Source organism: Mauremys reevesii, linkage group 3 (genome assembly GCF_016161935.1).
Source record: "Mauremys reevesii isolate NIE-2019 linkage group 3, ASM1616193v1, whole genome shotgun sequence".
NCBI classification, from domain to species: Eukaryota; Metazoa; Chordata; order Testudines; family Geoemydidae; genus Mauremys; species Mauremys reevesii.
The window spans coordinates 79,499,004-79,571,092 of record NC_052625.1 but is presented as its reverse complement, the minus strand read 5'-3'; the positions used below and the strand labels follow the sequence as shown (position 1 = coordinate 79,571,092).

Sequence of the window (72,089 nt, the reverse complement as noted above, 5' to 3'; positions counted from 1 at the left end):
TAACTAGGTGTGTGATTTGATGCTGCTGGGTGCCATCTGCTGGCTGCCTCTGAGATTGCGTCCTGTTGGTCTGGAGCCGGCATGTGTGAATATACAGATGCAAACTCCACCAATAGGTGTGGTTTGTGTGACAGATTGTGTCACAGAGACCCCCTTGGGCCTGCCACCTGATGTGCTGAGACTGCCTCTGAGCCTGTTTTCCCTGCCAGCCTGGGACTCCAGAACCCTGCTAATACAAACCATCTTGGTAGAACTTTAACTCATCCTGTCTTCATTCTGCCACTATGTGAGAGAGAAAGAAAGAAAGAAAGAAAGAAACCCCACATTTCAACTCAGACCCTCGCCCCCATGATAACCCTCATGCTATAACGTCCTGACCTCATTATAACCTCAACCCTATGATAACTTTAACCGCCTGTCCCTAACCCCCATGACCCCATCTTATCCCTCCTGCTCTAACCCACTAGACCCCACTCCCCAACCACAGCTGGGATAGGACCCAGGAGTCCGGGCTCCCAGCCTCATACTCATTCCACATGCCCAGGGGAGGGGAGGCTGGTGTTTTGCTGTGTGTCTTACCTGCTTGGTTCTGACTGCCCTGGGAGTGAAGAAAGAGAAGGGGAAGATATTAGGATGTTGGTGGTGCCATCGCTGGGGTCTGACACGATGTGTCTGGAGGGATGAGTGCCGGTAGCTTCACCCATAAATCTCAGGCTACACCCACTCTCCTGAAACAGCCCTGCTATCCTTAGCAACAGTTAAAAATCTTAGCAGAGTCACTATTCAGCTTGCCATCTGTAGGTTCCAGAGTTAACAATCCCTATTGCTCTGAATGGGGTGGCTGAGGAGTGAAAGCAGAACTAGGGGCTAGATAGGCAGGGGCATCTATGAAGGGTGAAGGGGTTGGATCCCCCTGTTATTCACTAGCCCAGTTCTCTTCCCTGCAAGCCCAGCTCTCTCTCCCCGGCCCCGGGGAGGCAGGGTCCAGGCGCCTATCTCCACTCCACCCCACACTCACCCTGCGCCAGGCTTGTCGCCAGCAGTGCAGTGACCAGCAGGGAGCAGAGATGCCCCATAATCCAGCCTCGCCTGGTCCCATCTTGGCCAAACCCAGCTGCTTCCATCGCTCCAACCAAATACCAGCTGGGGACTGAACTCCCTGGGCAGGTTTTTATAGACACCAGCTCCTGCCTCTGCCCTCCCCAGGTCTACAGAACAGATGTGACCAGTCCCACAACGAACCACTCGAGGAAACAAATGCTGCTGAATTCAGCACACGAACAGGGTGTGACCCTACTCATGCTGCTCTGCCTGGAATTGTCCCAAACATAAAAGTACAATGGCCAAGGTTAACATGGGGTGATTTTCACTTCCGAGTATCCTTAGCAATTGATTTTGCCAAGAACACCTGGCCAGTGACAGATTCCCGGCAAAGGTAAGATTGTAATGGGGGTACGGTTATCGGTGGGGTTCATAGAGTCTAACTTGAGAAGGCACCACTCTAATAATCTAGTTTGACCTCTGGCATAACACAAGCCAGAGACCTGCCCCCAAATAACCCCTTGAGCAGAGCTTTCAGAACAACTGCCGGTCGTGATGCAAAAATGGTCAATGATGGAAAATCCACCCCAATCTTTGGTTAATTGTCCCACTGGTTATTTACTCTGGCTGTGAAAAAAACTTACACCTTATTTCCAGTCCGAATTTGTCTAGCTTCAACTTCCAGCCATTGGATTCTGTTAGACCTTCCTCTGCTAGACAGAAGAGCCCAGTAATAAATATTTGTTCCCCGCGGTATTTCCAGACTGGGGTCAAGTCACCCCCAAACGGTCTCTTTCTTAAGCTCCATAGACCGAGCTTCTTGAGCCTATCACTCTAAGGCAGGTTTTCTAATCCTTCAGTCATTCTCGCGGGTCTTCTCTGAACCCTCACACTGCCCGGGTCCTGGCCAGCGGTCCGGGGGGCTCTGCATTTTAATTTAATTTTAAATGAAGCTTCTTAAACATTTTGAAAATGTTATTTACTTTACATACAACAATAGCTTAGTTATATATTATAGGCTTATAGAAAGAGACCTTCTAAAAACGTTAAAATGTATGACTGGCACGTGAAACTTTAAATCAGAGTGAATAAATGAAGACTCGGCCCAGCACTTCTGAAAGGCTGCCGACCCCTGGTCTAGTGTTTTAACCATAATATCGTGTGGCGCCAATTGATACGCGTGGCAGGAGTTTACAGATATTATGTTACCTGTATTGCCTTTATCAATGAAACTTGGAACCTCATCAAAAAAGCTAGAGAGACAAGGTGGGGGAGGGAATATCTTTTATTGCACCAGCTTCTGCTGGGGAGAGACAAGCTTTCCAGCTGACGCAGAGCTCTTCTTCAGGTCTGGGAAACCTTATCAAAGTGTCACTGCTAAATACAAGCCTGAACTGTTTAGTATATGTGGTTAACATGTATTGCAAGGGGCCGTTCGAGGGAAAGAGGTTCGTGAACACCTCTCCAGGCACGGGGAGGAAAGGAGGAGTAATCAGCTGAGGGGGCTGGTGGGTGACAGATTGTTGTAATAAGCCATAAATTCAGTGTCTCTGTTCAGTCCGTGATTTTTAGTGTCTAGCGAAGTTGTGAATTTAAGACACGGGATTTATGGCTTATTACAACAATCTGCCACCCACTAACAACCCCCCCTCACTCCGTACCCCCTCCCTACCTTCCAGTGACTGAACCAGTGTTAACAGGCCTCTCCACCTCGAATGGTGCCTTGAAATATCTGGTAACTAATTGTGTTAAACAAACTGTTCCACCTTGTATTTAGCAGTGACACTCTGAGGTAGTTTCCCAGATAGCGTGAAAATCGGGACAGTCCTGATTTTTGGGTCTTTTTCTTATATCGGCTCCTATTACCCCCCACCCCCAGTCCCGATTTTTCACATTTACTGTCTGGTCACCCTGTTCCCAGACCTGTGTATGCTTGAAAGCTTGTCTCTCTCACATTAACTCTCCCACCTTGTCTCTCTAATAGCCTATGACCAACATGGCTACAACAACGCTGCGTACAAAAGAAAACATCCGTTGGTTTGACAGAATCTGTTTTCCATAAGCCCACGTTGATTTGCATTAATTCTATTACTCTCCTTTAGTGCTTTATTAATCAAGTCCCATCTCAGCCACTCCGTGATTTTGCCCAGGGTTGAGGTCAGGCTGACAGGCCTATACTTACGTGCATCATCCCACTTACCCTGTTTAAAATTAGCACCACGTTAGCTGTCTTCCAGTCTTCTGGAACTTCCCCAGTGCTCCAAGACTACCGGGTAATTGAAAAGCAGCATTAACGGTCCAGCAAGGTCCTCCGCCAGCTCTTTTAAAACTCTTGGATGCAAGTTATCTGGACCTGCTGATTTTAAAGTGCCTGACTTCTGTAGTTTCTGTTTAACATTCCTCAGAGACACTAGAGGACTGGAAGGAGTATTATGATTCCCATAGCATGAGACAGAGGCCTGGGCTACACTAGCGGGGGAGGTTGAACTAAGATGCGCAACTTGTCGAAGTATCGTAGTTCAACTTACCTGACCGTCCTCACGGCGGCAAGTCGACTGCCGCGGCTCCCCCGTCGACGCCGCTTACTCCTCCTGCCGAGGTGAAGTACGGGCGTCGATTAGCAGATCAATTTATCGCATCCAGACGAGATGCGATAAATCGATCCCCGATACAGCGAACACTACCCGCCGATCCAGCGGGTAGTCTAGGCGTACCCTATATCATCTGTTTTTCCCCCAAATACAGAACGGGAATATTTATGGAATAGTTCAGGCTATTCTGCATTATGATTGATAATTCTACCATTTTGATCTAGTAATGGACCAACACCATTGTCAGGATTCTTTTTGTTCCTAATACATTTTAAAAACTCCTTATTGTCCTTAACTCTGGTGGGCATAGATTTCTTCTTATGCCACTATGCTTCCTTTATCAATTTTCCACAATCCCTAACTTCTGATTTATATTCATTGCTATCAACTTCCCCTTTCTTCCACTTGCTAGATTTTTTTTCAATGTTTTACAGCTGCCTTCACTTCCCCTCTAAACCAGGTCGGTTTGTTAACCAGCACAATCTTCTTCCTCAGTTGTGGGATTGTGGCTTTTGGGGGTTCAAGTAAGGTGTTCTTAAACACTTCTCAATTATCATTCACAGTTTTCTGATTATATCCTTCCTCTCAGCTGCTATGTCTCAGAATTGTTTTTAGCTGTGGGAAATTGGCCCTATTAAAGCACTACATATATCTCTGTCACTTCTCTGGACTGTCTTCTGTTGTACATCGTCACTTGTACCTAAGCAACCACTAACTTTTAGTTCTGTGATTAGCTCATCTTCATCTGTTAGGACAACATTTCTTCTCCTATGTTACCAGATGTGCCCGTTACTTTGGGGTACGCTCATTTATTAGCGTTACTCTTCTGAGGGTGGGGGGTTCTGGAATTCTATCAATGTGCTGCTTGTGTCACTTGTGTGTTCATACGGGGCTCTGCTTCTCCTGTCTGCAAGTTCCCTCCCAATGGAGCTACCCTGCAGGACCTGGGTTCCCCTGGGCTGAGTTCCTCCAGCCCCAGAACTGGATGAACACACACACACACATATTAACAGAGCGTGTCTGAGAGGATGAGGTTAATCAGCACTCCCAAGCTGACCCCTTATATGTTCCTGGACTCAGCAGGATGGGTTGAACAGCACCACCGAGCTGTCACCCTCATATCCATGGGCACCGCACCAGAACAGAGCCCGCCTGAGCAGGCTGGATAGAGCAACACTTTCCACCTGCCACCCCCATATGTCCCAGGCTCAGCACATCCCTATCCCCACTTTCACATCACAATTGTTCTGGCAGTAACCCACTGGATGAGCAACCCCCACAGAACTTTTGGGCGCTGCAGGGATCTTTAGCTTAGGTACGAGAAGCGTTGCTGCAGAGCAAATGAGGAAGCCAAAAAAACACCCACGGGGAGGTGGTGGGGGGAGAGAGAGAGAGAAAGAAGCAACCACCTTAACCATTAAAGTTATTTATTGCCAGGTAATAACCATACAGGAGCCAAACAAACATAGCAGTTATAATATTAAATGTAACTTCAATTTGATTATCAAAGTCAGGTTTAGAACACTGGAACTGATCCCACAAGCAACACAGTCTATGTGCGTGAAGGGTGAGGAAGGGCTGGTGTGGGATGGGGTCCCACTCGAGTCGAGGGGTCAGAGAGTCAGCTGCAAAAACACAACGAGGAGAAGGACCCTGGGGATTGTGGCAGAGGGGCCACCAGCATCTTTCCAAGTGATGCTGGCAGATGGATGGACACTGCTTGGAGTGATGGTGGTAGAGGGACTGGCACTGTTCAGAGTGAAGTTCACCACCATGAAACTCACACCAGGCACATTCTCCTGGAGCCAGTCGTTGTGGGCATTCGGGCGGTTGTAGACCCCAGGGTAACCGGGAAAAATAGTGAGTACCCCATTCACTTCTCTCACCAGTGACTAGCTCACAAGCCCAGCAAGGTACCAGGTCCCATCGTCCTCCTCACACACCAGGGGTCCCCTGGAGTCACCCTAGAGACAGGGAAAGAAATGAGGTTTGAGGAGGGACCAGTCTCCATCATTCACAAGGGCCGTGGTGGATTCTCCATCTCTCAATGGCTTCACATCCCCACTGGCTGCCTTTCTGGGAGATGCTTTGCCCAGACACAAGTCCCTGGGCTCAGTGGTGGGGTAACCGGGTGCACTTATGGGCTGGGTTATACAGCGGGTCAGGCTGAATGGACGAACCCTGCTGACTTTATACTCTATGGTCACATCCTCAAGCCAAGATGTGTCTGTCTTGTCTAAACACTGGGGAGCGAAGTCAAGGCTCAGCCCCTCCATTCAGGCCCACTGTTTGGTGGGTCCCGCGCCCCACACCCGACAGAAGACCAAGTCAACAGGGAGAATGGGGCAGGAATCATGGGCCCCTGATCTCAGTCAGAGAATCTCACCGAAGCAAAGCCTTTATAGCCCTCCATGGACCCGGCACACATCATGTCTTCTTTGATGGGATTGTCACCCGCAGGCTTTTGTAATCCTACTTGGAAGCGATCGTTGCAGATCGTGGTGTCTACGGTGGGCACCTCCACTTCCTGCAGGGTTGCCGCTAGGGAAAAATTCACTGAAATGAAAGGCCCAAGGGCTGGGTGACTCGCCTGGCGTGAGTGTTTTAAAATTTTAAGCCTTGTCTACACACAGTTTGCCCTGATTTGGTTCAGAGGGTTTTAATCTCTGAGCAGATGCTGCTCAGTTCCAGGCCAGCGCTACACACATGGCAGTAAGGATATAACCAGGTGTGTGATTTGATAATGCTGGGTGCCAGCTGGCGGCCGCCTCTGACGCTGCTTCCTATTGGGCTAGAACTGGCATCGGTAAATATACTGGTGCCAACTACACCAATAGGGGTGGTTTGAAACCCATATTCGGGCTCACATACAAGCCCCCCCCACAAATATGAACATCCATTCATCGTGCCAGGAATTGAATCCCCCATGTGAGATGCAGCCTCTAGATGGTGACATTGCTCAAACACACACACACACACACACAAAACAGATTGACGCCAAACTGGCGCGGTGTCTTTGTGCAGTGCAGCCCTGAGAGTGGCTGTTTTTCGGTTATCTTAAACCTGCTCAGAAATGAGCTACGGTAAAATGGGACGACACAGGTTTAAAGCAAAATAGGAACATTGGCATGGCCAGAGATACTGGAGTCACTAGATCGTGTCAAAGGACATGTCTGTACTGACCGGTAGATCGGCACTGCTGCAGTCGATGCTAAATCGATGGGGGAGCACTCGCCCATCGATTTGTGTACTCCGCCTCCCCGCGAAGCATAAGGGAAGTCGATGGAGAGGCTCTCCCGTCGACACAGCGCAGTGTAGCCACCGCGGTAAGTGGCTCTAACTATGTTGACTTCAGTTACATTATTCAAGTAACTGAATTTGCATAACAGATTGATTTAGCGCGGTCGTGTAGACCAGTCCTTAATATCACACTTAGGAGGAGTGCATAACTGTCGGTATAGAATCATAGAGCTGCAGCTATATCACTGTCTAACAGTTCCTATACAGCTGCGTATCTGTATAGCTAGGCTTGATGACTCGTATAGATGTTGAGCTTTAAGAATATGTTTCCAATTTGTATCAATTTAGATTTCCACAGTTGTGCAAAATGGTGGTTGTTAAGCACTTTTTAAAATGTTTATTGGCTTAAATGTTCACATTTGCAGGAAATTTTCACATTTGCAGGTCAGACAATAATGATTTAGTGGAGGTTGAGAGTCAAAGCTGTGTAACCATGCATACGAAATTGTCAGTATCTCATGTCAAAAAATACAAAGTAAATATCGTTATATCAAACTCTCAAAACTTTTCAAGCAGCATTTTTCTGACTTTGTCTATCTGTAAATTTCAGTTATTACCAATGGAAATATTTTTTGTTGTTTTGTGTTTTTATGGCGAAATCAACATTTACTGAATTTTAGCAACAACAATTGAATCCTTCTAAGCCTGTGTATAATACTGTCTTTATATCTGTACAGCTGTATAACCATATAACCGTACGACTGTACCTGTATAACCATATAACTGTATGACTATAGCTCTATAAAGGTATAATTGTACCTGTATAACCATATAACTGGATAATCACACAATGTATAAGTGTACAATGGGATCTGTATACCATATAACGGTGGCTGTACAACGATATAACTCTAATTGTTCCTGTATAACTATATAACTGTATAACCATATATCTATGGCTGCATAATTGTATATCTGTCCAATGTACATACCTGAATAACTACCTATATATAGTACTGTGTCTGTACAACCATATAACTATTTAACTGTGGAACTGTAAAACTGTACCTGTATAACTACATAACTGTTCAACCATATAACTGTGGCTCCAGAATCATATACTGTGTAATTGTACTTCTGTATCTATCTAATTAGATAACTGTTGAACCATATCATTGTGGTTACATCATCATATAATCATAAACCTGTATAACTGTACAACTGTACCTGTATAAACATACAACTGCACAATCATATAACTATTGCTATATAACCGTATCGCTGTAAAATAATCCAACCATGTGTGTATAAAAATATAACAGTGTAACCGTACAACTGAGGCTGTATAACATTAAGAAACGGCCATAGTGGGTCAGACTGACGGTTGATCTAGCCGACAGTGCAAGGTGCTTCAGAGGAAATGAACACCACAGGGCAATTTCGAGTGATCTATCCCCTGTCCTGCCCCAGCTCCTAGCAGTAAGAGGGTTAGGAACACCCAGAGCGTAGGGTTGTGTCCCTGACCATCGTGGCTAATAGAGATTGATGGACCTATCCTCCATGAACTTAACTAATTCTTTTTTTAACTCAGTTGTACTTTTGGCCTTCACAATATCCCCTGGCAATGAGTTCCACAGGCTGACTTTGTGCTGTTTCAAGAAATACTTCCTTCTGTTTGTCTTAAATCTGCTGCCTATTGATTGCATTGGGTAACCCCTCGTTCTTGTGTTATGTGAAGGGGTAAATAACACTTCCCCATTCACTTTCTCTACACCGGTCATGATATTATGGACATATATCACCTGTAACTGTGTATGATTTGTACAATCATAATATGTGCCTGTATAACAGTGTAACCATGGCTGTATAACCGTGTACCCATGTAACCCTGTATCTCTCAGTCCATCTGCGTACATATGGGGCTACAATCACCCAGCCTGTGACCATCATCTGTGCTGGGACTTTCCCCTGCCCTTCCCCTCTCTAACAGCTACGAGTCTGCCTCACCTTCGGGGTGAATGTTCACCCAGCAGGCGTTCCCAGCAGGCACACGGACGGAGGCGTCGAGCAGACACACGGGGCTGATGGAGGCCGTGAAGGCAATTGGCTTCTCCAGCTCCACCAGAGCGATGTCGGCAAGGAAAGTGCTACTGTTGTAATTGGGATGGAGGACGATCCGCTTCACCGATGAGAACGTCTGGGTTGGAGTCTCACCGACAATCCTGTTTTCACCCAGCTACACCCGATATGCTGAATTGACTACAGGTCTGAATGCAAGAAAATCTGATTGGGGAACAGCCAAATAGTCATACCACAGGGGGATAGTTCTCACGGTGCTGAAATGTAGTCAGCTCTGGGGTGGGACATCTATGGAACAGACCCACAGCAGTGCTGCACAGGGAGGGCTTGCCTGGCACGTGGATGCAGACATGTCTGGAGCGGTGCACCTGGGGAACAGCCATACATAACACCGCAAAGGGATGGCTCACTTGGCAATGAGATGCAGCCACCTCTGGGGCAGGGCAGCTGAGGAACAGCAACACAGCGATGCCACGCAACAGCAAGCCAGTGAAAAGGGAGAGAGAATCTGTTCAGAACGGCTGCAGTCACTCTCTCTGCCCTGCCTGGGGTACTCACAGCTTGAAGCAATGAGCTGCTGACACCACCCAGCTCTCGGAGATGAGCGAACCGCCGCAGATGTGGGAGCGGTTTCTCTGCACGCTGACCTGCCAGGGGCAGGCCCCGACCTTGGCATCTTGACCATTCAAGATGCACCCTGAGATCAACGGCTTGCCACAGCCTGGGAAGAAAAGAGGAAACTACATTATCCCCGGGCAAGGGAGCTGAAGTGAGGAGAGTGTAAATAATTATACGTGTTACCTGATGATAGGAGAGCAACACGTTCTCCTTCTGGAGCCAGGGAAATAACCCAGGAGTCCTGGTTCTGCTTTAATCCACTAGACCCCAGAGTGGGTGAAGAAACTCAGGAGTCCTGGCTCCCAGCCACATTCTGTTTCCACGTACGCAGGGCAATGTATTTTGTTGTTGGAATCTTACATGGGATTCCAACTCCCACGAGCATTTTGATACTTTTCCCGGTGACCCGTGGTGTCTGGGTTGCCCCACTACCCCTGGCCCCGGGTGCTGGGAGGGAAGCCCGGTTTGTGCCCACCAGGGGAAACTCTCCCAGCCACCAGCTGCTGGCATTCCTGGCGCTCCTGCTCTATCCCTCTGCAGGCAGAAATTTACACCCCCTGCCTCTGTTACACTCCAGTGCCCAGTCCCCCGTCTTCTGCGCACTCACAATGTGTAGCCATCCGCTGCCTCTGTAGAAACTGCACTTCCCGGCTTCCCCTCAGTTCAACCCTCTCCTTTGCACCCAGCACTCAGAGGTGTTTATTGTAACACCAAGCTGAGACTGATTTAGCAGATGCTGAGGGAGAGATTCAAAATACAGGCAAAGGAGGTGGAAACATGAGGTTACAGGTAGATGAAAAACATAAAACACAGTCTACCGCCTGGACACGTTGGTGCTGGCTTGTCTGATAAGGTGTTACTCACTCAGTCGTTAGTTCTTCCAGCCCTTGTCCAGCCCATAAAGCTGGGATCTACCATTTCTGAGACGTCACCCCTCCCTCCTGTAATGGATAACCACATGCACCAATCTTCTGCTCTTATCCAGTCACAAGGTATCGCCTCTTAGCCCAGGGAGCCCCTCTTCTGAGAACCCTCCGGCGGTTCATTTGTTTTTGTAAATGTCCAGCTTGCATCTCATCCACACAGTAAACAGAGGCGGTGTCCATGGGTATCCAGCTATCAGATGCCCCATCAGATTTGGAACAAAACATCCTATGTGAATAGCTCTAAAACCATTCCCACAACAAGCCACAATCAGCTCAACTTCAGAGACCTAAAGAGTCCCTTTTGGTGTATGTGGTCAGGTATAGATATAACACTCCTGCCAGCAGAGTTTGGCTGTGTCTGTATCACAAGCACTTAGGGCGTGAAGAAAGAGCAGACAGGTCTGGCATTATTATGGGGTTGAGACTGCCATGGAGATTAGGTTAAGGTTATCATGGGTATAGGGTTATCATCAGGGCTCGGGCTAGGGTGGTATACAGGGGGATGAGAAATTGAAAAAGAGAATCCTGAATCCCACTGAAATCACAAGGCTAATTCTGGGAGGCAAAAAATCTGGATTCCCTTGCAATTCCTGGGTGCAGCCTGTGACATTCCCCTCTGGTGTTTTCTAGACTGGTGATCTGCTAGGTCACCCCAATCCTTGACTCTGGGAGCCAGCCTGACCCTGCTCTGCTGTGAGAGCCCCCACTCCTGGGCTGGTCACGCACAACCTCTGGCGTGTCAGCTGCTCCTTGGATTGTGCAACCAAATGACACTAGCCAATATCTCCGGTCCCAGACACAACCCTAGGAACCTCCGTCTTGCAGTGTCCATAGGCGGCGAGTTCTATGGGCCCGTGGAGCCCAGGCCCCACCAATAATCCCGAGGGTGGGCCCAGCTCCACCAATGTTTGGGCCCCAGGCCCTGTGCTGCGGGGGTCCCCGCGCCAGCAATGTGGGCGCTCTTACATCAGCGGCAGCTCTCCCCAGCCCCGGAGAGGCTCCGGGGCTGACTGGGCTCACAGCCCATTGGCTGGGAACCCCAGCCAATGGGAGCTGCCGGGGGCGGTGCCGGAGCTGCCTGGCCACGCCTCCACAGCAGGGAGGGGGAGGGAGCCACAGGCAGCGGCTCTCAGCGCTGGGCAGAGCGAGCAGCAGGATCTGTCACTGACAGACAGACACAGCCGGTGAGCTCTGGGGGCAGCCAGACACACACACACAGCTTGGGGGGGGCTGTGGGACAGACACACACAGCCAGGGATGATGGAGACAGACACACACAAGGACACAGCTGGGGTTTTTTTGCTGTCCCCCTTCCCAGCCCTGGGCTCCCCCCGTACCCTCCTGGTGCCCCAGTCCTGGGCTCTGTCCCCACCCACACACACCCCCTGTCACCCCAGCGCTGGGCTTCCCCCTTTCCTCCCCACCAGTGCCCTCCCTCCACCCTGCTGCTGCCCTAGCCCTGGGCTCCCCACACCAGTGCCCCCCCCCACACCTCCTTCCGCCCCAGCCCTGGGTCACTGGTAACTCGCTCCCAGGGTGGGTCGTTCAGCCGGAATTTTGGATGTGCACAAAACACAGACAGGATTGGTTCCCATATGCTTACAGAGCTGCAGTAAAGTGGAACAATTTTCAGCTTGTGTGATTGGAGGATATCTGGATGCATATTATAAGACTGTCCTCCATAAATGAGGAAAAGTTGAGGAGCCTTTATTATTCTTTTGTTCCACTCTTTCTTTCTATGGGGAATTTGCCAATGCAATCTCACTGTCTTCCTTTCAAACAAACAAAAAGGCAATGGCTGTTGAAAGTAGCAATTCCAGTGCTAATAAGCATTTCTTGCTCAATTTTATCCTACTTTTTCTACAGCAAGTTACAGTGGATCAGTATATTTGATTTGGGAGAAATGAAGTAAAAGCTGCCCAAACGGAGCTTGAGCACTCCTGAATTTTGAGGTGTTCAAATCTGGAAGGCAGGTGCTGGGGGTGGAAGAGGGCTGTGGGCTCCATGGGGGAGCATGGCAGCAACTGTCTGGAGCTGCACGGAGCCAGACATGCTGGTCTGAGTGGCATAGTAAGCGGTTTGGGGGTTGGAGAAGGGGTAGGAGGTTCCGGGGGGCAGTCAAGGGACAAGGAGCAGGGAGGGTTGGATGGGGCAGAGGTTCAGAGGGGCAGTCAGGGGACAGGCAGCAATTGGATAGGCGTGGGAGTCCAGGGGGCTTATCAGGGGACTGGTAGGGCGTGGGGTCCTGGGGGGAAGTTGGGTGGGGTCTCAGGAGGGGGCAGTTGGGGACAAGGGGAAGGGAGGCTTAGATAGGGGCTGGGGTTCCAAGGGGCAGTTGTCTCAGGAGGGGGTAATCGGGGGACAAGGACCAGTGGTGCTTAGATAGGGGGTGGGGGTCCTGAGGGGCAATTGGGGCAGGGGTCTGGGGCGGGGGCAAGCAGCGGCCCGGGGCTGGGAGTCTATGGGCTCTGGGCGGCTGGCGGCCGTGGGGAGCCCTGAGCCCTTTAAATCCCAGCCGCCGCCGCAAAGCCTGCGGGCAACGCAGAGCCCTCTGACTCCTGGCTGCGGCTGGGATTTAAAGGACTCAGGGCTCCCCGCGGCTGCCAGCAGCCCAGAGCCCTTTGAATCTCAGCCCCTTACAGGGCGGAAGCGGGGGGGCACCACCATTTTGGGCCCCACCAAAAATTATACAAACCTGCTGCCTATGTCTGGGTGGCAAGATAGACTGGACCATCTAAGGGGACTGTCTGTGACTCCAAGGTAAGACTGTTACAGTGATCCAGGAATTCACATTTGGTACAGGCTTGGTGAAATCTCATTATAGAACACACCATAAGTTTGGAGTGTCTGCCCTGTTTTGACAGTCAGCCCTGAGATAGGCACTCACAGCCGTGAGCCACAACAGACAGCATGACACAGACGCTCATTGTTTTCAACAGAAGTTGAATCAGGCTGTATATGCATATCTGGTGTGTATCTAGAGAACCCAGTCCTGGCTCAGGAAAAACTACTTTTCTAAGGTTGGTGGGGAATTTTGCCTGAGGAGGGACTGTAGAATCAGACTAAGGGTATGTCTACACTATGAAATTAGGTTGATTTTAATAGAAATCGATTTTTTTAGAAATTGATTTGATACAGTCAGTTGTGTGTGTCCCCTCTAAGCACATTAAGTCAGCGGTGTACATCCACAGTACCGAGGCTAGCGTCGACTTTTGGAGCGTTGCACTGTGGTAGCTATCCCAGAGTTCTCGCAGTCTCTGCTGCCAATTGGAATTCTGGGTTGAGCTCCCAATGTCTGATGTGGCAAAAACATTGTCACAGGTGGTTCTGGGTACATGTCGTCAGGCCCCCCTCCCTCCGTGAAAGCAACAGCAAAAAATCGTTTCTTGCCTTTTTCCTGGGTTACCCATGCAGATGACATACCATGGCAAGCATGGAGCCCTCTCAGCTCACTGTCACCGTATGTCTCCTGGGTGCTGCTGGCAGATGCGGTACTGCAGTGCTACACAGCAGCATCCCCTTGCCTTGCCTTGCGGATGGCAGACGGTGCAATACGACTGCTAACCGTTGTCGTCATCCTATGGGTGCTCCTGGCCGACCTTGGTTAGGTTGGTTGGGGGCACCTGGTCAGACGGGGTGCTCCAGGTTGGTTGGGGGTGCCTGGGCAAAAATGGGAATGACTCCAGGTCATTCTCTTCTTTAAGTTTTGGCTAACGGAGATTCAGTCCTGCCTGGAATGTCATGCCAGCTGGAGGCTTCTGCCTCAGGCTGCTCTCCCAGTCAGCTGCACCATGCGGTCGCACCTACCCCAGCCTACCCCTTGCTCCCATGGCTCATGAAGCCTGGACAGTAGTAAGAAGCAGTTCAACTATAGGCTGAGCAAGTGCATAATGGTGGTAGAATGTGCCTTTGGACGTTTAACAGCGTGCTGGCGCAGTTTACTGACTTGGTTAGACCTCAGCGAAACCAATATTCCCATTGTTATTACTGCTTGTTGTCTGCTCCACAATATCTGTGAGAGTAAGGGGGAGACGTTTATGGCAGGGTGGGAGGTTGAGGCAAATTGCCTGGCCACCGATTATGCGCAGCCAGACACCAGAGCGGTTAGAATAGCACATCAGGGTGCACTGTGCATCAGAGAAGCTTTAAAAACCAGTTTCATGACTGGCCAGGCTATGGTGTGAAAGTTCTTTTTGTTTCTCCTTGATGAAAACCCGTCTCCTTGGTTCACTCTACTTCCCTGTAAGCCAACCACCCTCCCAACCCCCCTTTGATCTTCGCTTGCAGAGGCAATAAAGTCATTGTTGTTTCAAATTCATGCATTCTTTATTAATTTGTCACACAAATGGGGGGATAACTGCCACGGTGCCCGGGAGGGGTGGGGGAGAAGGGAAGCACAGGGGTGGGGTAGTTGTAGGAGCACCCCCTAGAATGGCATGCAGCTCATCATAGAAGAAGCATGTCTAGGGCTCTGACCCGGAGTGGCCGTTTGCCTCTCTGGTTCTTTGGTAGGCTTGCCTGAACTCCTTAAGTCTCATGCGGCACCGCTATGTTCCCTGTTATAACCTCTGTCCTTCATGCCCTTGGAGATTTTTTTTTCAAATATTCTGGCATTTCGTCTTTTGGAACTGAGTTCAGATAGCATGAATTCGTCTCCCCATACAGCAATCAGATGCAGAACCTCCCATTCAGTCCATACTGGAGCTCATTCAAAAGTTCGCGGGGCTTTTCCTGTCTACCTGGCCATGTGCATCTGAGTTGAGAGTGCTGTCCAGAGCAGTCACAATGGAGCACTCTGGGATAGCTCCCGGAGGCCAATACCATCAAATTGCATCCATGCTACCCAAATTTGACCCAGCAGGGTCGATTTCAGCACTAATCCCCTCATCAGGGAGGAGTACAGAAATCAATTTTAAGAGCCCTTTAAGTCAACAAAAATGACTTTGTCATGTGGATGGACGCAGGGTTAAATCGATCTAACACTGCTAAATTCGACCTAAACTCGTAATGTAGACCAGGGCTTAATGTGTCTGTGTTCATATCAAGGGGCAGATTCTAGAACCCTTACTCATGCAAGTAGTTCTGACTTCACTTCAATACTCACTTCACTTCAATACTACTCACATGAGTTGGAGTTAGAGGAGTATGCCCTAAATAGTTCAGACTTAGTTATTTTTGGTATTACTTGGACTCTTCTTGACAGAGGTAGTTTTAACATGCACTTTAAATTAAGTGTGCATCTGATGCCAGATGTGGCAATGGGTCTACATGTGCTAAGATCTTTGGGGTGGGGCTTGTGTCTTAATATGACATGTCTTAGGGCATGTCTCAACTACAAAATTAAGTAGACTTAAGTTAGGCTGACCTACAGTCACCGGAGTAATTAAATCTGCTCTTCATGACCACACTATGCTCCTTCTGTCAGTAGTGCGTGTTCTTACCAGGAACGCTTTGCACCGACTTATGTGGGGCATTGTGGAGCACTGCCAGCCGGATCTCTGCTTCCAGCCCAGGGGCAGCAGGACTCACAGCTCAGGCTGTGAATGGCAGCAACAGGCGATGTAAGCAATGCAGTGTCTATACTGACACAGCGTCGACGTAACTACATCAACCTCAGCGGAGGAGGAATTATTAGATTGGTGTAGCAGGCGAGTTAAATTGGCAGGAGGAACATTGTAGTGTAGACGCTTACACAGTTAGGTCAACGTAAGCCACCTTACGTCGACCTAACTCTATAGGGTAGACCAGGCCTTAGAGTCTAACAGAATGGGGTCTTGATCCCAACTGGGATCCTCTGGGAGCTATTGCAATACAAATATTGAATCATAAGTAGTACGCTAATGAGCATTAAAATGCAAAAGTGTTGTTTCATTTGAAATTAGAGGTCAACCAGGCTTCTGCATTCAGCATGCAGATCATACAGTCACTGCAGCACTGCCATTCCTGTCTGAGGAAAGAGGAAACAATGAATATTCACAACTTGTTTTTGCTCATCTGAGACTATCATGGACTGTGTCATTCTCTTTTTCTCTGTCTTGTTCTTTGAACTATTAAGGGAAGGGTGGAAGAAAAGGAGACAATTAAAATGTGTTCTCTCTCTTACCTGATTCATTTTGGGACTTTTATCTCAGTTCTGTTTAGGATTTTGCCCCTGAGCGAGTGTGTGTGTGTTTGGGGACAAATCATCTGAAATGTGCTTACTGAATGAGGTTCACTGGCTGTAGAGAAGTAACTAACCTTTCTCTTCTCCCTACATTGGTGGTTACTAAAAATTGACTTTAAACAATTCTCTCACACATCTGGCAGTAGCAACCACTCAACAATCATCATCACCACACATATGGCCTCATTAGACTATCAATACAAAAAATCCTCTGAGGCATTTACAGTTGTGTTTTTGGCCATTTCTCCCTAAAGAGCTTTCCCTCTGCATAGTTCACTGGGAATTTGAAAGTACAAAAATCTAAAATAAAAACAAAAAACAAAAAAATCTCTGCTCAGTCTCTGATTTCCTCATTGTGTTGGTCTTTCTTTGGGCTTGCTGATAGTCAGCCACGAGTGAATGACCCTGCTCAAGAGGATGATGCACATTCTATTGTTAGCAATTCTACTGTATTTATCAAAACTCTAATTTGTTTCCATGTTAGCACTGTATTAAGGAATGTTCACCTTTAGCACAGTGTTCAAAAACCAACAGGCCCTTTCATCTTTCCTTTTATAAATAAAAGCCATGGAGGTAACTAAAAGGAAAAGCAATAGATGCCTGCAGTTAGAAAGAACGATTGCTATAGGACTTCTTTTCACCACCCATCAAATCATGCCACAAAGCACCTTACTGGGGAAAAACGTGGGAAGAGGCTTTTCACACAAGATTTTCCACACTTTCACTCTAGCATGGCTGGGAATACAAAGAGAACAGCCTTTACATATTCCTAATAGAAGCTGTTGAGAAAGCTACCTAGTTTCCTGTATGTGCACAAAAGCTTTAGTTTAGGGCTTGGGGAATAAATACAATTTGTGAACCATATTGTGTAAAGAGAGAGCATTAGCTGGTCAGAATATCAGAAAATCTGAGTTTTAAGCTCTGGGTCAGCCACAAGTTTCCTGGCAGCCTTTGGCAAGTCACTTAACCTTGTGACTCCATATTCCAGTTTTTACAGAGTGGGAAGATAGTTACCTACTTACATGATAAGGAGGTTGGAATGACTCACTTATGTTTGTAAAGCACTTTGAGATTTTTGAATGGAAGATACCATGTACATTTAAATTATGACTAGAGTTGAGATGGTGTAATCTGGAAGAAAGATAATACTGCATTTCCCCCTTCCTGGGACCCTAGAAAAGCTCTTTTTTTGTTGCTCAATAAGGGTCTTCATTCTCCTGGGTTTTGGGGGTGCAAATTGAAGCAGGGGCTTAAAGAAAGAGCTATGCTGTTGGGGAGATGTGGACCAGTGTATCAGTCAATGTGTGGCTAACCATACAAAGAAGGCTTCTGTCTTCAAAGATTTGAGAGTGCCCTTGGTTCTGAGTCCTCTGATACGGTGGGGATGAGAAGCATTCTCCAGTGCCCACTCCATTGTTCTCCCACGAGGCCCTTCCACTAGGGTGAACTAACTCCTGAAAATTCCACTAAATGAACTTCGGAGTATTCGGTTTCCTTCTGCTCTGTTCCCATGGGTTTCTCAAGGGCAAAGAGCCGTGTAGTCCACAGCTGTTGCTGAATGCACTTCTTTATCTACTTGCTTTAACACTGTGACACAGAATATCACCTCCACATTAGAACGGATAATGTATGACATCACAAATCAAATCGAAGGGATGCTTTTACACTTAGGCAAAGGACTCTGTAGAACAATTTCTAATGGTAAACTTACACATTTTTTTGCTGTGTTCTCAATCATAAGAGCGACTCAAAGCCCCAGTTCAAATATTTTTGGGCAATTATATGGAAATCTGCTCCATTCCATCTACCACCCTGGAACCTTAGTCACAGACCAGCAGCCAATTTGCACTCTAAGCTGATTAAGGATTTTGAAGTTGTTTCTTTAGGTAGTGATACTGTCAGGCACCATAGGAATACATCTAAGCCTATTAAAAACTAAGCGTACTGTTAAGGAGAAGAACATAGAGCACTCAACATGACATATGTTACTTTTCCTGTTGCTAAGCATGAGTAATAAGTTCATAGTTACACTTCTGTAAGCAATTACTGGGCGGTGCTATCAACGCTCACCATGCTTCTGCAGACTGCCTTGCAAAACAAGGTAGAACATGTGAACCAGGAAGTCCTGGAAAATTCGGCATGTTTATGTACTTTTATATATGATATCCATGTGAGAAACTGGAGGGGCATGTGATAAGTGTACCAATATTCTCCTAGACTCCTTGTTGTTTCTGGATTCATCAAGAGCCAGAGCTGGGAGAAATCTCCTTTTCCATCTATGGCTGGCAGGAAACTGCACCTGCTCTTGTTGGAGTTGCACTTCACCACAGTGTAGCACCTATTCATGACTTCCAGGTTTGATTATTGTAATTCTCTGTATCTAGGCATGAAAATGATGGCCTTAAAGGGTGTACTGGCTTGTAGTTAGGGAATTGGTCTAGGACTCTGAAGCCCTAATTCTTCAATTCTTGGCTTTTCCTCAGACTTCCTGTGTGACCTGGGGCAAGTGACTTAATCTCCCCAATTCTTTAGCTGTAAAACAGGGAAATTTACCCAGTGGTACCTTCCATGACTGAGGGTGTGGGCCTTTAGTTCTAGGTGGACGTAAGGCCCACCCCCTCAGGATGCAACCAGGCTCATGACACTATTACTCATTCCCTCCACCTAGGAATTGGGCTAAACTTGGCACAGATGAGGCTGAGCCCTGAAGGCCCCAAAAATATGAGAGAGAAATTAGCTTGGATTTGTTTATACTGTTGGCCCTAAAAGCACTTCTCCTCCTCCTTCCTGGCCTGCAAAGAAAACAGTGAGAGGAAACAGCAGCACCAGAGTAACTCAGGCAAATGTAGCAGAACAAAAATGAAACACAATCGTGCCAAAACAAAAAACCTGTTATCCCCTGTCACCTAGCAACGGAGGAGCAATTTATCTCAGTGCAATCCTATGGCAAGTGCAGATGAGATGTGCTTAATCTGTTTACTATGTTCTCAAACCCTTCCCACATTGTCATTGTGGATTCTGCAGATCAGATAGCAGAATCTATTCCTGCAGCTTTCATTCCTTGATCTGTGTGTTCTGAGATCACCCCAACCCTTCAGAATGAGAGCAGCATTGACTGTGCAAAAACAAGTGGCAGTTTGCACTCTAGAAGCTTGTAATATGGATTGCTCCTGATCAGAGGAGAATCTGTTTGCAATTGAAAAATCCACAATGAGGCCCATAGTTATGCATATTCCTATTCTGGAACTACTCCCCCTTGCCAGTGAGAACACAGGACTATTTAAAAAGCTGCAAGCGGGGACATACTTCCCTGATGGTGCATTACCAGTAGTGATGTTGAAATGCCAGTAGTGATTGTGGAGACCCAACCTACTTTTTACTCCCCTGGCTCATGAAACCATACATTGGCCACCTCAAAAGCACCACGCAAAGATTCAACTACTGGCTCAGCAGATACCCAATCAAGTGGCAGTGTTTAATGACTCAGTCTCAGTGAGACAAACATTCCTATTGTTACTGAATGTTGCACATTTCATAATATCTCTAAAGCAAAGGGGGAAATGCTACTGGCAGGGTAGAGGGGTGAGGTGGATCAGCTGTCTGAATTTGAACAGCCAGGCACAAGGCTATTAGAGCCACCATGGAGCTATAAAGTTGAGGGAGCCCTTAAAAGATCATTCTAACAGTCAGCCATAGTAGCATTGCATGATGTTTTTAGGAATTTGTCTGCCTTCTTATGAATAGACCTTAAACGTGTGTGGATTACTGATGCTTTGTAATGGTGTGGCTGGAGTAGCAGCCCCTTGTGGACCTTTCTGGAAGCCTGGCACAGCTGCAAGTCTCCTCAGAAGCAAGGGGTAGGTAGGGGGACATAGTCTCTATCCCCTGTATCCACTGGATGCTCCTACAGTCTTCCCCACAAAAGGGTTGCTGGAGGGACTTATCCCAAAATGTTCCCAAGCAAAAAGTAAAGTAAACTCACTGTTAGCTCATCCCTAGTCTCCTAAACAGTTTCTTAGTTGAGCATCACTCTCTCCTGGGGTCTATGTGCTTCTCCCTTGTGACTGCCTGGGCTATCAGGACTGTTCCTCCACCAGCAAAGTCCCTTCATGCAGAGAGGCAGACCTCTGTCCTGCTTCCTCACCAGTTAGGCCAGATCTACACTATAAACTAACATCAGTATAACTGTGCCACTCAGGGGTGTCAAAAATCCACACCCCTGAGCGGCACAATTATACCGACCTAAGTCCCAGCATAGACAGTGCTGTGTTGGCAGAAGAGCTTCTCCCAGCAACATAGCTACCGCCTCTCAGGGAGGTGGGTTAACTACACCGATGGGAAAAGCTCTCCCGTTGGTGTAGGTATCATCTTCACTGAAGTGCTCCAGTAGCGCAGCTGCACCTATGCAGCATTTGAAGTATAGACCTGCCCTCAGCCCTGCACTGAGCCATCTTGTCTCCTGTAATTTCCCCTCCAGGCTCGGCATTGGCTACAGGTATAATGGAGTGGGACTAGCTGGCCTAGAGGTTCTCTTTAACCCCTTCTCAGCTGGTGTGGGGCTTCTGCACTCCATTATACGCCCGTTATGAATTTTGTAATGTGACTCGTCTGCCTTGAGCGAACCAATATACTGAGTTTCAAAAAATAAAACTTTATTGCAGGCAAATAAAGAGGAAACAAAGTTAAAGTGCAAATAAACAAGTTAAAAACATTTTAGCAACACTGTAAGAAGGTGATCCATACTTATAAAAGCCCAGGAAAGCAATAAACACACATGTTTACATAGTACAATGTTTCATTCATGTTAAAAATAAGTACTACAGTGTGCTTGCTGGCTGATCCTGTTATTATGACAGGCCAGTGTAGGTTCTCCTTGTTTTCCCTGTCAGAGGAGTAGGAGGAATGGTTCATGCCATGCTGCCACCTGTTATGCTGGGGGAAACAGTGAGCAGTGACCAAGGAGTATTCCAGGTAATGGCAAGGCTGCTGTGGGTGAGGTCTTCAGGAATTCAGCTCAGTAATGTTCTGCAACATCTGCATTTGTTGCCTGAGCAAAGCCATGAGGTACTGGTGCACTTCTTGCTGCACCTCCTGTGCCTCTGGTACCAATCGTTCTCTCCATTCTTGGTCATTCATCTCAGTCTCAGACCTTCAGCCTCTCCATTCCCTATGTTCACAAGCAGCCTCTGTAGAGGAGTGAAAAGAACAAGGAGTCCTTGTGGCACATTAGTCTCTAAGGTGCCACAAGGGCTCCTTGTTCTTTTTGCTGATACAGACTAACACAGCTACCACTCTGAAGCCTATAGAGGAGTGGAGACTCTCGCAAAACGTATCCTCCTCAGTCTACTTCTTTCCTGGCTTGATCCAGGACGGCTGGTCAGCAGGCAGAGAGGGGGCACGTCTCAAAGCATCCGTGCCAGAGGCTGCTGATAAAAACAGACACAGCATTACATTTACAGTTGCAACAGACAGGAAAGATACGTCTCAGAACTCCCTTATGTTATTCCCATAACCACCTCTAATAAAAAATGCTAATTGTTGCTTTAGCTTTGGAGCACCTCATTACCGCACCATTCTGTAGCTCAAGCCATGGGGAGTACAGACTAGCATGGGGGGTGGGGAACTGCTAAATGGCAACTGTGAATGCTGGGCACCCCTGGGTATGAGTATAGGGAAAGTGCAGTGAATATCGCCAGTACATTCCAGGCAGTGGTAACTTTGGCTGATATCTCACTCCAGAGGGTGCCAAAAGTCCAGAGAAAGCAGCTGCTACTAGTGTCCTGAAGCCACCTGGGCCTGTATGCTGCTAGCCTGTTAACTGAACAGGGCCAGCAGATCTCATCCCAGAATGGCATGGGAGTGTCCCCTTTTGTGGGGGAAGAAACAAGGCTGGCGTCCCTAGAAATGTTCAGGAGAGGATTGCAGAGTATCTCCATGAAAGTCTTGGAGATGGTTTGAGAGAATTAAAGGGACAGCCCTGTTCAGATAAACCAAGTACAATGCACAGGGAGAATTGTGCCTGGCCCCTGCACTGGTCAACAAACCAAAGGAAAGAAAATGCCACATCTACCTTCTCCCTCTATCCAAGCACAGGACAGTGATCTGCTGTGGGCACTGTAATTCTGGCTGCTATGCTAATCTTTTCAAATTCATTTCCTCGTAAGTAGTAGTTGATTAAATGGCAACAATATGTGCATTCCAAAGCATTAACTTTAATTGTATTCTAAGTACTGTTTTTAAAAGTAAAGCAAAGACTCAAAAGTCAACGTCTTTGTTCTGTAAACTTGTGTATGGGCTGGGTGCCATTTTTTTAAATAGGGAAGAAGGATGGAGGGGGAAGAGGAAGGGTTTTGGTCACCGGAAAAGGAAACAAACATGCTTCATCACCAGACTCATCTGTGCTCACCTGACAGAACTGGCTCAACTCAAGTGGAGTTTCAAAGAGCTCCAGGGTCACGACATGGTTTGTGTCTCCCCCATTCCTCCTCACTGTGCACTGCCCAGCTCTTGCAAAATGTTCACAGTCCCATTTAGAGTGCTGGTAGGTTCCCTGCCAAGTGGGGCATGCAGTTTATTGTAGAAACAGCAGGTCTGTGTAGCAGCCCCAGATTCTGATATATCTGCTGAAGTTCCACAGCTTTCACCCAGCATTGATTCTCATCCCTGTGGTGGACAACCAGGAAAAAGCATTTAAAAACACTCTGGTTTTTGTGAAGGGGTAGTGGCAGGAGGTTAGCTTCTGTTACCTGTGACCCCCCAGGGTTGTGGAATTCAAAATTGTGACCAGAACAGTCACTGCTGTAGGGACTGGACCATTGTGGGACAGCTGCTGTGGAGGACTGTTAGTGTCAAAACAGGTAATGCAGTGTCTACACTGGCACTACATTGATGGAAGTAGATCTTGCTTTGGCTCTACATTGTTTGAGGTGCTGGTGTTGTGTCAATGTAATGGGCTGTCAGTGGGAGACAATTTTAGGCATGCAAAACTAAGTTGAAACAAGTCAACTTAGGTGGACAAAACTTTGTAGTGTAGACCAGGCAAAAGACTTCAGATGGCAGATTGACCTCAGCAGCCCACCCTACCCCTGCATAAGGAAATCTTCTAAGAACAATAAATGGCAGAATCATCAGCACGCCACTGAGGTCCAGATTGCAGATTTGTGGCCACCGGGATGCAGACGCCCAATACTCTGCCCTCCATCCTACGTCTCTATTTGAGCTTCTTTTAATTGGCTTTATTAGTGTGTGGCTGTTCTGTGTTTGAGATGACCATGTGACAGGAGCGTAACTTCTTGTAACTCTGACCCATGTCATGGGGCCAGGAAATAAAGGTCAATCCTTCCAGGAGAGCTGGCGTAACACATCTTTGTTTTGGTGGGAAAGCCAAGATAATAGATGTCAGCACAGGATCAGGGTCTTAGTTTGTGCATACTTCTGAAACATGTGTTTGTGACCTTTCTAGTATAAGGTTATCACTCACTTCCTGTAGATTTCCAGGAGGTGAAGATGGTGGTGGCTTTGAAAGAACATTCCAGGTATTGGGGGTAGCACAGCATAAATCACCAAGATATTTGTGAGAAGGAAATAAAGGGATTGTTGAGGCTGGCACCACTGTACAGAGTGAAAGGAGCGGAAGTAACAGAAAATGAGATCAGGTTGGCTATATAAGCAGCAGCTGCATGAATGGTTAATGTTTTTAAAAATATGGATAATAAAATACTAATTTTGATAGGACACTGGAAGCATAATTTAGTGTTGCATTAGCAATGTGGTCTATCTCTGGGTTTATTCCAAATCTCTCAAATCTTTTTTCCCCTTTAATTGGTAGGGATCTCTTACTTGTGCATTCTGCTATGATTTCCTGGAGTTCATGGAGCCTGAAGCTCTCCTGCAGTTGTAAAGTATTTCTATAACTAGCGACGGGTTCTCAGCACCATGCAAGTGCAAAATCCTAATTGCCTCCAAAGAAAAGCACTTGTAAAATGTTACATCCTCCAAAAAATGTAAATCATTTCTGTACTGTGCCCTTCCGGAATATTGATCACTCTTGCAAATTGAAGGGCTTGTAAAACTTTCCAGGAACTTTTTTAATTGCTCTGCGTGGAATAAAGTGATTTCAGCTGCTTGGACTGCATTACAGACTGAGTAGCTCTTTATACGTGGTGGCATGGGGGCAGTCAGAAGTGCAGTCCCACTGCCTCCATCTGTCCCCCCGAATCCCAGTACAGGTTGACCAAATATTCAAAGTGCAATTGGACATCAGCAGGGGTGTCACACTGAAGTGTTTTTGCTGAGGGAAGCATGAAGGAAAAACAGCCCCCTTTATAGTCCCCTTACCCACTGGAAAAAAACAGGGACTCTTTGCAGGAAAGGGAGGGTTATGAGACAACAGTAGTGACCCTTTACTATACTGTCCCAGTCCTAGTGTGGTGTATGTCTAACCCTCCAGTCTAGCTCCTACACTTCTCCCCTCCCCACCCATTCACCCACACATGCACTTTCACCCATTCCCTCCACTTACCCCTATTCGCCAAACCCTGCCAATCTAAGCCATCCCCCTCCTGGCTCAGAACTCCTCCAGAATCTCTAGGCTTCTGCCAACCCAACTTAGTTCTGCTCAGAAACCCCTCCCAACTGAATCTTTCTAGATTCAGGACACCCCCAAACTCCGTGTTCAGACTCAGAGGTACCCAGATTGAGAACCCCACCCCCTTTTTACCCATAGCTCAAATATCCACCATCCCTACCCTAACTTAGAAGACTTTCCACTCCTACCTTTTCTGTTCTGGGGCTTGAAATGTCAACTTCGTCTCAGGAATCCCCCCCATCCCCAGTCAGCTTATAAAAACCCACCCTTGGCCCTTAACCCGCCCTCTGCCTCAGTTTCCCCAACTGTAAAAATAGGATGTTTGTAAAGCTGGGTGAGATTCTCTAATGGAATATGCTCAAGAAATGCAAAGCTTTGGAGTACCTAATTGCGTTTTAAGTGAAGCAAGCAAGGAGTGACAAGGATGGAATTGGATGGTTTGTTCCATTTAAGGAAGACTGGTTTAAGCACATCTGGGGACCCTTTTGAGGTCTCCTGCAGCCACAGGTTTGCAGCCTGTCAGAACTGCACTGAAGCAAACTCAAGCATTTAAGAGCTCCACCAGCTTATTGTTCTCCCCTCTTCCTATTCTGACTCTTTCCCTCTAAGTGTCTAAAGTATTTATTAACTCCTGTTCTAGCTTTTAGCATTACACACGGTACTAGGCATTAACATTTCAGGTAGCAGATGGAGGGGTAAAAAAATCTGGCAGGGAAAGTGGACCTTCCTCTCAATCTCTCCACAGATCCCTTTGGACATTGCTGATTTAATCCAATAACTATGATCTGACCTGGTGCGTTCTGCAGCTGCAACAGCCACTACCCCTTTGAATAATGCAGCAGATATAGTAGCTAAACGTACTGCAGAGAGGTGCAGCATGCACTGCCCCTTGGAGAGCTTGCCAGGCCTATACAACATTTCATTCTTGATGGAGAGGACCCTTCCGTTCACTCATTTTAAATGGTGTTTGCTGTTAGCAGGCCTGCCAAGCTGTGACCGTTTGAAGGGGGAAGGGAAGAAGGGAGGCTTTGAAAAACAAAGAGTGAGATGTTAACTATTTCACAGTAATACACAGCAAAAGGCCTCCTAGGTATGTAAGGCTCCTAGTGCTTTTGTGGGCCCTATATAAATAATCATCATAAGAGTTAAATATATGTCTTTAAAATTAATCTTAAATGAGGGCTTCTGTTTCCCAGCAGGTTTGTGTTGCAGGGAAGAAAAGAGGCGTAAAATTCAATAGACATACTGCTTCGGGGAGTGTGGGGGGAGGAGGGAGGGAGGTTTGAGAGGGTGACGGTAAAATCAATGTAAAAATCTATTCACCATGCAAAGCTAGGAAAGAATTATCTGCCTGATATTCACTTTAGCTGCTTTATCAAATGAAGTGGTTTTCAATATTTTATCACTAGTTCCAATAAATGGCTTAATTAATAAAGAACGTATACAGTATTTTACATGGGAAATCTAAAATAACTAACAATTAAGCCAGAACAAACAGTATGTGCTATGACTTCCAATGGAAACAAACCACCTCTCCTGTTGCTTTACTGTATGTGTCTGCAGTAGTTGCTAGGGAGCTTTGGATGTCTACACTTCTGCTTTTTAACTTGCTTTTATCTTCAACTGTCTGTGGAGTATTTTCCTTTCCTCCTGTAGCTCACTTCCTCCCCATCCCCAAATTAACTGGAGCAACAGCTGAGGTACATTTATCAACCCTCAGGTTATTATTTCTTCAATTTAGGTAGGTTAAATATAGACATGTTTTGGCCCCGCTGACCCTTAATGAAATGGTCTTTGCACATGGCAATATAAAGGGTAAAATCCATTTGAAAGAAGAAAAGGGTTTTGCATTTTTTATATCCATGTAGTGCAGCAGCTACTATAAAAGATTTTCAGAAGGCGATTGAATGATGTTACGAAGTGCTGAAACCCATCCTGCTAACCGCAGCATAGGAAGCACCATAAGAACATAAGAATGGCCATAATGGGCCAGACCAAAGGTCCCTCTAGCCCAGTATCCTGTCTTCCAACAGTGGCCAATGCCAGGTGCCCCAGAGGGAATGAACAGAACAGGTCATCATCAAGTGATCCATCCCTTGTCACCCATTCCCAACTTCTGGCAAACAGAGGCTAGGGACACCATCCCTGACCATCTTGGCTAATAGCCGTTGATGGACCTATCCTCCATGAATTGATCTAGTTCTTTTTTTAACCCTGTTATGGTCTTGGCCTTCACAACATCCTCTGACAAGGAGTTCCGCAGATTGACTGTGCTTTGTGTGAAAAAATACTTCCTTTTGTTTGTTTTAAACCTGCTGCCTATTAATTTCATTTGGTGGCCCCTAGTTCTTGTGTTATGAGAAGGAGTAAATAAAACTTCCTTATTTATTTTCTCCACACCAGTCATGATTTTATAGACCTCTATCATATCCCCCCTTAGTCATCTCTTTTCCAAGCTGAAAAGTCCCAGTCTTTATTAATCTCTCCTCATATGGCAGCTGTTCCATACCCCTAATCATTTTTGTTGCCCTTTTCTGAACCTTTTCCAAGTCCAATATATATATTTTTGAGATGCCGTGACCACATCTGCACGCAGTATTCAAGATGTGGGCATACCATGGATTCATATAGAGGCAATGTGATATTTTCTATCTTATTATCTATCCCTTTCTTAATGATTCCCAACATTCTGTTTGCTTTTTTGACTGCTGCTGCACATTGGGTGGATGTTTTCAGAGAACTATCCACAATGATTCCAAGATCTATTTCTTGAGTGGTAACAGCTAATTTAGACCCCATCATTTTATATGTATAGTTGGGATTATGTTTTCCAATGTGCATTACTTTGCATTTATCAACATTGAATTTCATTTGCCATTTTGTTGCCCAGTCACCCAGTTTTGAGAGATCCTTTTGTAGCTCTTCGCAGTCTGCCTGGGACTTAACTATCTTAAGTAGTTTTGTATCATCTGCAAATTTTGCCACCTCACTGTTTACCCCTTTTCCCAGATCATTTATGAATATGTTGAATAGGACTGGTCCCAGTACAACCCCTGGGGGACACCACTATTTACCACTTTTTATTCTGAAAACTGACCATTTATTCCTACCCTTTATTTCCTATCTTTTAAGAAGTTACCAATCCATGAGGGAACCTTCCCTCTTATCCCAGGCCTGCTTACTTTGCATAAATGTCTTTGGTGAGAGACCTTTTCAAAGGCTTTCTGAAAATCTAAATACACTATATCCACTCGATCCCCCTTGTCCACATGCTTATTGATCCCCTCAAAGGATGCTAGTAGATTGGTGAGGCATGATTTCCCCTTACAAAAACTATGTTGACTCTTCCCCAACAAATTATGTTAATCTATGTGTCTGACAATTTTGTTCTTTACTATAGTTTCAACCAGTTTGCCCGGTACTGAAGTCAGGCTTACTGGCCTGTAATTGCCGGGGTCTCCTCTGGAGCCCTTTTTAAAAATTGGCGTCACATTAGCTATCCTCCAGTCATTTGATAACAGAAGTTGATTTAAATGATAGGTTACAGACGACAGTTAGTAGTCCTGCAATTTCACATTTGCGTTCCTTCAGAACTCTTGGGTTTATATCATCTGGTCCTGCTGACTTATTACTGTCAAGGCTGATTTCCCCACTCTGGCACTCCAAGTGCAGAAGGTGGGGGCCTGCAAGGATTTTAAAAATTAATACTGGTCACGCCAGGCTTTTACTAAACTCCCAAGGTTACAGCTTTTCTCTGACTTTGGCTTGGTAAATGCTGCCATCACCCAAATGCAAAACCCCTTTTGGAACCCAGGAAGACACACTTGGGAATTCCTTCCTGTGGGGTACCCTCAAGCCCTTTCACCCCCACCTACTCCAGGGAAAAGCTGAGAAAGAAACAAAGGAAATTAGCTGTTGCCACCAGCTAATTAAACAACATGCACAAACCTCTTAGGACACCAAAAATCCAATCCTGTTCTTAAAAAAAAAAGGCAAATGTTATTAAAAACAAAAAAGAAAGAAAATACATCTAGGCTTTTGCTAGATTTTAAAAGACCAATTCCAAAAATTAAGCATCCAAAATAGCTTTCTTGGAGGTTCATCTTAAAGGTTACAAGCGAATGAAAGCATCTGGGGTTAGCACAGAGGAATCCACTAGCCATAAGAAATAAACAGAAATAAACCTAATAGCATCTTTCTAAACATTCCTGATCTATTTACACATTTGGGAGTTCCAAATAAGTAGTTCTAGGTATGATCTGATTATTTATGATCATACATAAAGCTTCTCATAGCATAACTGCTCCCTGTTCCCCTCTTTCCCAGAGAAACAACAACAAAGGGGATTTTTCCCCCCATTTAAAAAAGTTCTAGCCTTCCCATTGGCTCTTTTGGTTAGGTGCCCACTCCTTCCCTTCACCTGGGGGACATTTTTAACCCTTTACAGGTAAAGCAAGCAGAGAACAGCCACCAAAAGGGACTTTATAGGCAACTGGCTGTTTGGGTGTCCATAAAAGGGAGCTCCCCCCACCCCTTCATTTATCACAATTACTGTTTAATTTATCAATTTTTCCAAAACCTCCTCTAACGACACCTCAATCCGGGACAGTTCCTGAGATTCATCACCTAAAAAGAATGGCTTAGGTTTGGGAATCTCCCTCACATCCTCAGCTGTGAAGACTGATGCAAATAATTCATTTAGTTTCTCCGCAATGGCCTTATCCTTGAGTTCTCCTTTAGCAGCTCAGTCATCCAGTGGCCTCACTGGTTGTTTAGCAGGCTTCCTGTTTCTGATGTACTTAAAAAACATTTTGCTGTTACTTTTTGAGTCTTTGGCTAACTGTTCTTCAAATTCTTTTTTGGCCTTCCTAGTTATATTTTTATACTTCATTTGCCAGAGTTTATGCTCCTTTCTATTTTCCTCGTTAGGCTTTACCTTCCACTTTTAAAAAGATGCCTTTTTTTGCCTCTCACTGGTCCTTTTACTTTGTTGTTTAGCCATAGTGGCACTTTTTTGGCTCTCTTACTGTGTTTTTTAATTTGGGTATACATTTAAGTTGAGCCTCTATTATGGTGTCTTTAAAAGTTTCCATGCAGCATGCAGAGATTTCACTTTTGGCATTCAGAATAGCAGCCGTGTTAGTCTGTAGCCGCAAAAAGAACAGGAGTACTTGTGGCACCTTAGAGACTAACAAATTTGTTTGAGCATAAGCTTTCATGTAGCCCATGAAAGCTTATGCTCAAATAAATTTGTTAGTCTCTAAGGTGCCACAAGTACTCCTGTTCACTTTTGGCATTGTACCTTTTTAACTTCTGTTTAACTAACCTCCTCATTTTTGTGTAGTTCCCCTTATTGAAATTAAATGCTAGTGTTGGGCTACTGTGGAGTTTTCCTCGCCACAGGGATGTTAAATTTAATTATATTATGGTCACTATGACCAAGTGGTCCAGCTATATTCACCTCTTGGACCAGATCCTGTGCTCCAGTTAGGACTAAATCAAGAATGGCCTCTCCTCTTGTGGGTTCCAGGACTAGCTGCTCCAAGAAGCAGTCATTTAAGGTGTCAAGAAACTTTATCTCTGCATCCCTTGCTGAGGTGACATGTACCCAGTCAGTATGGGGATAGTTGAAATCCCCCATCATTATTGAGTTTTTTAATTTTAATAGCCTCTCTAATCTCCATGAGCATTTCACAGACACTATCACCAGCCTGATTAGGTGGTCTGTAACATAGCCTTACTGCTATATTCTTATTATTCAAGCATGGAATTACTATCCATAGAGATTCTGTGGTACAGTTTGGTTCATTTAAGATTTTTACTTCATTTGATTCTACGCTTTCTTTCACATATAGTGCCACTCCCCCACCAGCACTACCTGTTCTGTCCTTCTAATACATTTTGTACCCTGGTATTTCTGTGTCCCATTGATTATCCTCATTCCACCAAGTGTCTCTGATGCCTATTACATCAATACCCTCATTTAATACAAGGCACTGTATTTCACCCATCTTATTATTTAGACTTCTAGCATTGCATACTGTATATAAACACTTTAAAATCTTGTCACTTTTTATTTGTCTGCCATTACATGATGTAATTCAATGGGACTTTTTTTCATTTGACTGTTTCTCATCAGAGCCTACCTGTATTTTGTCATCTTCCATCCTCTCCTTATTAGGACATAGGGAATCTCCATTTATAGATCCCCCCATAAGGGATGTCTCTGTGTGAACCACTTGCTCCTCCACAACTGTCGGCTTTCCCCCAGCCCTTAGTTTAAAAACTGCTCTACGACCTTTTTGATTTTAACCTCCAGCAATCTGGTTTCATTTTGGTTTAGGTAGAGCCCATCCATCCTGTATAGGCTCCCCCTTTCCCAAAAGTTTCCCCAGTTCCTAATAAATCTAACCCCCTCCTCCCTATACCATTGTCTCATCCATGCATTGAGACTCTGCAGTTCTGCCTGTCTAACTGGCCCTTGTGCATGGAACTGGAAGCATTTCAGAGAATGCTACAATGGAGGTCCTGGACTTCAATCTCTTACCTAGCAACCTAAATTTGGCCTCCAGGATCTCTCTCCTATCCTTCCCTATGTCATTGTACCTACATGTACCATGACCACCGGCTCCTCTCCAGCACCACACATAAGCCTATCTAGATGTCTCAAGAGATCTGCAACTTTAGCACCAGGCAGGCAAGTCACCATGCAGTTCTCCCAGTCATCGCATACCCAGCTATCTATGTTTCTAATGATGGACTCGCCCATTACTAATGCCTGTCTTTTCCTAATAACTGGAGTTCCCTCCCCTGGAGAGGTATCCTCAGTGCAAGAGGATACCACAACATCATCTGGAAGAAGGGTCCCAACTATGGGATTGTTTCCCTCTGCTCCAGTTGTATGTTCTCCTTCCCTGAGGCTTTCATCCTCCTCGGTAGCACAGAGGCTGTCAGACCGGGGTGGTACCGTTCTACTGTGTCCTTGAAAGTTTCATCTATGTACCTCTCTGTCTCCCTCAGCTCCTCCAGTTCAGCCACCCTGGTCTCCAACGCCTGTACATGGTCTCTGAGGGCCAGGAGCCCCTTGCACTGACTGCACACATACGCCTGCTGCATTAGGTACAATAAACGGGATAGCCCCCACTTTGTTGCTGGACTTCTGCCTGCATTCTCTTCTTGCTTCTGCAGCTGGTTCCTTTGTTGTTGTTTTGTTTTCATCAAGGGATGTTTTTTAGCTTAAGTTTAAGGAGTGTTAAATGTATGTAGCTCCCCCACACAACACTCCCCCTGTAAACTTCCTTGCAAAGCTCCCATTAGCCGCTCCTGTTCACTAGCACCTCCGGTCACTCAGGAGAGGGCTCTTTAAAGCCCTGGTCTTCCTGAGTAGCCCCGCCCCCTGGTTAAGGGTGGATGGGTGTTAAAGGTCTTAGGGATCAAAGCCTCATTCAGAAGCTCTCAGCCTTGCCTAGCAGGCTGCTAGGCTCAGCACCCCCACAGTCACCCAACATTCTGGTGTCTTGATCTGTTCAATGTTCCCATTCAAATGAGTAGAAACAAACTGCAGAGGCACAAACGTGAACAGCGTATTTGGGACATTCCCTGCCAGAGCAGTTACTGCATGAGTTTAAAAGGGCTCTCTTTCTCTTTGCCTGTTTCAAAAATAATCTTATTTGACATTCTGTCTTTGATAGGGAAGCCCCAAGAAAAACATAATTAGTCACACAAGCATAGACAATCTCTTCCTGGAATTAGGAAGTTCTCTCACTTGCTTTTTGAGCAGTTTTAAGGAACACTTGTCTGTGGTTTGCAATAGTTGATATTGTTAAAAGGTTCGTGAAAATCATTTGACAATTACACAGAGATAGGCAGGAGATCCCTTATAAATAGGGCTTGGCATCCATTTTGATGACTATGAGTGTGATGAGGCTGAGTGTAAAGTATCCACAACGCCTGGGTAAGCAGAAATATTAACAGATCAGGGACTGAAAAACTATAAGTTCAAGTTTTACCCAACTTGACCTTCCGGGAAGGTCATGCTTAGTTTTGGGCTCATTTCATGCTTTTAATACTGTTTGGCAAAGTTGTGGTTACCGGCCTCTGCCCTATGGATGTCACTGTTGTGCTCATTTAGTCTCCTTTTTCCACAAGTCTGACTGTTTTAGCCACACATGTGATTACAGAAGCTTTTAAGGAGTTAGATTTCCCTCTTCAGTGGCCTCACAGGCCATTTTTGCTGGAGAATGAAAGAATCTATATGACAAGACCATATTGTGCCAGTTACTTTAAAGGGAGAGTTCCCCCTGAGGATTGACTAAAAATTGATTAAGTGAAACTCAGAAGGGTTTCTACAGGTATGTTAGCAACAAGAAAAAGGTCAGGGAAAGTGTTGGACCCTTAATGAATGGGGAAGGGAACCTAGTGACAGATGACGTGGAAAAAGCAGAAGTACTCAATTCTTTTTTTGCTTCAATTTTCACAGACAAGGTCAGCTCCCACACTGCTGTCCTGGGCAATACAGTATGGGGAGGAGGTGAGCAGCCCTCAGTGGTGAAAGAACAGGTTAAGGACTATCAGGGGCAGCTCTAGGATTTGCGCCGCCCCAAGCAGGGCGGCATGCCGCGGGGGGTGCTCTGGCGGTCGCCGGTCCCGCGGACCTCCTGCAGACGTGCCTGCGGAGGGTCCGCTGGTCCCGCGGCTCCGGTGGACCTCCCGCAGGCATGCCTGCGGACAGGGCTGGCTCCAGACCCCAGCCCGCCAAGCACACACTTGGGGCGGCATTTTGCCAGCAGGGCGGCAGGCGGCTCCAGCGGAGCTTCCGCAGTCATGCCTGCGGGAGGTCCACCGGAGCCGCGGGACCAGCGCGCCCTCCGCAGGCACGTCTGCAAGAGGCCCCCCAGAGCCATGGGACCGGAGACCAGCAGCGCGCCCCCCTGCGGCATGCCGCCCTGCTTGGGGCGGCCAAATTCCTAGAGCCGCCCCTGCCTGCGGATGCTCCACCGAAGCCGCGGGACCAGCGGCCCCTCTGCAGGCACGTCTGCAAGAGGTCCCCCGGAGCCGCGGGACCGGCGACCGGCAGCGCACCCCACTGCGGCGTGCCGCCCTGCTTGGGGCGGCCAAATTCCTAGAGCCGCCCCTGCCTGCGGATGCTCCACCAAAACCGCGGGACCAGCGGCCCCTCCGCAGGCACGTCTGCGGGAGGTCCACCTGAGCCGCGGGACCAGCGGACCTTCCGCAGGCATGCCTGTGGGAGGTCCAATGGAGCCGCCTGCCGCCCTCCCGTGGGACGCTGCCCCAAGCGCGCGCTTGGCGCGCTGGGGTCTGGAGCCAGCCCTGAGGACTATACAGAAAAGCTGGACTTGCACAAGTCCATGGTCCAGATCTAATGCATCCGAGGGTGCTGAGGAAATTGGCTGATGTGATTGCAGAGCCACTGGCCATTATCTTTGAAAACTCATGGTGACTGGGAGAGGTCCCAGACGATTGGAAAAAAGGCAAATATAGTGCCCATCTTTTAAAAAGGGAAGGAGAATTCATGGAACTACAAACCGGTCAGCCTCACCTCAGTCTTGGGAAAAATCATGGAGCAGGTCCTCATTAAACCATTTTGAAGCACTTGGAGGAGAGGAAGGTGATCAGGAACAGTCAACATGGATTCACCAAGGGCAAGTCATGCCTGACCGACCTGATTGCCTTCTATGATGAGATAACTGGCTCTATGGAAGGGGAAAGTGATGGATGTGATATACCTTGACTTTAGCAAAGCTTTTGATATGGTCTCCCACAGTATTCTTGCCAGCAAGTTAAAAAAGTATGGATTGGATGAACGGACTATAAGGTGGATAGAAAGCTGGCTAGGTTGTCAGGATCAACAGGTAGTGATCAACAGCTCAATGTCTAGTTGGCAGCCAGTATCAAGTGGAGTACCCCAGGGGTTGGTCTGGGGCTGGTTTTGTTCAACATCTTCATTAATGATCTGGATGATCTGATGGATTCCACCCTCAGCAAGTTTGCAGATGATACTAAGCTGGGGGGAGAGGTAGATACACTGGAGGGTAGGAATAGGGTTCAGAGTGACCTGGACAAATTGGAGGATTGGGCTAAAAGAAATCTAAGGTTCAAGAAGAACAAGTACAGAGTCCTGCACTTAGGACGGAAGAATCCCATGCACCGCTACAGGCTGGAGACCGACTGGCTAAGCAGCAGTTCTGCAGAAAAGGACCTGGGGATTACAGTGGACGAGAATCTGGATATGAGTCAGCAGTGTGCCCCTTGTTGCCAAGAAGGCTAACGGGATATTGGGAGGCATTAGTAGGAGCATTGCCAGCAGATTGAGGGAAGTGATTATTCCCATGGTGAGGCCACATCTGCATTATTGCATCCAGTTTGGGGGCCCCCCCACTACAGAAAGGATGTGGATAAATTGGAGAGAGTCCAGCGGAGGACAATGAATATGATTAGGGGGCTGGGGCACATGACTTATGAGGAGAGGCTGAGGGAACTGGGCTTATTTAGTCATCAGAAGAGAAGAGTGAGGGGGGATTTGATAGCAGCCTTCAACTACCTGCAGGGGGTTCCAAAAAGGATGGAGCTTGGCTGTTCTCAGTGATGGCAGATGGCAGAAAAAAGAGCAATGGTCTCAAGTTGAAGTAGGGGAGGTCTAGGTTGGATATTAGGAAACCCTATTTCACTAGGAGGGTGGTGAAGCACTGTAATTGGTTACCTAGGGAGGTGGCGGAATCTCCATTCTTAGAGGTTTTTAAGGCCTGGCTTGACAAAGCATTGGCTGGGATAATTTAGTTGGGGTTGGCCTGCTTTGAGCAGGAGGTTGGACTAGATGACCTGCTGAGGTCTCTTCCAACCCTAATCTTCTATGATTCTAAGCCTGATCTGCTCCAGTCAAAATACCCTTGGGTTCTGAGAGGGAGAGTTTTCTTATGAGTACTGCTGTTAGTGTTCCTGTTTAATTCGTCATGCCAAATATTTCAGCCTCCTCATCCCAAGACAAAGGTGGGGGTATATAACCAAGAAGACATGACTATTATGAAGTAAAGGAGCTTAGGGTTTGATTGTTAGGGTTTTAATGCATGTGTTTGTTTATATTGGTGGGGGTTTTCCCCCTATTAGTGCTTCACAGAACCATGTGGCAGAATCATGCAAGACCTGGTCTTATGGTATTTCATTTTCTGGATTGTGGAAATGCTGGCCTTGATCCTGCAAAGCACTTAAACACACATGTAACTCTATAAAAAGTGGCTCATGAGGGGCCCAAAGCAGTCTGATATGGAACATGTGCATTGGTCCTCTGTAGGAATTAAAACCATGAGGGCTGTTTAGGATGTGTTTTTCTCCGGCAGAAAAGAAGATGAGGCTAGAATGACAGCTGAAGTCCAAGAGACAAGGAAGCCCACCGAAAATGATCAGCGGGAGAGAGACAATGCAGGATGAGAGCCCTATTGGGACAGAGGTAGAAGCATAAAGGAACACTCACATATGTGACATTTAGGAACATTAGGAGCTATAAGAGCATCAGGTACCTTTCAAAGATGATTCAATGACACAGGGAACAGATATACTGCACAAGATACATTGCAGTCCCCCACCCTTTATATAAGCTCTATTCTAAAGAAACACGTGGTTGAAAAGCTCTACGTGATTTGATGCTATACACTGAAAAACTAGGAATGATTAGTCATTCTATATCCACAGCATTAATTCTGAACTATAATAGCTGATTTAATGTTCCTCCTATCAATTGTTGCTGCAAGGAGATGTAGTTTTTTTCCCCCATGTATCTTGCTTCTGAAGTTACAGTGGATTATTTTCCCTAGTCCCACATATGTATGCACTGGAAATTCTAAACCAGTCATCCAGTGTTCTGTCTGTGGCATACGAATATTTGCTGGCTCCAATACGGTAAATGTACAGTAAAAAACTCTGTAAAAATACGGTCTTCATTTAAAAAAAAATCCAAGATGGCAATTTTCACCCATTTTTTAACTTTGTTGCCTTGAAGTAAAAGAAAATTTACTATAAGGTATTTTTAACTTCCTTTTAATCCATACTCAGTAGATGGAGGTCCTAAATTATAATGTGTTTTTTTTTCTGACCCAGCAGTAAAATAAGCAGGCAATAAACATTAAATTGCCACTTTAAAACTGTATCAGTGAAAGAGCTAGTAATTAAATTCTCCCTGTTTCCCCAGTGCCACAATTTTTAACAAGACACAAAGTGAATTATGTGTACAGGCAAGAACACAATTCAATAGGGCCAAAAGAAGAGAATGAAACGAAAGCTGATAAGGTATGAAAGGAAACACTGAAAACTACAATTGATGAAAGAAAATTACTAGGAGAAAACATGGCAATGGGAGGTGACAAATTGCAAAGCCAACCTTAAGAAATTAGTTCATTATTAGTCATGGAACATAGTGCATTTGGTGCGTTTGAGTTGCTGTGGATACTTGACTCATGTAGATCTATAGACTCATGTAGATCTGTAGAGCTGGCTGGCTATTTTGACATCTCTTTTCCCTTTCCATTGGGTTGCTGTTACTTTACTTTTTATTATTACAGTAACTCCTCACTTAACATTGTAGTTATGTTCCTGAAAAATGCGGCTTTAAGTGAAACAGTGTTAAGCGAATCCAATTTCCCCATAAGAATTAATGTACATACATTTTAAACAAGCAATTTAATATAGGTATAAGTTTTAAACAATTTTTAAACAAGCAATTTAATATTACGCTGCGGGGGTTTCAAAGCATGGTAGATCAGAAGTGTTGTATAAATTTTAAAAGCAGCAAAGAGTCCTGTGGCACCTTATAGACTAACAGACGATTTGGAGTGTGAGCTTTCGTGGGTGAATATCCACTTTGTCGGATGCATATAAATTTTAGATGGAATGAAGGGCCAAAGAGTCAAAGGTGTTAACATGACCCTGAAACTATCCAACATTAAACAGCATTAAATAAGGTTCAGGGGATGGTATACAGAGACATCAGGCTGCCTAGTCCCATGGAAAACACATCTTTAAAAATCCTAGCCTTTTATTAAAGTTACAGAAAAGAGGGGGAAAACAGTTAAAGCACTTAAAATATAGAGTATTAAATGATGCTTTCATTTTAACATCCCTTGTTCCTTTCCCTTTAGCTGGAGAGAGTATTTAGAAGCAAAAGCAACCCTTCTTTGACAGTCTTTTTTTAGATGGCAATAACTATCCTTGTGAGGAAAGGAGTTAGCTGAGGTGGACTGGAGCTGTTGTCATTGCTGTTGTTGTTAAAGTCCAGTCCAGCTTCCTAAGAAGACAAAACAAGACAGACACACATAAAAGGGGAGAGGAAAGAAGAGCAAAGAGAGAAAACAGCTTGTCTCTGGAGAGACACTTGCAGCCTCACTGCTGGAGAGAGACAAGCCCAAAGTCTTATTAGCCACTTTGAGAGCTGGCAAACTTGTACCAAATTGCCTCTCTGGTCACAGGCTCACAGCAGTGTTGCAAAATATGCAGTCTGGGCCAGCTAAGCCACACTCTTATGAGAGAGAGAGAAATAAGGTGGGGAAGGAAAAAGACACATGAGGAATGGGAGAGAAGACATGAGACTTTGTCTCCCATACCAGGTGTGGTCATGATTTAGCCAAAGCAGTTGGAGGTGGCGATATCATCTGGGTCTCTCTCTGTCACCCAGTCTGGTTATGGCATCTCTCATGATTGGGACTAAGCCGATCCTAATTGTGAAAGATTTAACAGAATTAAAGCTTGCTGCAGTGGTTGTTAGCAGACAGCTAACAACCAAATAAAGGAGTCTTAGGATGGACCATTCCTTCCCTCATTTATTGTGTCCACCAATAGGCCTAATTTCCAACACAGCAATGTTGGTTCATTGATTTCCAGTGCTCTACTCCTCTTGTTTACCAATCATAATCTTAACACAGTCCTTGAGTGGTATCAGTACAACTTTTTTCTGTTCAAATTAATTCGGTCTTTCTGTCTCCTTCATACATCTTTTCTTAACCAATTTTATGTAACATTGTGACAGTTTATGAAATTTCACTCACTCTTTGCAGCTGAGATTAGAAGTCGAGTAAATTCATAAACCCAATTATTACAACAGAATGCACTAGGGAACCGTTAGTTTGTGGCATCAGCATCCACACAGGCACTTAGTGCATGTCAGACTAGTGAGGGGTAGATTTACAGCCCAGCTTGCTGCAAACCAAGTGTTGTGTTGTCTCTTCCCAGCCAGGCTCCTGCCTCAAGCCCAGATCCTCAAAGGTATTTAGGTGTCTAACTCTCATTGAAAACAGTGGTAATTAGGCATCTAGAACCTTGTGAGTATCTGGCCCTACATTAGTCAGACATCTGCAGGGTGGGACATGGGGTGGGTGCGGGGAGAGGAGATTCAGCTCCAGCCTCAAGAAAGCCGAGCATGGAAGGCTGGCAAAGAATCTCCTTCAAAAGTGCTCAGGTGGCCCTTACAGAACCACAAGCTGTGGGACAAAAGTGATCCCCCAAATGGTGGAAAGCTCTGGTGGATATGTTCCCCCAACACACCGTTCATCATATAATCACACCCAAAACATTTAGGCGTGGTGCCCTCTTGGGTAGAATAATAGAAATCATAGAAATGTAGGGCTGGCAGAGATCTTGGAAAGGCAGGAACCCCATTGCACTGAGACAGGAACAAATAAATCTAGACCATTCCTGACGGGATTGTTCAACCTCCCTTGGAGGTTGTAAAACCTTCAATGGCGAGGATTCCACAACCTGCCTTGGAAGCTGATTCCAGAGCTTAACTACCCTTATAGTTAAAAAGTTATTGCTAATATCTAACCTAAACCTCCCTTGCTGCCAACTTACCCCATTACTACTTGTCCTACCTTCAGGGGAAATGGAGAACAATTGATCACAGTCCTCTTAATGACAGCCTTTGCATATTTGAAGACTTATCAGGTCCATTCTCTGTCTTATTTTCTCAAGACTAAACATGCCTGTTTTTTTAAGCCTTTCCTCACAGGTCAGGTTTTCTAAACCTTCTATCATTTTAGTTGCTGTCCTCTGGACTCTCCCTACATATTCCTTAAAGTGTGACAACCAGAACTGGACACAGTATTCCAGGTGAGGTCTCATCGGTGCTAAATAGAGTGGGACAATAATCTCCCGTATCTTAAATACAATATTCCTATTAATAAACCCCAGATGTGTATAAGCCTTTTACACAACTGTATAACATTGAACAAGAGTACTTGTGGCACCTTAGAGACTAACAAATTTATTTCAGCATAAGCTTTCATGAGCTACAGCTCACTTCTTCGGATGCATAGAATGGAACACACAGACAGGAGATATTTATACATACAGAGAACATGAAAAGGTGGAAATATGCATACCAACAGGAAGAGTCTAATCAATTGAGATGAGCTATCATCAGCAGGAGAAAAAAACTTTTGAAGTGAGATGACCCATAGAAGGTGTGAGAACTTAACATAGGGAAATAGATTCAATTAGGGGAATAGATTCAACCATTCCCAGTCTCTGTTTAAACCTAAGTTAATTGCGTCTAATTTGCATATTAATTCGAGTTCAGCTGTCTCTCTTTGGAGTCTGTTTTTGAAGTTTTTTGTTGTAAAATTGCCACCTTCAAGTCTGTCACTGAGTAGTTAGAGAGGTTGAAGTGTTCTCTCACTCGTTTTTGAATGTTATGATTCCTGATCTCAGATTTGTGTCCATTTATTCTTTTGTGTAGAGACTGTCCGGTTTGGCCAATGTACATGGCAGAGGGGCATTGCTGGCACATGATGGCATATATCACGTTGGTAGATGTGCAGGTGAACAAGCCCCTGATGGCACGGCTGATGTGATTAGGTCCTATGATGGTGTCACTTGAATAGATATGTGGACAGAGCTGGCATCGGGCTTTGTTGCAAGGATAGGTTCCCACGGGACTCCTAACACTAGGGCAGGGAACCTACCCATGGAACCCCTAATGCTAGGATGGGCACCCCTATCCATAGGAACCCTAACCCTAGCTGCAACTACCCTACTCATAGGAACACTCTCCTGAGGGCAGAGAGCCCTGCTCATGGGAACTATCTGCACGACACCCTGAACCCTAGGTCCAAAGGACCTGCCCATAGGAAGCAGAACCCTAGGTCTGAGGGCACTGCCCATAGGGACCCCAACCAGAAGGCGGGGAGCCCTACCCATAGGAGCCCTACCTATAGGAACACTAGCCCAAGCTCCAAATGTCCTATCCATAGGAACCCTAAACCTAGGGTGGGGGCCCCTTCCCATAGAAACCCTGACCTTGGCACCCACAGGGGCCTAAGCGCCAAGTGCCCCAACTGGAAGGTGTGGAGCCCTACCCATAGGAACCCTAGCCCGAGCTCCAAATGCCCTACCCATAAACCCTGACCTTAGTGCCAAGTGCCCTGCCCAGAGGAACTATCACTCTAGGATGGGGACCCCCAGTTTGAGAACCCCTGCCCTCGGGTTAGGGTTCCTATGAGTAGGGCTCCCCTCCTTTGCATTAGGATTTCTGTGGGTAGGGCACTTGGAGCTAGGGTTGAGGTTTCTGTGGGTAGGGTTCCGCACCGTAGGGTTAGGGCTGGACCGGAACAATTTACCAGAATACCAAAATGTGGCAATATCTGCCGCTTAGCACAATGTTTTTTTTATTAGTCATAGTGTAGCTCAGCGGTATTGATGCAAGAACTGGCTCTTCACTTATACCACTGAAACAGCGAATAGATAACCTTGCTTTGGTCGCTGATGACCAATGGATACGGGGTTTTATTTATTTATTTTTAAATGGGAGACGGAGAGTGTTCTCCTCCCTCCAGTACTCATTCTACACTCCTTTCCACTATGCTGGAGAAGTAAGGTGCAGAGTATTCACAGAGAACTGCCTTTGGAGGAAGTGACCTGGGAAGGAGTTGGCTCGTGCCTTTTTAATACATGGTTTTCTTCCTTCCTTAGTGTCAGAGGAAGCAGTGGTAGATAGGCGTGAGAGATTCCCAGCAGTAAACTAACCTGCAGACATGTATTTGGTTATCAGACCGTCCTGTGTTGTATAAAGCTTACTGGCTTGTGTGTTAGTGTTTGTCAGGTTTTTTTTTTTAAATATTGCTTTTATATGCATTTAAATAATGAACACCTGGTTTTGCAAGAAACATCCATCTCTAGAGGGTTTTTTTCCCCCATGGCTGCTCCAGGTCTCTCTGCCACCGCATATGTACTGTAAAGTGAGGTAAGGGTAGCTGGACGTTTACGGGAGGTAATGTGTTCAGCCCCAGTAGGGAATGAAGGACCCAGTATTATCCTGAAGGGACCTTTCTGACAATTTCAGAAGGAGCATTGGAGGCAGCTCCCTCCAGCTAACTGTCACAATGTGGGGTTGTGAGTTTTGGAGCAGAGGGAAGAACAGGGAGAGTGATCTATGGGATCCCAACAGGCTCTTGGAGACTCCCTTAGAGTAAAGGGTTGGAAATGGAGACTGAGAGAGGTACTTGAATTTGTCATCTTTTAATAGAAGGGATGTGTGAAACAAACAGGGGTGTGCAGTGCCTCAAGGAACACCTATGATCTGAAAGAGACCTTGAGCTTGTGAGAAGATTAAAGAGTACAGTTAACCCTGCATAAAACTTAAAGCACACAAAGGAAATGTCAGAATGTTTTCATAGTTGTCAGCATGAGTACTGGGGAGGGAGCCTGTTTTGAAGTAGGACAGAACTAGAGACCTTTGTCTTGTGTGGCAGCAGAATGTGAAACCCAAAGTTCTATCAGGCGTGAAGGGAAATGTGATGTCATATATAAGTGACTTCCAGCTGACAGAGCTACTGTACTCCAAACGTTTACTTCCTCAACAACTCCCTTTGCTCACTCCCTTGGAACTGCTGCCTGAAGATCACAGGAGTCCTGATTCTCAGGTCTCAGATTACACAATTTGAAATAATGCATTCAGTGAGGAAGGGAACATGCTAACTAGTGAAGTTTGCTCCACTATATGGCAATCATAACCCTATATTTGAATTCGAGGCACCCTTGAATGTGGACAAGAAGAGTTGTCTGACAGATTAAGACTGAGACAATAAATCAAGATTATACCAGGTCTCCTTGCTTGTAAAACAGCTAATTCCTAATAATTTATTGTGGGCACATCTAGATAAATGCATTATATTCTAAGACTGTAGCACATTCAGAGACGATTACTCTTCCATCTAGTGTATGTGAACTATTGCTTGCTTGTTCTCTCTTGATTAGTTAGGATGTCTGCAATTATCTAGGCATTCCTGTACCTCTGCTCATTGTATAAAGCAATATGTACATTCATGTAGTGTATCAATATGTCTTCCTCAAATCCTTTGAGCCTTGGGGGCCTTTCAAACACTACATTGAGATTCTGGGACTCTAGGTTCTCTTGCTCTGCCTCATTATTACTAACCATGTATAAAACTTTGACCACATCTTCTCCCTCTTCCATTCTCCTGGTCTCAGTCATTATGCTCAAAGGGGGGAGTTATAGGCCTGTGAGTGCTTCCTGCCAGTTGGTTATGCATGTAGTGAGCCTGTGACGTCCTCTATGAATGGGATTCGCAAGGGGGACTTAGGCGCCTGGGTCCCACATTTAGTCCCACTGACATTCACAGAACCCCTGCTCAGCTGCCACCTAATCCTCTAAGTGCCTAAAATCTCTAGGTTGCTGAATTTCCACTGCTAAAGTCCCCAAGGCACCTAAATTTTGGCAGCTGGGCATGTGTCCACCTAAGGCCTGACCCTGCCTAGCAATTTGGCACCTAACTTGTGCTTAAGCCCCAGTGTGGTTCAGAAAGTAGGCATGCCCCTGCCCTTTTTGCCTTTGGATCCCAATCTGCTAGACTTGCTCTGGGCACATTTAAACCCACACAAAATTAAGGGAGGAGGAGGAGGTAGTGCCCCACCCTATACATTTTAGCCCTGGGGCTAGAGCATTCCCCCAGGCTGTGGGAGATCTGGATTCAATTTCCCCCTCTGCCTGATGTGGAGCAGGAATTTGAAGTGGGGTCGCCCATCTCCCAGGGAAGTGCCTTAACTACAGGGCTTTAGAGTTAATCTCTCTTTGTCTTTAGCCCAATGGATATTTATTTATACAAAGTGGAACACCTTCAACAGGAGCAATTAAGAGAACCCCACCCCAGAATAGTCACTAGCCTAGTGCTTAGGGCATTGAGGCGGGAGATCTGGTTTCAAATCCCTGCTCCAAATCAGGCAGAGTGGGGATTTGAAAATAGGCCTCTCATATCCCAGGTGAATGCCCTAGCCACTGAGCTCTTGACTATTTTGGGATGGACTTAAACACCACCACCACTCCTCCTGATCTCATTGCCCAGCTGTCTTTTTTGTGGATTAGCCATGCTTGGAGCATACCTATCAGATTGGGCACCACAGGCAAGATAGGTGGGAGAGTGCCTACTTTGTGAACCCCACTGTGGCTAAGACATGAGCTAGGACACTGAGCAGTTCAGTGGTGTCAGACTTGAGCTGCTCTGTGCGTATCTACTGGCAGAAACTTAGGTGCACTGGGCATTTAGGTGCTCACAAGGTTAAGTGACAGCTGAGGATCTCAGGTACCTAAGTCCAACATTTAGGTATCACGAGTCTCTTTTTGGATCTAGCTCCATGTACTTAGCACATGTTTCTAACTCTGAGGAAGATGGGAATGGAGACTGATCATTTAAAGAATGAAAGGCTGAAATGCACATGATCACAATAGGACAATAAGATGCTGCTACTAGATTTCCTCTCACTCTGCCTCTTTTCCTTTCAAATAAATGCCAAAGGAAACTTCTTGGGCTTTGGAATAGTCGCTCAGATTCATCCCACTCTCTCTTTCCTCCTTCTTGGTCCTTTTTCCATTCTGCAGGTGGGATTTTCTCTCTCCTTTTTTGTGTGTATATAACTCCAGGCTCTCACATTCCTGCACCCCATCCTTCCCACCTTCCATAAAACTGAAACCAAACCAAACTCTAAATATAAATTGAAATCTTACCTATTTTTGGCACTCTTTAAAAATGGATTGTCCTAATCTTTGTGAAGAGCATTGAAGATGAAAAGTAGTAGGTAAGTGCTAAGTATTTATTTATATCTTCTTTCAACATTGGCACAATCTCCCTCACATCCAAGCTGTGCTACTCTGTGCACACTGCAAGAAATTCAGATTAAGAGCATGTGATGCAGATGTTTATTCTTGGAGCCTGTTCCTCTACCATGTTGTTTGATTGTGATTTCATTGTGTGCTGGCAAATGGTGAAGTGAAGTTTTGTTTTTTACTTCCTTGAGAAGTCTACAAAAAGGCAACATTTGCTCACTTTGTTTGTATGTGAAATTTTTGTCGGTCCAAAGAGCAATGTACCTATTGGGTTTCCGGGAAGTGGGCGGGCAGACAAAGGGCAATGTAGTGGGGTGGTTACCTGCTCCTGCCCTGCCGGGCTTGAAACAGCCCAGGAGAGGGCTGTGGCTGGGGCAAGAAGCCTGGGCTGATTGGGAGAAAGCAGGCTCAGCTGGGGCCATGCCCCAATCAGGCCAGCTGGCTCCTATAAAAGGCTATGAGCCAGAGGCTCAGGCAGTCTCCCTCTGCCTGTAGATGGAGAAGGGCCTGGCTGTAAGGTGCCAAGCAGGGAACCAAAATTGGAGCAGGGCTGGGGAAAGGCCTAGGGAGCTGGGGTGCTCTGGCCTAGGAAAGCCCCAGGCTGCAGGCTTGGTAAGGCCTATTAGGTACTGGGTTGCAGGGGGCTGTCCATGGGTATGCAGAGGCAGCAGGTCCGAACCCCCTTTGCCTATGATGAGTGGCTTACAGTGCAGTCCGCCCCAGTGAGTGGGGGCTAGATGGGGACTGGTAGTAGCCTAACACTGAGGTGAAGTGTGGATAGTGGGTGGGGGTTCCCCTGGGAGGGGGAGACCCTGAGGCTGTGAGGTGTTACTGCTGGTGGGGCAGCACCCCAGGTAAAAGGGGCACTGGCTCCTGGGAGGGACACGGGCCAGCAGTAGGGTGGATCACTGGCCTGTAGAGGACACTCCGGATGCTGGAAGAGCTAATTCCCAAGGACAACCAGCAGGAGGCGCCGCAGGGGTGAGTCTGCATCGCTACAGGCAAGCTAGTTATTTTAATCACACAAACAAACACAACCTCTCCACCTGACAAACAAAGACCTCCTGCCAGATAACATACATGTCATAACCTCAGGCCCATATCTTGTCTAGTCATTTATAATAGCCCCATCATTACAGTCACAGGCTGCCATATACCTGATTAAGAAAATTGATGTTTCCCTTCAAAAGGACAAGACCCATTCTGCAAACTTAAGTGAAAATTCACACTTGATGATCCTTTCCAGAAATGACGTTTCCAAGCTCTTCTGCCACAGGTTGTATTGAGAGAAGCCTTGCACAAAGAGAAGGATACTGGAGTCCTAAAGGTAAAGAAGCTCTGTCTTCTGCTGATCTATGGTGGTAGAGAAATACACCAGCTAGGACTTTCCTTGGAGAACACACTGCTCCAGCCCATCAGAGTTTCACCCTGAGGATGGTCCGTTGCAGAGTTCTCATTCACTGAGCATAGCTGTCATGGTGGGTTGCTGACAGGAAGATCGTCTGTGAGCTGCTAAAGTTTAGAACAGGTAAGAATGACAAAAACAGAAATAATAAAAATTGCTTAGTGTTGAGTGGAAAATTGTTACAACGTGCTCTAAGCCATAGCAGGAGATTGAAACATCCACCTCCACATACAATAACTACACAGGAAATTAGATGTAATTATGTTGTGGTGACTTTTCACTTAGAATGTGTTCTCATTAACATTTCTCTTAGACCTCAAACTTTTGGTTTTCTTTGGACAGCTCTTGTGGATGGTAGGAATTCTCACTCATTTGAACAGCTCATATAGCCCTGGTAATTACACTACATCATAGCATTCCGGTCATTAACTGCAACAATCACTGATTTCCTCTGAGACCATTGTTCTATTAAAAATATGTCCGTACAAAGTGACCTTCAGTATGATTTCTGTATATAAAAATATCCAGCGGTTTTGAGCAACAGAACTGTACAATTCTAACAATAAACATTAGCTATCACAGTGCAAGTAGGAAGGGTTAGGTAATTAGTCTTCATTCTCATATGAGTAGCATAGCGAATGTTGGTTTGCTGCTGCGTATCACTCCACGTAAGTTTGAGAGATGCCCTTTGGAACTATACATTGTCTTCAGTGGCCACGACTAATGCAAAGCCAAATCTCCTAAGCCCAGGATAAATCACCATGTTGCTTCTTTGTGACATCTCTGTCCTAGAGAAGCCCCAGTGTTTGGACATGACCCTGGTAGGAAAGGCAGCAGGGGGCCAATGCTTTACTTAGTGCTGGCTGATGCTACTTCCCCTCTATATAACCAGTTATTCACCTCATCTGCTTTTTGTCAGGCCCTCTAAAGACCACAACATTCCTAGACATTCTGTGACCAGCATGGCACTTCACCTCTTCCCTCTCCTAGACATAATTTAACTTTCAGCAGGTCCTGCCCACCCAGGAGAAAGGAAGCTGTGCTAAAGCACTATCTCTGGGCTCCTGGGACCATACATCCATGCTTTCAGAAAAATCCCCTAATTTTGTGTGCCTTCAGTCTTTTGTCCCCAAACTAAGACAACCTTTCTACCCAATTTTCTGAGATGCTGAGAATCCACAGCTCCTATTGACTTGAAAAAATGGAGGTGCACAAAATTAGTGAATATTTCTGAAAAAATTAGCCATACTACTTATGTGATTATTCATCAAGGTATTCTTTCATATGAACAGGTATCAGAGGGGTAGCCGTGTTAGTCTGGATCTGTAAAAAGCAACAAAGAGTCCTGTGACACCTTATAGAATAACAGATGTATTGGAGCATAAGCTTTTGTGAGTGAATACCCACTTCATCAGATGATGCTCCAATACATCTGTTACTCTATAAGGTGCCACAGGACTCTTAGTTGCTTTTTTCATATGAACAATAAATCAGCACCTTCTACGTAAAATGCCTTGCCTCTGTCAAGTTTTCTAAATGCCAAGAGTCATAAGAGCTCCCTTTAAAAAATTATTGTCCCTCTCAGTTCAGTGGGTGTTTAGTATAGGTGTTACATTTATAAATTGTTCTTACATGGCAGATAACAAAATAGTTGAGATCAAATGAACCTTACGTGTGGAGACTTCCTGATCAGTTCTGGCCTTCTCTAACTAGCATGACATTAGATTCTTCTTTTCAGTTCCAGAACATTGTGACACTGACAGATATGAAAACAGACTTTCTCACAGCATTTCTTACATAAGAGAAATTCTAATTGAAATGTTTTTGAGTCTGAGTATGTGTGTGTATATGGGGAGATGAGCAGGGAACAGAATAACTGTATTTTGAAAAGTTGCTGGCCTTGCTGTTTGGCTGATACTAAAGTGATTTATATTTCTGTAATTTTTCTCCAGAATTCTAGTGAAATATCACATTACATCTTGGGAGGTAAAGTTATGTTATTCTGTATCTAAGCATTTAATGTAATATTTTATCTTTCTGTGTCATTTAGCAGCTGGAAACAAGCTGGGGATCCAGCACTATGACCCAGATTGTCAAAGATATTTAAGTGCCTAATTCTCATTAATTTCAATGGGAGTTAGGTGTCTAAATACCATTGAAGATCTGGGCCTATGTGACTTCTCAGCTCTTAAAACCACTGGCATGTGTCTATGGACAAACTAGGGTCATGGACCACACTTTGCTAAGCTCTACTCTACTAATATGGTAAAATGTTGCATAGTTACAGAAATATCTCCAGTGGTAGAGAAACTATTATCATCCCACATGTGAAGTGCTTTCTTGTAGCTGAAGATTTTCAGGTGTTGGAGAATCTCCTTGAGGGGCGTAGAGGAGATCTTGAGTTCAAATTTTTAGTATTGCAGTGGTTATGATGTCTTGTCGGCCTTCACAATAGTACGCAAATACTTATTTCATTAAACATTCATTATTTCTTATATATCACACCCTTAGTTTGTGTGTTAGACAGTGATCTTTGGAGGTGACATATCCATCCGCGTTAGGAAAGTGACTTATTTAGAGAGAGAACAGATATCTGATTGACAGCTGAGATTTGGCAGGAAGAGGCCACCTTGACTGACTTGTGCCTATACCCTCTTATGCATGGTCTAGTTGCTTCATCTTTCCAAATCAATTTTGTAAATATCCCCAGTTTAATTTTCTAAGTAATTGTTGATTTGGGCCTGTTAGGAGAGTTGGGAAAAGAAATGCAGGTATTTGGCAGAAGACTCATCTCTGTTATTATTCTACCAATTAAGGGGTGAGGAAAGCAATGTTCATACATTAAAATCTTGAATTATGTTTATTTGGGGGAAAGAGAGAGGATTTTAACTAAAATAATGAATTCAGAGAGCAGGGGATCACAGTTTCTGTATAAATGATGTTTCTCATTTACATATCCACTCTTTTAATTGCAATCTCCAGTTAGAAGTCGTCTTCTCAAAAATGAAATCTGCTAATGTTGTTGTGACCTAAAATTTCACCATGTTCATTCCATCAGTAATTGAAGGAGAAATTGGTTAGGATTCAAGCTGAATAAAGCACATCTTGTGCAGATGACATTTTATGTATCTCTTCCTAAGTCATTCATTCTAATTAATGAAGCTTCGCTTATTTGAACAAATGACGCGTTAATAATACAACAGTAGAGTAATGGCAGACATCCCTGCTGTGTAGTTTGCCTCTGGAAAGTGTGAAGTAGGGATGGGCAAACTTGCTTGCCTAGTTATGAACTCACTCCAGCATTACAGGCTTGAAAGTTCAGCTTGAATTCTGATGAGCAGATGTGAGGGGAAAGGAGAAGAAAGCAATCAGAATGGAAAATCAGATACAGAAAAACTAGCACCATATCTATATTACCAGCATGTCTAGATGAATAGTTAGAGTGCAAAAGCTGTGATGTACAATAGCACACTAGTCTGCTGCTCATTAACTGTCCGTGCGGCTCCTGCTATGGAGCACTGAAAGTTCACTAGTGCACTCTAGTGTATTCTGTCTCAAAGCAGAGTAAATCAAAGTGCACTAGGGACCTTTTAGTGCTCAGTAGCACAGTCCATATGGACATATTTAGTGCACAGCTGGCTAATGTGCTGCAGATGTACACCCCACCTTGCTGCACACTAAGGGCTTGGCTACACTTGAGAGTTGCAGCGCTGGGAGTTACAGCGCTGGTCGTACAGCTGTGTAGGGAAAGCGCTGGTGTGTGCCCACACTCACAGCTACCAGCGCTGCAGTGTGGCCACATTTGCAGCATTTGCAGCGCTGTTGGGAATGATGCATTATGGGCAGCTATCCCAGCGTTCAAGTGGCAGCAACGTGCTTTTCAAAAGAGGGGGGTGGGGTATAGTGTGACAGGGAGCGGGGAAGAGAGAGAGTGGATTTTTGGAGCCGACACTGTGTATTAGCTCCCTGCCTTGCAAAATCAGAAAATTTTCCCGACCCCTTACGCTTAACTGCAAACAGCCTGCAGACCAGATAAGCAGCTGCTCCAAGGGACTCCCTTTCTCTGCCTCGCCCCCGCTGTTTCTCTCATCAAGCAAACACTCACTCATTCCCCTGCCTGCCTCATTCACAGGGTTTATCTCATTTGATTGTTCACTGAGTTACAGATTGATCACAGCAAACAGGAGCTGTGTTTGGTTTTTAGATAAGCAGCTCCCAGAGCCACGGAGCCCCCACCGTTCACAACAAAACAAAGAAAGGCTGCATAACAAAACAAAGAGAGTAATTAGTTAAAAGCATTCTGGGATATCTCCTAATACTCTGGAGGCCAATAACAGCGCTGGTGTGTGGCCACACCCGACGAGCAGTACTGCATCACCAGCACTGCACTCGTTACACCCCAAGCAGACCAGGTGTTCAGCCAGCACTGCAGCCAGGGAGTTGCAGTGCTGGATGTGCCTTGCAGGTGTGGACAGTTACTAAGTTGCAGCGCTGGAAAGCCTCCACCAGCACTGCAACTCTCAAGTGTAGCCAAGCCCTAATTGTTCGTCTAGACAAGCCCCAGGAAAAAAGGGTGTTTAACAAGTTAGCTGATTGAGGTAGACCTTGGGGGAAGACCTTGGTGTTTACCACAACCAGCTAACAAGTTAAAACCACAACTGCCTGTTCATACTAGGATTTTAACACGCATTAGCTAACACCTCTTCTTTCCTAGGTCTGGCCTACACTACAGACCTATACCAGTATAACTACTTCGCTCAGGGGTTTAAAAATCCACACTCCTGAGTGACACAGTCATACCGACCTAAACTCCCGTGTAGACAGTGCTATGTCAGCAGAATGGCTTCTCCCATCAACATAGTGAGTCTGGCACCATTGGTTAAGGGCAGGGGATTGGAAAAGCCAAAAGGAGACCAGGTCCCAGATTTAGTCATGGGTTGTGTGGTGAGGGGCCTGGAAGGCAAGGACACAAACATTGAATATGAAGTAAAGCCCAGAAAAGAGCCAGTAATGTGATTCGTGAATTAGAGGAGACCTGGCCAAAGTAACAGGAAAGAACCTCCTTATTGAGGTTGCAGGAAAAAAACATCCCGATGTATAGAAAGAATAGTAAATATGGCAGGCAACCAGCTTGGCTTAACAGTGAAATCCTTGCTGATCTTAAACGCAAAAAAGAAGCTTACAAGAAGTGGAAGATTGGACAAATGACCAGGGAGGAGTATAAAAATATTGTTCAGGCATGCAGGAGTGAAATCAGGAAGGCCAAATCATACTTGGAGTTGCAGCTAGCAAGAGATGTTAAGAGTAACAAGAAGGGTTTCTTCAGGTATGTTAGCAACAAGAAGAAAGTCAAGGAAAGCATGGGCCCCTTACTGAATAAGGGAGGCAACCTAATGACAGAGGATATGGAAAAAGCTAATGTACTCAATGATTTTTTTCACAAACAAGGTCAGCTCCCAGACTGCTGCACTGGGCAGCACAGTATGGGGAGAAGGTGACCAGCCCTCTGTGGAGAAAGAAGTGGTTCGGGACTATTTAGAAAAGCTGGATGAGCACAAGTCCATGGGGCCAGATGCGCTGCATCCGAGGGTGCTAAAGGAGTTGGTGGATGTGATTGCAGAGCCATTGGCCATTATCTTTGAAAACTCATGGCGAATGGGGGAGGTCCTGGATGACTGGAAAAAGGCTAATGTAGTGCCCATCTTTAAAAAAGGGAAAAAGGAGGATCCGGGGAACTACAGGCCAGTCAGCCTCACCTCAGTCCCTGGAAAAATCATGGAGCAGATACTCAAGGAATCAATTCTGAAGCACTTAGAGGAGATGAAAGTGATCAGGAACAGTCAGCATGGATTCACCAAGGGCAAGTCATGCCTGATTAACCTAATTGCCTTCTATGAGGAGATAACTGGGTCTGTGGATGAGGGGAAAGCAGTGGATGTGTTATTCCTTGACTTTAGCAAAGCTTTTGATATGGTCTCTGTAAGCGGGCGGTACTGCCGCCTGCTGCTTCCCGCTGGCAGGCCGTCCCTCGTCTCAGCCTGAGCAGCCCCAGGCAGGCTGGGCCCCTGGCCCTCACTGGACCCGCCGCCCGCTCCCCATACCCCGGTCCCATCCCCCCCTCCCCCCTCCCCCAGGGCCCCCACCCCCCATCCCCCCCCCTGCCTCAGTAGTGGCAGTATGCAGTCAGCAGTCATGCCTGGGCCCTGGGCAGACAGACAGCATCATCAGCCCACCCAGCAGGCAAGGGGGGGCCTGCTGCTGCTGCCCCCCCCCTGCCCTCCCTCCTACCTAACCCCCCCACAGTACCTATAGGCCTAGGCCAGGGCGCCTGGCTGGGCTTCCCAGGAGCAGCAGCTTCCAGCCCCAGCCCCCAGCCCGGCTTCTCCTGGTATCTGGCCTCAAGCCCCCCAGCCAGGCCCATCTCTCTCTCTCTCAGAGAGAGAGACTCTGCTGGCTTGGCAGCTCTGGCTCTTCTAAATCCTTCAGTTTGGGGCGGGGCGGGGGTGCCCCAGCTGCAGCTTTAATCAGCCCAGCTTCCAGAGCCACCCCTCTCAAGCCCTGTCAGGCAGCATTTCAAAGCCCTCAGGGCCGGAGCAGGGTCCACCCTGCTACAGTCTCCCACAGTATTCTTGCTGGCAAGTTAAAGAAGTATGGGCTGGATGAATGGACTATAAGGTGGATAGAAAGCTGGCTAGATCGTCGGGCTCAACGGGTACTGATCAACGGCTCCATGTCTAGTTGGCAGCTGGTTTCAAGCGGAGTGCCTCAAGGGTCGGTCCTGGGGCCGGTTTTGTTTAATATCTTCATTAATGATCTGGAGGATGGCATGGACTGCACTCTCAGCAAGTTTGCAGATGACACTAAACTTGGAGGAGTGGTAGATATGCTGGAGGGTAGGGATAGGATACAGAGGGACCTAGACAAATTAGAGGATTGGGCCAAAAGAAACCTGATGAGGTTCAATAAGGACAAGTGCAGAGTCCTGCACTTAGCACGGAAGAATCCCATTCACTGTTACAGACTAGGGACCGAATGGCTAGAAAGCAGTTGGATATGAGCCAACAGCGTGCCCTTGTTGCCAAGAAGACTAACGGCATTTTAGGCTGTATAAGTAGGGGTTTTGCCAGCAGATCGAGGGACGTGATCATTCCCCTCTATTCGACATTGGTGAGGCCTCATCCGAAGTACTGTGTCCAGCTTTGGGCCCCACACTACAAGAAGCATGTGGAAAAATTGGAAAGAGTCCAGCGGAGGGCAACAAAAATGATTAGGGGGCTGGAGCACATGACCTACGAGGAGAGGCTGAAGGAACTGGGATTGTTTAGTCTGCAGAAGAAAAGAATGAGGGGGGATTTGATAGCTGCTTTCAACTACCTGAAAGGGGGTTCCAAAGAGGATGGATCTAGACTGTTCTCAATGGTACCTGATGACAGAAGAAGGAGTAATGGTCTCAAGTTGCAGTGGGGGAGGTTTAGGTTGGATATTAGAAAAAACTTTTTCACTAGGAGGGTGGTGAAGCACTGGAATGGGTGGTAGAATCTAGGGAGGTGGTAGAATCTCCTTCCTTACAGGTTTTTAAGGTCAGGCTTGACAAAGCCCTGGCTGGGATGATTTAGTTGGGAATTGGTCCTGCTTTGAGCAGGGGGTTGGACTAGATGACCTCCTGAGGTCCCTTCCAATCCTAACATTCTATGGTTCTATGTTGCCAATATCCTGCTGTCAAATCTACATAGGTGAACCTCTGCATCTGTGCTCAATCCTATGGACATAAAGGGATGCCTGGGCCAGAGAGATGTTTGTGAAATATTATAATTGAGAGAGACCACCTCATAAGGGACAGTATTATGAATACAGGATTTTTGAGAGATGACCTGACAGCAGTGGGGTTGAGAACAAAGGGCAGGTGAGTACAGCAATTCATGGATAAGTTCTAGTTTTTCAATACGTTTTATTCCTTTCTCATTCACTGGGTTGTTTAATGAACCCCAAGATCATTTTGCTGCCTCTCTCTAGTTTATAGAAAGTGCCTAGCATGTAATGGGAATTATCATAAATGATTCAGCGTGATCAGATCTTTGGCACAGAAAATTTCATCAAGAATGTTTAAAGTTTGGCAAAGTTATAAGCATCAAAACACAAGGTCTTATAATGAAAAATGTCAGGCAGTCTTAACTATGGGTATTGATACCAGCTCCTACAATGATAAATATCTCTAATCAGTGTAGCCACTACAAAGAAGAGGTCTACAAAATTGGCATTCGAACTATTGTTTTTTAAGATCAACCCTTCTCTTTGTGGTAGTTCAGGATAAAACCTTGATTGTTGCCAGACTAATAAGAGACCAGAACTTGCTTGTTTTTGTGCTCAGCATTCAACCATTCCCAGAGACCATTAAAATGTTTCTCTTAAATCTAGGCTCTGATGTCAATAAGTTATTGACCTGTATGCTGCAGGGGTTTTATACAATTTACAGCATCTGCAATTTTCAGACAAAGAAAGTTTGCTTTGGTGTTTGGCGCTCCCAACAGACTCTTTATATCCTGTACCAAAAAGCAGCTACCAGTATCACAATTCATATGAGCACATAATGTACATGAATAGCAAGGGAACAGTATGGCACTTGCTTGTGTAATACCATTCCTTGGTAAATTGTTTTGCCATGTTACTCCTAACAAGTTAAAGAGCCTTTATTAGGGTAATGTAGCTTCACATGAGTGCCATTTTCTCTCTCCCTAGTATCATTCTGTTTCTTTGCATAGAAGCGGTAATTTCCAAACTTCTAAGCAGGGCACAGGGAGCAAGTAATCTGAAAGTAAAGGTAAAGAATATGTTTAGTTGTCCTGCTTTAGACCTTAGCTCTGCCAAGGTCCTTTATAGCCCTTACTAAATCTATGTATTATGCTTTGGAAGCTCTAGCTGGGTCCCAAACTCTGGACCTGCCCTATAATCTTTAAACTCCCTTTATGATCAAAAATTCTTGAAGCCAAATATCTAGTCTTCCTCTGACGCTGAAGGAATCTCTGTTGGCATCAATGGAAGTTTTGCCAGAGTAAGGACTGCAGAATTAAGGCCTACATTTTAATAATGTAGAACAAGATTTGTTTACATTAGTATCTTGATATAACCAAACATACTAAAGCTCTCTATTTTTTCCTCCCTTTTCCAAGCCCTTTTGGCCTTTCCTGTAGTCCACTGTGAATGTCCCTGGGTATAAATTTTCCCCAAACAATAAATTACAGATGGTTCTTGACAATCTCGTCATCAAATATTGCAAAGGGATACGTGGAATCTGCACCTCAGGTAAATATACTTTCAGTTAAGTGAGAGCATGGAGTTGGATAGGCAGATGGCAGAAAGCCTAGGATTCAGTCTAATTGATTGATGACAATTTTCCAATGCCAGTTAACTGTAACGATGCAGCTTGGGTGCACAACCAAGGATTCCCTCCCAAATTATAGTACATCGGTTTTTAGAGGTTGGTTAGTGACTATGGGATGGGGGATGACTCATGAAAATTTTTGTCACAGTGGACATAGCAGAAAGAACTAAATACCGTATCTGAAAATGTCTAGCCCCAGTCTCAACATGCAGGCGACATCTATTTAAAAGAAAATATCCCAAGAAGAATGGAATTTCAATTTCATGTTTATTACAGTATTACCTAAGGGCCAACCAAGAATGAGGACCCATTGTGCTAGGCACCGTACAGACACAAAGCAGTAGATTGTCCTTGCCTTGAAGAGCTTACAGTCCAAACAGACCAGACAGAGACAAGCAGAGTGAACAGTGTGATGTGGCAAATATCATGTTAGTTCAACTTTTTTTTTTTTTGGTTAGGGATTTTACATAGGAGGTGATCAGCTGAAAGGGACTGAGGAGGCTAAGTGGCAAGGGAGAATAGAGTAAGGGAGCAGGTGGTGAATAAAACTCGAGTGAAGCAACTGTGTGTGTGGAGGGGGCAAGGATGGAGCAAACAGCCTGTCTGCACAGGGCAGCCCTCAGGATGCTGGAACTTGTTACAGAGTTATCCCAGCTGTCTTTGGCAGACCTTTTGTTCTAAAACTGCCCCTCTTAACTGAGTAGAAAATGAAATGTACTACACTCGGAGGGGATAGGATCAATATCTTTAGATTTACAGAGCTGTAAAATCAATAGGTATTGGATGGAGTCTTTAGGGCAATATAAATAAAATGTTAAATAAATTTCATTTCTTGCGTCCACTGGTGAGTAGTTTCACAGCAGCTAAAATAGCTACTTTTCTAGCGTTTCTTTGTGAATTGGACACATTTTTAGGGCTCTCAGATGACCAGCATCAATATACTTCATTTTCTTACATTCCTAAAATCTCTTGGTTTTCTTCTGGCTCTGAAGCTTTTCCTTCTGCTCCTTAAGTTTTATCTCAGTCAGAATGCTATTCAGTGTTGACATGCTGGCACAATTACAAGATTCCTTGTGAAATTGCCATCTTGAACAACAGCACCATTTTACTTAATGGGATAAAATGGTGTAATTGAATATAATAATATATTATAATATATTAACATTAACCTGCTCCACTACACATTATTCAGGAGGGGAGTTCCTCTCTGCCTTTGTCTCAAAAGATGAACATTTTATAAGGTGTCTGATTTCGATACCCTTACTCATGTTGAAGATTACATCAGAATCAGGCCCAAAGTTAGTGGTAGCGGGGCTCCTTCATATTTTGTAAATTGCTCAGGAGGGATGTCTACTCCAATATACCTTGTAGGTCCACAGCTGGAAAGGGGCAGTGGTCTTCCACATCTGCACAGCTCCAAGGGTCCACCTGTGTATGGAACAAATCAACAGTGTATGACGGTGTCTGGCCAAATGCTTCCAGATCATGGAATTTACATGAGCTCTCACCATTTCTTCCATAATAGCAGAGCTTCTATTACCTGGAGAGTGAAGCTCCTTTAGTTTTCTTTATTTCCTATCTCTGATAAAATTAGAAATGAAATTCCATACATAACAGTAAGATAATATTGAAGTTATATGGTTTAGCATACAAAAGTCAGGAAATGACAGAATTAGGGTTGCACATCCAACCACAGTGCTAATTCCTTGTGCATGTGTTATTTGTGTTTAGTCAGAGTATGATTTTTCCAGGGTGTCAGTTCTTTATATTTTATGGCGGTAAATTAAAATTCTTTTAGAATAATCAAACTTTTCTAATTAATAAATGCTCATCCAAGATTGACTTCCAGTCTTCATTTAAGGTTAATGTTCTAAAACAATTAACAGTAACATTTACCAAAAAAATCCATACGTAATTTTTTGTTGTGAATTGTAGATTTAAACAGTGAAGAAATAGCAACAATTATCAGCCCCCCATTAGGGACTAATTATGGAGAAATTATATTAAATGAGCTGAGCAATGCATTTGAAAATGTAACACTAAATAGCCTGGATATAGTTAGTTTGGCTGTAACAAAACTGAATGCTAAATTGAGCTTAACAGGTCAGAAAAATGTTATGAATGCAAAATGGAATACTCTTTAGGCAGAAAATAATGAAGCTCACATATAAAGAGCAAATATGTTTGGCTATTTTAAAAAATGTCCTTTTTACTTAAGAACTTTGCAGGTTACTAAAATATTTCATGAGTATCTTTGGGGACAGTGAGAGTCATTTTAGGTTATGCTAAAGTCAATATTCAAGGCCAAATCTACCATATTCATGGTATCTTTAAAGAGCAGCTGGGATAGAAAGTGATCATCCTTCCCTTGTCATAACCTTTGGCTAAGAGTTAAATTAAGGGAACATCTGCAATTTTAAGGAAGAGGGAGAGAAAGGAATTTGGTTGTGCTACATTATGCTCTTGGAAGTCCCTGTGTGGCATCCATCTGCAGGAAGAATGAGCCTCTGTGTAAGCTCGAAAGCTTGCCTCTCTCCCCAACAGTAGTTGGTCCAATAAAAGATATTACCTCACTACCTTATTAATAAAACAGTCACAGTGGAAAAGTAAGGACACAATTTGTGATATAAAACCATTTAATAGAAATGAAGGTGATGACAGGAATAGAAGTAAAATCTAAATGGGACAATAATGGCTCTTTAAAGATAACGATGCAATTTATGATTCAAAATAATAGAAAGGAGGATGGTTGTGTGGGTCTATAAAAGGCTGTAGGTGACTTAATAGTGGGACCGGGAACAAGAATACCCTATTAGGTATAGGATAGACACTAGTTCCCTCATTCTTGTTTAACTTCTTGAAGTGCAAGACAGTCTAAAGAGGGCAATTTATCTCCAGGGTGTGTGGTGGTTTTTTGAACATTGGTTACAAAATGGACTAGAAAATTTGCTAAGAACGGATGTTCATAATATGATAGTGTAGAACTAGGGATGAGCTGTATAATCGCGTGAACGCAATAGTGAGGAAAAACCAAGATGCACAGTGTGGAAGAGGTAAGATATTGAAGTTATACACCAGGAAGATGAAGAGTCCAATTACTTTATTTTGACTCATGAAGGAATCTGGTGCTTCATCCTGCCTGACTGAAGTCATTAGGTGTTTTTATTGCTGACTTTACTGAGTGCAGGATCAAACCCCTGGAGAGAAATGTGCATATGTTGGAGCTATATCCTATTTGCCATCTCAAATGTTGGTCACTAGTGCTAAAAAAAAATCAGAATACTGAGAATCCCTCTGATTACATGACTGAAGTGCAAAATACTGTCTATAAACAATGAAAAATCCTCCAATTAAGTGAGGCAGTGTTGATGGGGAGGACAAGAGAGAACAGGGATGTTTACATGTGCATTTGAAAGGCAAGAAGAAGCTAATTCCCAGTTCACAGAATTAAACACATAGAATGACCATCTCCCTAACCCACAGACCTAGTTCCTAGTAGGGTGTTATTTCAAAGTGTTGCTTTTCATTACTATTCTTCACTGGCACAATCGGGCAGGATCCTGCAAAAAGGGAAATGCTGTGTGCAGTAAAGCCTTAGATGAAGATTACTAATGAGACACAATTCTAAAGCGAGAGGAGGAAGATGCAAGGGGTGAGAGAATTATTTGTTTTTCCTCCATTAATTTTTCTATCTCCTATTCAAGGTACCAGGTGTAGCAGACTTTTTGCTTGCTTTCTGATGACGAGTTCCCAACTGCTCATGGTCTGAGGGTTGGCGTGTATGTCAGTAGGGAAGAACATTTGGCCCAAGAGCAGAATGTGGTTTTGAAACACCAGCGTACAAGTCTTAGCTCTTAATACTGAATAGCTTTTTAACTGATTGCTGTCTCATTTAACTGGATGCTGCCCTAACACAGGCCAACTCTCTCTTAGTCTCAGCACTCTGCAGGGGCTAAGGCTTAGCTAGAACATGTTTGATTTTTTTTCCAAGGCAGAAGGATTCCAAACGTCACTAAATCTCATATATAAATGAACAAATTAACCCAATAAACCCCATCCAGCTACAAAGGAGCTCTCTCTTGACTGCCAATAAATTATTTTGTTTCTAATATTCTGGTAATTAGCCAGATTCTTTCTTCAAAGTTTTAAAATGGCTACATATTAAACCGCTTCTGCTGCAGAATCTGATTCCCTGCTTCAACATTCATTAAAAATTAGTTCACATCAGTTAACAATTTAATTAACAAAGGACACTTAGAATTGGATTGGAAAATCAGAATTGGAAAAGGTACAGAGGGGCAACACATGATTACGGGTATGGAACAGCTCCATATGAGGACAGATTAAGAAGACTGGGATTTTTAAGCTTGGCCAAGAGATGACCGGGGGGAAGTCGGGAGGATGTGATAGCAGTCTATAAAATTATGAATGGCGTGGAGAAAGGGAATAAGGAAGTGTTATTTATTCCTTCATATATATAACAAGAACCAGAGGGGTCACAATGAAGTTAATAGGCAGCAGGTTTAAAACAAAGGGAAATACTTCTTCACACAGCGCACGGTCAACCTGTGGAAATCATTACGAGGGAATGAAGTGAAGGCCAACACTCTAATGGGGTTCAAAAAAAACTAGATAACTTCATGGAGGTCCATCAATGTCTATTAGCCAAGAGAGTCGGGGATGCAGCCTCATGCTCTGGGTTTCCGTAGCCTCTGCCCGAAACAGGGAGTGAACAACAGAGGATTGATCACTTGTTTGCCTGTTCGTTCTCTGAAGCAGCTGGCATTGGCTGCTGTCAGAGGACAAGCTACTGGGCAAGATGTACCATTGGTCTAACCCAGTATGGCTGGTCTTATGATACTTAAGTGCTTTAACAGTAGCTGGGGTGGATTTAAGGAGCAGGGTCTAGTGGGCAAATAAATGCAGGAGGGTAATATTGGGGAAAGAAAAGCTGGAAAGTCAGATGGTAGCTGGGTGAACAAGAGAAGACAGGTCTTGGGAAGCCAGAAGAACAGGTGGTGTAAGTGGAAGCTGCAGCCCTCTTCTGTGGTCTGGACAGAGAATCCTATCAAAGGGACTCATTGTAGCTTCTCTAGCTCACATGGCTTTCCAACCACCCTCCACTCCCCAATTTTAGGGCTGGACTGGCTGGCACATTTCTGATAAGAAGTGCCTTTTGAACCACCTGAAAAATTTAGTCAGAACCCCCCTTTATTTATCAGACCCAGGTCTGAGTCTGTTACACACGCTCAGGGACTTTGTGGAGAGTTAGTACTGAATTCAGTGAATAGCTCTAAAGATCTCATTAGCCATATAAACTCACCCCCTATGTATGTGCACAGAGTTCATTCTGGCACCAAATTTCAATACTGTAACTGAGGCTGTTTTCCAGGCTTCCAGACTGGATAAAAAATGGTAACTTTTTAAATTTTCTCTCCAGAATGCTGGTATCTTTTATCTCCTCTAATTTTGGAGAGCACTGGAATGGGACTCGGGAGATCTGGGTTCAATGCCAGAGACTTACTGTGTGACCTGGTCATATTGCATAATCTTTCCATTCCTCCTCTTTAAAATGGGGGTGACAATATTTCCTTTGTCAGTCTTGCCTATTAGACTATAAGACCTTGGGGGCAGGGATCCTCTGCTGCTATGCCTCCTACAGTGGGCATTACTGTAAGCCCCCCAAATAAGAAGCCACAACTAAAATGCACATGCAGTCTCAGTTCTAGATGACCTGCAGGCATTTGCACCACTAGTGAATTTATTCCTAGGTGTGCTGTTATAATGGCCAGTGTGGCTGTGCAGGTGCCACTTTGTGGTGGGAAAAGCTGCATTAGAAGGGTTGATTTAAAAACCACGTCCTTCTACTGGATTTAGGACCACATAACTGTCAAGCCTTTAGGCAAGGCATGTACACTGCTTGGAATGTCCTTTTAACTTCCAATATTCCCTAAATAGGCTTTAACATAATTTTTTTTGTTCATTTAAAATTGCTATTTCAAACTTTTCTTTAAATGCATTTAGACACTTCCCTGGGTGATCAATTATCTCAATTAATTTCAGGTTCTCCAGCATGAGCATTTCCTCTGATAGCAATAAATGAAATTCAGTGAAAAACTCTGTTAAAAGTATTGAAGTCCCACAGCCACAGATCAACATTCTCAGCTCATTTAATGCTTCCCTAGTTACTTAAATTATATTACATGCCATTACACTTATAATAGCTCTTAATATTACTCCTCCTAACAACCTCCCAAACATTGGAACTGAATGTACAGTCTCTCATCAATGCCTCTCTAAAGTTTGTTGCAATCTTTCTTTTCTAAATGTTCCCGGGGTCCATCTTTCAACATTAGGCTTTCCCTCCAAGTTCTAAGTGTTAACTCAGTTATTACCTTACCTTTTATGCTTTGTTTTGCTCCTCCACCACAACCCTATTTGTCTTACTCTTCTCTCGTCCCCTCCAAATGAGCCCCTCTCTAGTCAGCTGACAAATAGTAATAATCAGTCCCAATTCTGCAAGACTCCAAGCACAGAACTCCCACTAGAGACAATGAGAGCACAGCACACAGTCTAGCAGGATCAGAACCCAATACCTCTTGGTGCCATTATTGTTTTTTGTAAGCCTAAGGCAGGCTCTCGTAAAGGAGAAAGGAAAGGCTGCTTTCTTGCTGATCACTGACTTTTTTTTTTCTTAAAAACACAGAACACAATTTAGTGAAGCAAACAGAGCCCCTATAATCTCTGCTGGTTTTGCTTTTATCTGACCATCTGCTTCTCTGAATCGGTTTTCTATAACTGACTTCTCACATGCCCTGTTCAAACTAGTAAGTATTGCTGGCCAAGTTGATCACAAGATTCCAGTGTATGGCTATGAGATTGTTTCAGTTTTGTGCCTATTACTATAGACCCTGATGGGATTTTATTGTTACTAAAGCCACTGAAGCATCAGAACATGGTGTTGTAATGATCTGGAGCCACCTGCTTGAGCTAAGCATCACTCCTAGATCCAGGTTAGAGTGTCTGAGTGTCTCAGGATAGCCACAGGTTTTGTGTATCTTTCACATTTTCCATAGTCAGATTATATTGTGCAGGAAAGCACTGACAGAGAAGCAGGCTACAGTGGGCAGAGTGAGTAGGTATCGTCTCAGGCTTATAAAGAATTCTTCTTTAATGGAGAAAACATGTATTGTGTTGCAGGCAAACTAGTGTAAATCCAGTAAGATGACAAGGTTTTAGGATTTTTTTTTAAGATTTGGATCCTTCTATTAAATGTGTTTGGACCCAAATTCTGTACTTGGCACACCTGCTGAGTGGCTGGGCTGGGCACATATGAATTTTTTCTGCAGGTGGGGGAAGAGGGGTTGGAATGCTCCCACCAGACAGCTCTGTAGCTGATATTGTAGGCCTGGGGTAATGGGTGGTGATCTATATAGCTTCAAATTTGCTGGTCCTGTCCCAGCTTCTCCATCCAGTCCCACCCCCACTCCTCCCAGTCCCTCCTCCCCATATGCCCAACCCAAATGCCCTTTGAGCAATACAGCTAGGAACTCCCCATGGAACTGGGCTCCATGGTGAATTTGTATGTCCTCTACAAGCTCCACAAATCCTGCTCTCTGCACCAGCACCACTACATCTGTGAATCTCTATCAGTCATGGAGCAGACTCGTGCACTGGTTTAAAAACTGAAAGGGAGAAAACTCTTTTCTAAACCACTTCCAGAGAAGGGAAATAAGACTAGCCGCTGCTATGCCACACTACTAGCCAATAGTATAACACTAGCATTCTAAGTAATGTGAGGGAAACCAGCAGCAGAGTGTCCTTTGAATGACCAACCACTCCTCAGCCATCTTATCTATCTTACATTTCTGTCAGCTCCACTGTATGTTCAGACTTGCAGTAATCTGCCCATACAGCCTTTTCCAGAGGAGGAATACCTCCCTTATCACGGCTGTTCCTGAAACCATATCAGCACTGCAGTTCTTGGAGATATAATTGCTGCAACTCCCAACGCAGGAGAGACGGATACATAGAGTACAGGGTATTCATCAACAAGGTAGCTTATATAGGAAGGGGCAGTGTGTGTGTGTGTGTGTGTGTGTGTGTGTGTGTGTAATATATATACAGCTTTTCATGTCTAACACTCTATATGACAGTTGTAATTAAATTCACCAATGCAGTCAATAGGTCCCAGTATTGTATAATTCCAAGTCTATACAATAAAATATTTTCTGTAGAGGGCCCAAAAGGCAATAGAATGGCCCTCTTCTTTTCAGTGTTTGATAGCAGTCAAAAGGGAAATCATTATTTAGCTAGCTCATTATATAGAGAAGAATTCACTTTTCTCTGAGGCCATTCCTTAAATATTGTTATATACAAAAATATCTACCCCGCTAAAAATTCCCTTCCCCCACATGTGCACTCATGCATGTTTCTAAAGTATGTTTGTGGGGAAAGCTTTCTGAACACACTTGTCTTCAGCATCCTTTTAGCAATTAATCCCATTGCACAAGAAGTCACTTACTACAGTCCAGTGTAGGATAAGCTACTATGACCTTCAGACAGCAAATGATGAGAACACACTGAATTAATTTTGCTGTCATTTGCACTGGTGTAAATCCAGGGTAGTACCATCAACATCAAAGGAGCTATTATGAGTTACACTGAAATCAAAATATGGCCAGCAGAATAGAATTTGGACAATTCTGCTTTCATTTACAGTGATGTCTCCCCACTGAAGTCAGTGCAGCTGCAATGGAATAACCGAGAGGACAATTTAGCTCATTGATGAAAACCCACAAAACTTTAGGGCCCCAATTAGTCCTCAAACGGTGTAAATCAGCATAGCTCTGCTGAATTCAGTGATGCTACACTGATTTATACCAGCTGGGGATCAGGCGCTTAACATCCATTGTAGAGGGTTTTAAGTTGACCAGAATATAACCAAAAGAAAGCAGTGAGTTATCTTTAGATTAACTTGTGCACCCATGATTACTGTATTCTTAGAAATGAATTGTCCTTGTGCATGAATATTGTAAATGTTCTTTTAATTGCACATGCTCACAACACACACACACACACACACACCATTAAAAATGGTGAAATGGAACAAAACCTCTGAGAATTCCTAGGTGCTCTGTATTTCATATTTGTGTGTTCATTATCACAACCTTCGGTGAACTCAGCTCACAGCAAGGCAGGTTTCTCTTATGCTTAATGCAGAGTTAGGTACAAGAAGAAAATACAGATTTTTCAGCTGTTACATCTAAAGAGAAAAAGAAGAAAAGAAAACATCATTCACTACACTCTAGAGATGCAATTCAAATTAAAAGGAGCAAGCGGAGTAAAACTGCCATTGTTCTTCATCTGCGTGTCTCAGTACTTTTTCACATCCATTTCCTATAAATGTGTTCATTTCAGAATTCAGATTTAATGAACTGCAGTTACAAGTTACAGCATCTTGCTTTTATTCAATCACCAGTTAATTTGATCTTCCTTTTAAATTTGATCAAAACCTCAGGAACCATATCACTTATTAAAAATAATACTTCCACCTTCTGTTTTGATTGGCTATAGTTAATAAAAAAGGCCAAAAAATCTGAATTTAATTTGTCCACTGATAAAGCAGGAGGCACTGTGATAACATCCCTCCTAAGTATATTTCTTAAAGCCTTAATCTAAAGATTCCTAAAGGTCTAATTTGTCCTGCTTCCATCAGTTTTACACCATAGACTTCACTGAAGTTAATCCTAATATACAGGCTGATCCTTTGGATATGAAGGCTACTCTAGTGATTAATGGATTGGGCTGGGCCAAAGAGATCTCAATTCATTTCCCAGCCACTGACTTCCTGTGTGACTTTGGGCAAGTCACTTAATCTATCATATTTCTCAATTCTGCAATTGGAAAATGAGATAAAATTGCCCCCACCTCATGGAGTGTTGTGAGGATAAAATCCATTTATGATTTGGAGGTTACTACACTAGTGCAGACCATAGGAGTATATCAATAATTAGATCAAACTCCCATTCTCAATGTGAGTGAGAGGAGAATTGGGTCCTCAGTCTTCAAGGAGACTTCCCTATGTGGGTGGCTTTGATCATAGACTTGCTTCTTACACTCAAAATTTGTAGAGCAGAGGACTACATCTACAGCAAGCTCAGTCTAAGAATCTACTTTCTTTGCAGATCCCTCTGGATCTACTCCACCTTCTCTTTCTCATTGTGCAATTAAGAATTTAAATGGGGCTGTGATAATTCAGCCCAATAGTGAGGTCTCTGTGGACAGGCACTTAATTTCCATCGTATCTGTTGCAATGGCAGATTCCAGCATCTTTTCTCAGAGTGGACATGTATTGCGGCTGGTGAGTCACTTTTTCCTTCCCCGGGAATAGCTCTGTGAGTGCAGTTATCAAAGGATTGAAAAGACACAAATCCATTGCTTTTAAAAACAATTAAAAAGAAAAAGTGTCTTTGATGCTTCAGCAGTTTTCTCAAGGACAGCTGTAAATTATGGTTGCAGCATCTGAATAGAAATCAGAAATGATCTTCTGAAATAAACAAAGTGATAAAAAACAACAACAAAAAGTAGTTTATTTCCAGGAAAGTCTTTCCTTCTCCTTAACATAATTAGCACTTGGAGTTCCAACTCTGAATGCCATGAACAATTAAAGTTGCATCATGCACAAATATTTTCTCTTTTTGACAGTGGAACAGGGACAAAGGCTTAGAAATGTCATTCCATCCATCTTCCTTATGCATAAAGGGATCTTCTCTTATTTGGGAATTTACCTCCCATATTTACAGACCTGGGGCTAGATCCCTCATTGATATAAACCAGCATGGCTCTGCTCAGGTTCATGGAGTTGTGGCAGTTAAAATTGCATAGTGATTACCACTGAAACAAGGATCTCCTTTAAAGAGGACATTTATAGTAACCATTTAGTGAATTATCACCGCTCTCCTGCTCCCCACATCCACTCTCTGGAAAATTCATAACATTTAAGTATTCTGATGTCTACTAAAGTGATACTAAGAAGAAAATGTCCTTCCCTGACACTTACAGGTCACACTGTAGTGAAACGGTGGCTTGTAGATTTGTGGCAGCTCTTCTGACTCCTGTCTGTCTTAAGCACTGGACACAAAACTGCAAGTGTGAGAGGAGAATCAGCCTGATCAGGTTCCCATTAAATTCCATTGAGATGGATCTTGGAAAAGGGTCTGGGGAGCTGCATTTCCCTAGCTCTCCCTTACTTTAATCCTGAGAAACTAGTGCTGTGGAGTGGCAGCAGCTTAGGGGGATTTGTCCTCCTATTCCACCCTGTTAATGCACAACTGGGTGCTGCTGCTGGGATGTCCCTCTTCACCAAGGTTTTACCCCTGGCTCCCAAGCATACTGTACTGACAGGAATTACCTCACAGCAGCAAACAGCGCTCCCTGACGAGGGCAGCTGCTGCTGAAATATGTCAGGGCTACAGATTCTCAGAGCGAAATGTAAAAGTCCATCATCTTGCCTTCCAAGCATGAGAAATCAAACACCAAACCCCAGGGGCAAGCAGCTAAAAAGTTCAATCAAGGCAGTTTTGGTCCAACCTCCCTATCCCACTTTCTTTTAAAAACTAACTTTTTGGAAAGCTGACCCTGACATTTGTGAGTCTCTCTTACTAACAGGCTGTTTCTGTTTTGATATTGTACACTTGCTGTTCAGCATTTTTGTACTTTCCGTCCAGGTACCTTACCTTAAGCATAGGTCCAGTTCTGTCCACACCTGAATTCACTAGGATTGTGCCTGTAACTTCCTCCGTTCCATATTGGAGTTGAGAGAAGTGTGGATGCAGGGGGCACATTTTGAGATGGCCCTATCAATAAAGTACAATTAATACAGATGGCCAATGGGAATAGAGGAAGAACTCTCCTGCAGATTCTTTGCACAATTTAACAGGTTTGAATTAAATTTACTTACATTTTGTTTCGGTGGGGATGCTGGGGCACGGCCTGTGAAACCTAAGCCCTATCCATGACAATCATGTGATGTTTAAAGAGTTATGTACTACGGTAAGCACTGTATTATAAAACCAGCCCTACTGGGTCAGACCAAAGGTCCATCTAGCCCAGTATCCTGTCTTCCAACAGTGGCCAATGCCAGGTGCTGCAGAGAGAATGAACAGAACAGGTGATCATCAAGTGGTCTGAGCATTGGCCTGCTAAACCCAGGGTTGTGAGTTCAATCCTTGAGGGGGCCATTTGGGGATTGGTGCTGCTTTGAGCAGGGGGTTGGACTGGATGATCTCTTGAGGTCCCTTTCAACCCTAATAATCTATGATTCTAAGTGATCCAGCCCCTTCCCAGCTTCTGGCAAACAGAGGCTAGGGACACCATCCTGGCTAATAGCCATTGATGGACCTATCCTCCATTAATTGATCTAGTTCTCTTTTTAACCCTGTTGTAGTCTTGGCCTTCACAACATCCTCTGGCAAGGAGTTCCACAGACTGACTGTGCGTTGTGTGAAAAAATACTTCCTTTTGTTTGTTTTAAACCTGCTGCCTATTTTCATTTGGTGGCCCCTAGTTCTTGTGTTATGAGAAGGAATAAATAACACTTTCTTATTTATTTTCTCCATACCAGTCATGATTTTATAGACCTCTATCATATCCTCCCCTTTAGTCCTCTCTTTTCAAAGCTGAAAAGTCCCACTCTTATTAATCTCTCCTCATATGGCAGCTGTTCCATACCCCTAATAATTTTTGTTGCCCTTTTCTGAACCTTTTACAATTCCAATATGTCTTTTCTGAGATGGGGCGACCACATCTGCATGCAGTATTCAAGATGTGGGAGTACCATGAATTTATATAGAGGCAAAATGATAGTAAAACAGAAAATATCTATCCCTTTCTTAATAATTCCCAACATTGTTTGTTTTTTTGACTGCTGCTGCACACTGAGTGGAGGTTTTCAGAGAACTATCCACAGAGAACTATCCACAATGACTCCAAGGTCTTTCTTGAGTGGTAACAGCTAATTTAGACCCCATCATTTTTATATTTATAGTTGGGATTATGTTTTCCAGGGTGCATTACTTTGCATTTGCAAATGCTGCACAATAGATGTGATTTTTTTTTTGGTTGAGTCAGTTTGCCACAAGCTATAATTAGCAGAGTCCTTTGTACAACTTTCAACTGCCCATGGAAAAATAAATCAATGCCATGACATTGTTTGATCTTACCTAGACTTCTGTACATTGAAATGAACATGATAGGGAGGGTGTATATTTAAAAAAAAAAAATCAAGGGCAAAAACCTTTAATCCTTGTTCAGTCCAAACTCTCATTGAAGCAAAGGACTGCAGGATTTGAACCACACTTTGTATAATCTTTGCAAATATTTTGTTACAATTTTAACTATAATGGTATTACTTGGGGGGGGAGGAAGAGTCAATGACTCCACTTTATGAGAGAGTTTTGAGTTCTGCTCTCCAAGTGTTCATTCAAAAACATTCATCAGCAGAAATGCCTTTATACACAGTGTTTGTGCTGTTCGTGTGAGATGATGTATCTTAATAATGCAAGAGCACTGTCTGCCACAGATTGGTCATCAATATCACACTTCGTAGCTAATAGAATGGCATATATGGTCATAGATTTAGTGTTCCAATAGAGGATTGTGGGAGATCATGAATGTTCTTTATTTATGTGGATTTTAGGTGCTGTGAGAAGGTTGTTAATTTGTCCTGTGGCGATAATTTTTCTGGGGAACACAAGCCTACATCTCATGTTACATAAATCTTTTGTTTTAAAGCTCTTCAGCACTTATTGTGTTGTCCATTTGTGCTTGCGAAAGTTATCTACTAGAGCATGCAGTGAGGGACTTACCAACTCATCTGGAAGTTCATCTGTGATTAGATTTTTTTTATATACTAACATACTATAATAATTGTCTAACTAATAGTAACTATATGGGTCATTCAAAGACAGTTGGCTAAAACTCAGCAGGGACACAGAATCTCATTATATTTAGTGTTTGTTAGTCACTTCATTTTCTGTTTCACAGATGCCAGCTGGAGAAAACTCAATGGGGGCAGCAAGTGTGTACTGGGGGTGGGAGGGTGGGAAGTGCAGGCGTGGCTGGGGGTTGATTTAAATGTCCCCTTTGCAGCCTCAGCAATGGTGGGGGGGTTTCTGGGATATCAGGGAAAGAAACATCTGAGGCCCTTTATGGGTTTATGACACCCACTGGCTCACAGCATCCTCCTGAGCTTGGCAGAGGGTTTCCCTATGGCAGACTGCATATATCTTAGCCATGTGGCTGGCTGGCCAGGCTGTGGTAGATGCCCATCATCTGCCATGAGTTAGACTAGGACTGGCGTGTTGTGGATGAGACACCGCTTGCCTTTTGGAGCTGGGAAGGAATTTTCCCCTCACTGCCAGATTCGCCTGGGAGCAGGGGAGGGTTTCAGCAGCCCAGTGGGTATGTGGGTTATCAAGGTGTTTATGCTGTTGCAGCTTGGCAAGTTTCTCATACAGGCCCTCCTTTAACAGGGGGCTCCAGCTCCTTGAAAACCTGTAATTGGAATCTGATTGAGGCAGGGCTTCCCCAAAAGAAAGTGAGGGCAAGCAGGGTGGGGGATCCTAATGTCTGATTCAGCAAGGGGCCACCATGCCCTCAACCCTGGTCTGAAGGAAGAGCCAGAGGGGTCACAATAGTGGTGCTGGGACCAGGTCAAGGATTTGGAGGATGGGGTGGGGGTAGGATGATGCTGTGGGCAGCCCTCTCCCAGGTGGTACAGATTACTAGAGGAAGAATGGCCTGCACTGGATGAACATTGCCAGATAGTTTCCCAGATCTGTTAAGTTAATAAAGCTGCAGCCTGGTTAAAGCACAGTCATGGTGTCTTGTCTTTAAATCAAGTGATGTCCAGGAGAACAGCCCTGTTTCCTCCAGTCTGGTGCCGCTCTCCACCTATACTATCAAAGGTGGGGAATGTACGATATGGATGGGAGCTCCACATCTTAAAATATTTGTCTCTAAGATGGATGAACTAGCTGGGACTTGGTACCCCTATGCAGTTACTGGCAGACCTAGTGACTGGGGTAAAAAAGTCTGGGTGCTGCTGCTGGAAGCTGAAATCCGTTGGAGGGACTATTTGACATGGATTTTGTCCCTCATCCTGTGTCTTGCCATGGGGGTATTCTAATGTCCTCACGGGGTGGGAAGCCACCCACCACATATCCTGTGGGCATAGAGAAATGGGGTGAGGTTTCATGAAGTCTTAATGCTGTTCCTGCCTCTGAGCCAAATCATGTGTCCAAGATCTCTCTTCCCCACTCCACAGTGGAAAAACATGGGGAAAGTCAGCTGCCCCCCCTTCCCCACTGGCACCATTCCTCCCCCCTTACCCTTATGTACACACTGACACCTGTGCAAAGAAGGTACAACATGCTACCAGTGGTGTCACTGTATAGAGAGTTCTGACTAGGTAGTGTTTTACAGCCACTCTTCACATAAATTGGGGCAGTGAAGAATCAGATAAATGGGTCAATCTTCCATTTTCTGTTGAACTTCACTGGATGCAAAAGTGAGAGAATCTCACTTTCTACAATCCTTTAAATTTTGATACAGCTAAACATCCTGTTTTTCACTTGGCCACAGAGCTATATTTGACAATGACCTGAAGAGTTGTGATCAGGGAATAGAAATGACACTATTTAAGTCCAAAGTGAAGTAAAACATCTTAGTGCAATGAACTCGAACCATTGCCAACTCTCTGAGCATCTCAGATTTTTAAATTGACCAGACACTCTATTTTGGTGGTTTTTAACCACTGATCTCTTAGTACCACAAGTTGAGCATCCTGATGCTAATGTCTGGTGTGCTAAGTACAAGCACACCATGTCAAGAGTAAGCAACCTTTAATATTTCATATTGGGTCAACTGTGTTCTTTCTT

At 44.7% G+C, this 72,089-nt stretch overlaps 2 long non-coding RNA genes across 2 annotated transcripts; both read right to left on the bottom strand.

The window, feature by feature from the left end:
- Positions 1-5,162: 5,162 nt before the first annotated feature.
- On the bottom strand, positions 5,163-9,641 carry LOC120402325. The gene is made up of 4 exons (XR_005597143.1): positions 9,510-9,641; positions 8,880-9,139; positions 6,019-6,188; positions 5,163-5,596 (listed from the first exon to the last, which is right to left on the bottom strand). It is a non-coding gene; the product is annotated as an uncharacterized LOC120402325 (long non-coding RNA).
- Positions 9,642-46,641: 37,000 nt separating this feature from the next.
- Positions 46,642-65,333, bottom strand: LOC120400386. The gene is made up of 3 exons (XR_005595788.1): positions 65,264-65,333; positions 57,513-57,576; positions 46,642-46,876 (listed from the first exon to the last, which is right to left on the bottom strand). It is a non-coding gene; the product is annotated as an uncharacterized LOC120400386 (long non-coding RNA).
- Positions 65,334-72,089: the final 6,756 nt, after the last annotated feature.